The 72,089-nt window shown below is 48.9% G+C and overlaps 1 protein-coding gene across 1 annotated transcript; it reads left to right on the plus strand.

Moving 5' to 3' along the window:
* Window positions 1-34,790: 34,790 nt before the first annotated feature.
* On the plus strand, window positions 34,791-60,327 carry LOC142258971 (uncharacterized). Its single transcript, XM_075331514.1, has 4 exons — window positions 34,791-34,824; window positions 43,427-43,524; window positions 43,722-43,812; window positions 57,532-60,327. The coding sequence occupies exons 1-4, from the start codon at window positions 34,791-34,793 to the stop codon at window positions 58,641-58,643; spliced, it is 1,335 nt and encodes a 444-aa protein (XP_075187629.1). The 3' UTR covers window positions 58,644-60,327.
* The last annotated feature ends 11,762 nt before the right edge of the window (window positions 60,328-72,089 follow it).

Raw genomic sequence — 72,089 nt, forward strand, 5'->3', positions numbered from 1 at the left:
GCTGTCAACGGGTTACCTGTGACTCAAATTGGGTTCAAGGAGGTGACTGTAAAAGTGGGCCGAGTAGAATTAGTCAGACAAGGTCTGATAGTATTACAAAATGACCCTAGTGATCGGAACCCGAAGATCATTTTAGGAACAAATGTCATTGAGAATTGCATGGGTGAAGTGTTGTTTTTGCTTCAACAGCTGTCTGAGACTGCAGGAGCAGGGCGACAGAGGGTCCTGCAACGTGAGATCCGAGCTCTCCTGCAGCGGCAACAGGTAAATCTCTCTGGAGGTGAGATAGGTGGTGTATGGGTAATGGATGCAACCCCCCTAGTAGTGCCCCCACAAAGTGAAATGTTGATATGGTGCAGAGCAGCTATAAACTCCCGGGGACAGGGTTACCAAGCAGTGGTAGAACCCCTACACTCAGAACATTAGCCCACTGTGTTCACGGCCAGATGGGTAGTGGATGTCCAGAAGGGGAGGGTGCCCGTGCGCGTGCTAAACAGTGGGGAAGAAGAGGTCACATTGCCCCTCTATGTCACCATAGCCAAGCTGTTTACAGTAAATGCAGACGACATGCATGCAACAGGGTCTTCAGGCGAGCAAAGTCAACATCCTGGCGCTGATCCCCAGGGTCCAGTAGAGAAGGGGTGCCAGGAGCTACATTTGGGCACCGACTCTACACCCGCACATCACAAACAAGGGGTCTACAGGGTGGTCAAGGAATATGAGCAGGTCTTTAGCAAGCACCCATTGGATTTTGGGTGAATTAAAGGGGTACAACACCACATACCCACTGGCACGCACCCACCTATCAAAGAAAGGTACAGGCCTATACCACCTGCCCATTATCAATGTGCCAAGGACATGCTCAGAAGTATGAAAGAAGCAGGAGTGATCCGTGATAGCTGCAGTCCGTGGGCCGCCCCACTGGTGCTGGTAAAGAAGAAGGATGGGACCATGAGGATGTGCGTAGATTACCACCAGATTAACAAGATTACCCATAAAGATGCCTACCCTCTGCCCCGCATTGAGGAGTCATTAGCCGCTCTAAAGTCCCAACGTACTTTTCCACCCTTGACCTTACCAGCGGGTACTGGCAGGTTGCAGTTGCCGAGGAAGACCGGGAGAAGACCGCCTTTGCTACCCCGATGGATCTATGTGAGTTTAATAGTATGCCATTCGAGCTGTGCAATACACCCGGGACATTCCAGAGGTTAATGGAGTGCTGTTTGGGCCATTGTAACTTTGAAACCGTCTTGCTGTATCTGGACGACGTTATTGTTTACTCCAAGACCTACAAAGCACACTTGGAGCATCTGTCCGAGGTGTTTGACGCTCTGTTCCTTGTACGGAATGAAGCTCAAACCGTCCAAGTGTCACTTGTTGAAACCGAAGGTGCAGTACTTGGGGCATGTGGTGAGTGCTGAAGGTGTGGCCCCGGACCCCGAAAAGATCACAGCCATCCAGAATTGGCCACGGCCCACTACAGTCAGAGAAGTGCAACAGTTCCTAGGCCTAATGGTGTACTACCGGAGGTTCGTGAAGGGGTATACCCAAATGCCGGCCCCCTTGCAGAATCTCCTGGTGGGCCAGGCTGCACACGGTAAATCCTTGGGGCCTCCGTTCAAATGGGGCGCGGAACAAGAAGATTCTTTCAAGAGGATGAAGTCCGCCCTAACCGGGGAAGAAATCTTGGCTCATCCCGATTATGGCCTCCCCTTCGTGTTGTACACTGATGCCAGCAATGTAGGGCTGGGAGCCGTTTTGTCCCAAGTACAGAAGGGCAAAGAAAAGGTGATTGCTTATGCCAGCCGGAAGCTAAGACCTACGGAAAGAAATCCAGAGAATTATAGCTGCTTCTAATTGGAATTTCTGGCGCTTGTCTTGGCGGTAACTGTACAGTTCAAACATTACCTCGCTGCTGCTAAGTTCACGTTGTACACTGATAATAATCCATTGACTCATTTGGATACAGCAAAGTTGAGGGCTTTGGAGCAACGATGGGTCGCACGACTGGCCAACTACGATTTCGTTATTAAGTACAGGGCTAGCCATAAGAACACTAATGCAGACGCCCTATCCCGGATGCCTCACTTGTCCAATGATGGTGTAAATGAAGAGGACCTGGAAGAGGTCGAGCTACCTGCGTTCCACCATCCTCCATGGGAGGAACAATCCAGATCCAGTGCCCGACAACAAGAGATGACCTGTAATCCGTTGCCCCACAATGGCTGGCTGGAGGCTCAGGATCGAGACCCAGCGATTAAGTTAGTCAAAGTACTGCTGACCAGACCTGATGCCCGTCTTGGACCAGTCGCTCCAGAAGAGGCCAAGAAATTGTGGCAAGATCGGAGTCGGCATTACCTGCATCAAGGTAAATTGTGCAGAAGTCGGACCAACCCCAAGACTCATGAGAGAATCTGCCAGATCGTGGTCCCTAAAGGCTGCTTTACACGAGACGATCTATCGTGCGATAGATCGTCGGGGTCACGGTTTTTGTGACGCACATCCGGTGTCGCTTGCGACGTCGGCCTGTGTGACACCTCCTAGCGACGCAGTATCGCTCAAAAATCTTGAGTCGTGTACTCGTCGCTAGGTTTCATAAAATTGTTTATGAAACATGGCGCCGGTTGTTCATCGTTTCCGTGGTATCACACGTTGCTCCGTGCATCGCTTACCTTCTTCCCGCGGCTCCCGCCGGCTATGTGGAAGGAAGGAGGTGGGCGGGATGTGTACATCCTGCTCATCTCTGCCCCTCCGCTTCTATTGGCCGGCGGCTGTGTGACGTCGCTGTGACGCCGAATGTCCCTCCCCATTCAGGAAGTGGACGTTCGCCGCCCACAGCGAGGTCGCTCAGCAGGTAAGTACGTGTGACGCGGGTTTCACAACTTTGTGTGACACAGGCAGCGATTTGCCCGTGACGCACAAATGACGGGGGCGGGTACGATCGATCGTGAAATCGCACGATCAGTTGTCCCGTGTAAAGCAGGCTTAAGTCAAATGTCCCAGTGGTGCTGGAGGCATATCATGATGGAGCCGGGCACTTCGGGTGGAAGAAGCTGGAGATGTTGCTGAGAAGCCGTTTCTACTGGATAGGAATGAGAGACTCCATAGAAGCCTGGTGTAGAAATTGCAGTCCCTGCGCCTTGAGAAGACGAGATGGCACTAGCCAGTGTGCACCCCTCCACCCGATTGACACTAAACAACCTCTAGAGATTGTGGCTCTGGACCATGTTAAATTGACCTCCAGCAGATGTGTGTACACGTATGCGCTCACGATAGTTGATCACTACTCCTGCTTCCTGGTGGTGGTGCCCGTGAAGGATTTGACTGCCAACACAGCAGCAAAGGTGTTCCAGGCCCATTTCTGTAGGACACATGGGTATCCCGACCGAGTTTTGATGGACCAGGGTCCTGCGTTTGAAGCCGAGATTTTTCAAGAGTTCTGCAGCCTATATGGGTGCAAGAAGATCCGCACCACACCTTTCCACGCACAGACAAATGGGATGTGCGAGAAGATGAATCATCTGGTAATTAATTTGCTGAAAACCCTCCCTCTTGAAGAACGGAATCGGTGGCCCGAAAAGCTGCCAGATTTGGTTGACATTTATAATAACATTCCAGTAGGATTGACCAAGTGTACTCCAGCCTACCTGATGAGAGCCCGCCTGGAAGACTCCCGGTAGATCTAGAGATGGAGGTAGAGTTGCCTGAAACTTACGCATCCGGAGAAGATTGGGACTCACGTCGCCAAGCTCAGTACAAACAGATCCAGATGTACGTTGAAGAAAGTTTGGATCAGACCCGGGAGCGGCAAGAGAGGAATTTTAATAAGCAAGCTAATTCTAGTAAGGAGATGGGTGTTTAAACACCGCGCCAAAGACCACTGATGCAGGAGATGAATTTAACGTGACTTTATTCCGTGTTCAGGTCTACGCGTTTCAGGAGCATCTGCTCCCTTCCTCAGGACTAGTGATCATTATTGTAAATGGCTGTCGAATGTGCCCAGAAATCAATATCAGAGGATACGTAGGAATTGCACCCTTAATAAAGATTTCATTGAACAGGCAGGGGTCCTAAAGGACAGATTTTTAAATAAAAAATATCCACAGTCGGTGATTAAGAGAGCCTATAAAGAGAATTTAAAGTCCCAACAGGTGGAATTAATTAAAGGGAAAAAGAATGATTCCATGACAAAAAATAGTATTAAGAATGAGCCCAATTTTTCTTTAAATTTTCTGACCACTTACAGTAGGGATAATGTGGCCATAAAAAATGTCATTCAAAGACATTGGAGCATTCTTCTTAATGATCCTTTTCTGAGGGATGTCCTCCCTAAAAAACCTGGCATTACGTTCAGGAGGGCATCCAGTCTAAAAAACCAGTTAGCCCCCAGCAGACTGAGGACTGTTTCACCCGCACCGTTAATTAACAAACCTGTTGGAGTATTTAAATGTGGCACAAAAAATTGTCTTTGTTGTAGATCTATACAGCATAGAAGGGAGTCTTTTGGCTTGTCTCCAGGAGGCACTGAGTTTACTATTAAGAGTCACCTTACCTGTCAATCTGAATTTGTTGTCTACCTTATCGAGTGTGACTGTGATATGCGTTATGTGGGCAGGACCACGCAGGCCCTTCATAATCGAATCAACTCGCATAGGCACAATGTAAAAATCGGGTTTATGCTCCATGGCCTATCTAGGCACATGACCATGGTTCATGATAAAAAATTTTGTCTTAAAGTTACTCCTATCGAGCAAATACCCCCACATACCCCTAATCGGAATGAATTATTAAACAAAAAAGAAACATATTGGATTTACAAGTTAAATACCCTTAAACCGGTGGGGCTGAACGAGGTAACCGATCTTTTTCATTAGGGGTTCACTGTTGTCTTTGTTTTACAAATTTTTAGCTTTTTTATTAATATTTTTTACACATATATATTATTATTATATATATATATGTTTTTATCTCTTCCCTCCCTGTTTTATACATTCATATATACATATACATCCATATACGCATAAATATTTTACATATAAATAATAATTTTTATTCCTATACGTCAGGGTATTAAGTTAATTTTTTGATATACTGTGTAATTGTTAATTGTCGTTTTTAAGCTGGTTCCTCTTACTAGTGTTTTTATAGCTCATGATCAGGTCTTACCTCATATTTTAATATGGTACCATTTTTATAATTATATATAAATAATTTTTTGACAGTTATCTATTTTTGATTTTTATTTTTATGTCCTGCTAGTATCCATGTTGTTCGTGTAATTTTAATTGACTACAAAAATTGTATACTATATCTTAACACCCATGTAATGTTCCCTATAATTATTGTCCTTTTTTCACTCTTTGTAATTAGATGTGCAATTCTGGCTTTTGGCACATGTTTATAGTTTTCCCTCACTATCTCACACTTGTTCCGGTGTGTAGTAACAATTCCCGTGCATATTCAGCACGGCAATCCTTTTTCACCCTTCCCCGCATGCGCATTAGTTTTTTCCCACGCTTTGAACTTTCTCGACCCCGCACATCTATCCGGCTTCTTATCTTTCCTCCCGCATGCGCATTAGTTCCGTTCCCACGGTCTTGAACTTTCACGACCTCACTCTTGCTGAGAATTGCAGTTTCTGCCCCCCGCACTCCATATAGTGTGTTTATAGCACCCATATCTGATTTTTTTGTTGAAGCAGGAGCTGGTTTCCTATATGCACTGCTGTCTGCTCTATGTGGCCTAATGGTCCGATCCTCTGTTCCATTCCTTGCACATATTGACCCGATGTCTTGCGGGTTCTATTCTGATTCACTGTTTGGCTTACTCCTTTACAACCACTATTCCCTTATATATTTTTTTGTCAATGGTCACAAATACACGGGACTCACTTTTTTTCTTTTTTCTTTTATTAAACTGGAAGTTTGATGATAATTTTATTTAGACATGTTTATGATAAAGAAAAGCGGTTTTTGCATTGAAATCATGTCACTACGTCATTCAATGAATGTATGGAATTCCCGCCGATTTTTTTCTTTTCTTGTTAAAGTGGGCGTATCTATGACGTCACACCTGAAGGTATATGTTTTTCGGCCCATTTTTTGACTGCTGATTTTGATGTTGCTTGTGCCTGTATTGTCCTGAGGAAGGGAGCAGATGCTCCTGAAACGCGTAGACCTGAACATGGAATAAAGTCACGTTAAATTCATCTCCTGCATCAGTGGTCTTTGGCGCGGTGTTTAAACACCCATCTCCTTACTAGAATATACTTCATCCCAGGGGTGACTGCTGCCGCTGACCCAGTATATATGCCTGCATAGTGGTTGTGACTTTTCACAACTACACTTGGTGAGTAACCTCTGTGAATCATACCCTATTTGTTTGTAGGGTAAGACCCTATTGCGCTCTCTTTCCACAGTGTTTTCACAATAAGCAAGCTAAGGCAGCCCCCTTCGCCCCTGGTGAAATTGAATTAAAAAGAAAGAGGAAACAACACAAGTTGGAAGACCAGTGGGAGAAAGAGCCGTATGTGATACAGCCGTCCAATTTCGATAATCAGAAGACTTGTTTGATTAGCAAAGACGATGGACGAACTACAGCTACGGTGTCCAGAGACCACCTGAAGAAGTGCCTAGAACCTTTGAAGAGAGCAGAACAGCCTCAGTCCCAGTCTCCAGTGGTGGAAAGAAGGAAGAAGGTGATCCACACGATCCTAGGTGATTTTCCAGAAAATTGGCCGATGCAGAATGGAGCACTAATAGTCCCTGTGTTAACATTCCCACAACCTGTGGAAGAACGAGAGCAGGAAAGGCTTACTGACACTGCATCCACTCCAGCATCTAGAGTATCACAAGTCCCCTTGACACGTACACATAGGATCATGCCAGTTACACCTAGCATGGAGGGAGAGGGACGTGTAGAGGGTGTGGAAACTTCATTAGAGAGGAGCGAGAGCCCAGAGTTAAGGAGGTCAACCTGTGCAAACTTTGGGCAACCTCTACGGAGGTACAGAGAAGAGTGTTAAAAAAAATGTTACAGAACCAATAGTTACGATGCCATAGAATTGTTATTTATCGGTGCTTTCGTTTGCTATTTTCCATAGTTTGTTATTTTCCATATAGAAAATGTTAGTAAATGAGTGCCTAATCAACCAGTTTTAAAGGGGTGGTTCACCCATATTTTTTATTGTCTAGATCGATATTATATTGAGAAACAATGTTTCTCTCAAATACCTTGTGTTGTCAATAGTGCCTGTGAGAGGCGCTATTGCAGACCGCTGCTCCCCGTCCAGTGACATACCCGTCCAATGCTGCCTCGTCACATCCGTGCAGCCGGCTACATTCTGAGCCCATCTGCTCCCTGCTCCTCCTCCCTCACAGCACGTCTCTTGCTTGCAGCGTTCTGCGAGGAGAGAGGGGGGAGGAGGAGACACGCCGTGCTAGGAGGGAGGAGGGAGGGAGGAGGAGGGGGGAGCAAATGGGCTGTGACAGCAGTGAAACACCGCTCACAGCTCAGAGTCTGGAAGAATGTAGCCGGCTGCACGGATGTGACGTGGCAGCATTGGACGGGTACGTCACTGGATGGGGAGCAGCGGTCTGCAATAGCGCCTCTCACAGGCACTATTGCCAACACAAGGTATTTGAGAGAAACATTGTTTCTCAATATAATATCGATCTAGACAATAAAAAATATGGGTGAACCACCCTTTTAATGAAAAGTGTGAAAGTTACCTGATTTGCAAGAAAAATTGTTGAAAAAGTGTACAACCGGTTCATGGACTTCGTTAAAAGTTTTATATAGGTAAAAATGGACCATGGTCACAGGACTGGCGTAACCAACACAAACTTGTGTCTTGTATAATAGTTGCACCTCCTGTGCCAACCAGAGTTATCTGAAAGACAACACCCGGGACCTTAACCTGGTCATGGACCCACCATAGGATTCCAGGGGGAACAGGTTGTTTGGGTGGCGGGTTATTGGGATCTGGGACATTGGGACTGGAATGTCGCAGGAAGGGGCTGCAATGGAGTAGGTTGAGCCTCCGTTACCATAGAAACCGGTAGCGTCCCACCGTTGGGCGACGAACTCTTAACAATTTTTAGTAACGTTTAAGTAAAGTGCCTCCCCTATGTGGGATGGAACCCGTTAATAAAAGTGTGTTGTTTAAAATGTTCTTTTTCCCCTTTTGCAGTTTAAAAACAAAAATAAACCTCTGGTGTCCTGTAGCTCGGGGACGAGCTACATTTAACCAAGGAGGAATGTGACGCCCTGGCCTATCAGGTCGTCACAGGGTATTGTACAATCTTCCCTTCTGTACAGTATCCACTCCTCCTTGGTTACGGATTCTTGTCCTTTCGTGTTGCTAACAGCTTAGCCAATCAAAATCCTAGAAACACTTTACACCGTAACCACCAGACACACCATTGGGGGCCTGAAGGGAATAGGGCCGCCCAGATGGGGTGTTGGTGAGGGGAAAGTGAGAAAGTGACACTTGGAAGAAAGTGTGAAACGGGAGTGGAAGGAGAAGGAGGTGGAGATGACTCTCTGAGAGAGAGAGGTCACCGGCCTGGAGCAGGGCTCCTGTAGTTACTAAGTGGCAGACGTTGGTCTGGTAGGAGCTGGAACCCCGGTCGCAGGGGATCGTGTCAAGGGGGAAGTCGGCAGCCTTGAGCCATCACCGTGCAGGGGCCAGGACACGACGGGGTACGTGGACCCTAGGCCGGGAAGTAGCTTCACGCTTCCCGGTAATTTACCCGACGGGGGTGAAGACTTCAAGATTCATTTACAACCCGCTCTAAAATTGGGGTACTAGCGCACCGATGGAATAGGACTTTCCCAATACAGTCCAAAGAAATCCTACGCGTGAACCCTGAGAGCAAGCTCACTCTGTTAGCCACACGGGTGAGCGGGACCCGAAAAGTTTTATGCTTAAGGGTCCAACTAGAGGAAAACAGGTGCCAAGGAAAGGGCCAAAGGCTAACAGCAACACCAAGGGCACGGACCCAAGCGTGGTCCCTCCAACCTGCAGTGGTGCTCAGAATTCTGGTTTACAAGCTGTCGGTGTTATTATTCCTGGATTGAGTGAGTACACTGAAAGCCCCTTTTCCTCTACCCAACGGACCCCAATCACCAACAATCCAGCAGGCTCAGGGGCACAAACCCCCTAACCACGGAGGGGTTAAACATCCTGCTGCTCCACCATCGCCACCGGGCTCCCCAACAGCAGCGGTGGTCTCCCCCAGTAACATGCACCGTGGGTGGCGTCACGAACGTACACATCCTCCCTGTACATATCTCCCCCTCTCTTCTTTAATTCGAGTGTCCATGCAAACTCCTGGGTCCGAAGACCCCTCGAGCCATCCCGGCTCCGGATCTGAGCGGCTCGGCCGCTGGCACGGGGGCGGTACACATACCTGGGGCATCACAGGCCTGCTAGCAGAGCCGGCTCCAGGTTTTTGTGGGCCCTGGGTGAAAGAGTCTCAGTGGGCCCCATCCACACGTAGACATGCTCAGATACATACACATAGAGACATACGTACACATATATATTTAAAGAGAAATTCACAAAAACACATAAACAGACATAAATCTAGACACAGTCCTATACACTAACATACATAGATACACATCATACATGCACACACAGACACATGAGAGATATTTCTAATATTGGGAAGCCGGCAACTGACTCATTCACCTCCCCGCAGGTCTCCATCCAGCTCCTTCTGGGCATGTGTCTGTGCCACGCTGATTGGTGGCCGTCACTAACAGACATGGTCGTACATAGAGCACACTAACACTGCTGCATATATATCACAAGAGAGGCTGGGGACATACACATTACTGGGGGGCATACATATTACTGAGGAAAGAGGTATACAGCAATGGGTGGCATACAGCTCTAGAGGGGGCAGTGGCTCTAGGGTGGGGGGAAAAACAGCTATGAGGTGGGGGTTACATACAGCTCTGGGGGTATACAGCTTTGGGGTGCACGGGACATACCGCTCTGGGGGGTATACAGCGCTGGGGTGGAGGGGACATACAACTCCTGGGTTATAGTAGTATGCAGCCCCCATACTCCTCCATATAGTGTTATGAAGCCCCCATAGTCCTCAATATAGTATTATGTAGACCCATGTAGCATTATGCAGCCCCCAGATTGCACTATGCAGCCCCCATATGGTATTATGCAGCCCCCATATGGCAATATGCAACCCCCATATCACATTAAGCAGTGCCCATATAGCACAATGCAGAACCATATAGCATTAGGCACCCTCATGTAGTATACAGCCCCTATATAGCACAGTGCAGAGCCAGATAGCATTAGGCACCTTCATGTAGTATACAGCCCAATATAGCACAGTGCAGAGCCATATAGCATTAGGCACCTTCATGTAGTATACAGCCTCTTATAGCACAGTGCAGAGCCAGATAGCATTAGGCATCCTATGTAGTATACAGCCTGTGTATAGCACAATGCAGACCCAGATAGCATTAGGCATCCTCATGTAGTATACAGCCCCATATAGCACAGTACAGACCTAGATAGAATTAGGCACCCTCATGTAGTATACAGCCCGTATATAGCACAGTGTAGAGCCATATAGCATTAGGCACTTTCATGTAACATACAGCCCCATATAGCGCAGTACAGACCCAGATAGCATTAGGCAACTTCATGTAGTATACAGCCCCATATAGCACAGTACAGACCCAGATAGCATTAAGCACCTTCATGTAGTATACAGCCTGTATATAGCACAGTGTGCTATATACACACAGTATCGCTCGACATCAGCAATAAAAACTCGATGTTGAAGTTGGTTTTTTATTTGGATTTTTTTTTCTGTTTTTTTACATGTTAACCCCGTAAGGACGAAGCCAGTTTTGTACTTAATGCCCAGGCTATTTTTTGCAATTCTGACCAGTGTCCCTTTATGAGGTTATAACTCTGGAACGCTTCAACGGATCCCAGTGAGTCTGAAATAGTTTTTTCGTGACATATTGTACTTCACGATAGTTATAAATTTAGAACGATATTTTTTGCTTTTAATTGTGCAAAAATCAGAAATTTGATGAACATTTTGCAGTTTTCAAACTTTTAATTTTTATGCCCTTAAACCAGAGAGTTATGTCACACAAAATAGTTAATGAATAACATTTCCCACATGTCTACTTTACATTAGCGCAATTTCTGAAACAAAATTTTTGGAAGTTAGGAAGTTAGAAGGGTTCAAAGTTCATCAGCAATTTCCCATTTTTTCAACAAAATTCACAAAACCATTTTTTTAGGGACCACATCACATTTGAAGTGACTTTGCGAGGCCGAAGTGACAGAAAATACCCAAAAGTGACACCATTCTAAAAACTGCACCCCTCAAAGAACTCAAAACCACATTCATGAAGTGTATTAACGCTTCATTTGCCTCACCAGAACAAAAGCAATGTGGAATGAAAAAAAAAAATATATACCGTATTTTTCGGACTATAAGACGCACCGGACTATAAGACGCACCCTGGTTTTAGAGGAGGAAAATAGGAAAATAAAATTTTAAGCAAAAAATGTAGTCATGACACACTGTTATGGGGCGAGCACATGCTGCTGACACTGTTATGGGGGTAATGTCCCCAAATTCTCTACTAAGGTGCCGCATCCTTGTAATGATCCTCCTGCCTTGTATATACAGTATATGTCCCTCATCCTGCTATATACCGTCATCCTGCCATATGGCCACATCCTGCTGTATACTGGCATATGGCCGCATCCTGCTATATAACCCATCATGGCATATGGCCCCATCCTGCTCATAATATACCCCCATCCTGCTCATATAACCCCATCCTGCTCATAATATACCCCGATCCTGCTCATATACCCCCATCCTGCTTATAATATACCCCCATCCTGCTCATATGACCCCATCCTGCTCGTATGACCCCATCCTGCTCATGTACCCCCATCCTGCTCATAATATACCCCCATCCTGCTCATAATATACCCCCATCCTGCTCATAATATACCCCCATCCTGCTCATATGACCCCATCCTGCTGTTATGCCCCCCATCCTGCTCATATGACCCCATCCTGCTCATATGACCCCATCCTGCTCATATGACCCCATCCTGCTCATATGACCCCATCCTGCTCATATGACCCCATCCTGCTCATAATATACTCCCATCATCCTGGTGTATGGCCGCATCCTGTGGCACATAAAAAAAATAAACATTCATACTCACCTCACCTTACCTCGCTCCCTGCAGCATCGCTCGTCCTCCAGTCTGTGTCAGCGGCAACGCCGCTGAGTGGAGCCATCCCCGTTACCCTGCTGCATCGCAATCATCTCCTGTGTCTGTGCTGGCGGCTGCGTGTGGACACGTGCGCACAGCGATGACGTCATCGCTGTGCGCCCCGCTAGTCTCCACCCAGCAGCCGGCACAGACACAGGAGATGATCGCAATGCAGCAGGGTAACAGGGACGGCTCCACTCAGCGGCGCTGCCGCTGACACAGACGGGAGGACAAGCGATGCTGCAGGGGAACGGTGAGTACTGTACACTGATTCACTGCTCCCCGCGCTGATGATGATGCGCGGGGAGCAGTGAATACAGCCGCACATGATCACTCCAGGCCGTAGTTGCCAGGAGTGATCATGCGGGCCGGCTGTTAAACCCCCGCCCATCATCCCGCCCACCTGACAGTGCCTGCTTCAGCGCTGAGGGATGATGGGCGGGGAATGGGCGTGCATATTAAATGAGCGGGTCCACGTGGTCACGGCAGGCTGCTACAGCCTGCTCGTGCCCCCGATGACCCGCTCCACCGCAGCACACACATTCCCCGCAGCCACATTCAGACCATAAGATGCACTCCCCACTTTCCCCCAACATTTAGGGGGAAAAAGTGCGTCTTATGGTCCGAAAAATACGGTATATATTTTACCTAAAAATGTTGCTCTTGCGCCAATTTATACACTTTTTGCAGAAGTAACACAACAAAATGGAACTCAAAATTTGTTACCCAATTTCTTGTGAGCGCGCTGATACCCCACATGTGGTCAGAAACCTCTGATTGGACAAATGGGAGGGCAATATTTGAATTTTGAAAAGCAAATTTGGCTGAAAAAGATTGTGGGCACCATGTTGAATTTGTAGGGCCCCTGAGGTACCTAAACAGTAAAAACCTCCCACAAGTGAACCTATTTTGGAAACTAGACCCATCAAGGAATTTAGATATTTGGTGAGAACTTTGAATTCCCAGGGGCTTCACAGAATTTTATAACGTTGAGCTGTGAAAATAAATAAAATACATTTTTACCACAAAATTGTTACTTCAACCAAGTAGCTTTTTTTTTGCAAGGGTATCAGGAAAAATGCAGCAAATATGTATTGTGCAATTTCTCCTGAGTATGCTAGTACCTCATATGTGCTGGAAATCAAATGTTTGGGTGCACGGCAGGGCTCGGATGGGAAGGAGAGCCATTAGACTGCAAAATTGGCTGGAATCATTAGTGGGCGCCATGTCGCGTTTGGAGAGCTCCTGAGGGCCCGAAACAGTGGAGCTCCCCCACAAGTGACCCCATTCTGGAAACTAGACCCCTCAAGGATTTTATCCAGTGGTATAGTGAGCATTTTAAATCCACAGGTACTTCACAGATTTTGATAACTTTAGGTTGTCATATCGAAAATTTTCATTTTTTTCACAAAAATCTTGCTTTAGCATCAAATGTATCACTTTTTCAAGTGGACCCCACAGTTATCCAATTTCTTATGAGTGCAGGGATACCCCACAAATCTGGAAAAAAAAACTCTGTTTGGACAAACAGGAGAGCTTGGAATGGACGGAGCACCATTTAAATTTTGGTAAAGCTGAAATAGATTGCGGGCACCATGTTGCATTTTCAGGGCCCCTAGGGTACCTATACAGCAGAAACCCTCCACAAGTGACCCCAATTTGGAAACTAGACCCCTCAAGGGTTTTACTCAGGGATATAGTGAGCATTTTGAACCCCCATGGGGAACACATATGTTGCTCTAGCAGCAAATTTCTCACTTTTTGGCTATGTGCCCACGATCCGGCGATACTGAGTCTGTGGAGATGTGAGTGATGTCCATGACCACGGTCCAGGTTCAGGCTGCTGCTGACTTTAGCTCTATTCTCTTCGCAGAGAACTCTCATCTCCGCAGCATAAATTGACATGTTGCAGTACCAAATGTCAGTTTATGCTGTGGAGAAAATAAGCACCGTGGGTAGGAGATTTCTAAAACTCCTCCCACTGCACTTCTACTGTACAACGTAGCATTATGGACGTAGCGAAAATACAGCGTCTAAAACGATTGAAACCCTAATTGCGGGCACGCAGCCTAAAAAGCTAGGATGGATGGATGGACAGACAGATATCAAACACATATATAATGTCCCAACCCCCTACATATTCTAAGCTGGCACCCTTTAGTGACTTTCATGTGGCACTAAAGGGTGACTAGACTTGTATTTAGCCAAAAAATAAATAATTAAAAAAAAAATAAATACGTGAGGTCCCCTCATTTTTGATAGCCAGCTCGGGTAAAGCAGATGGCTGCAGCCTGCAAACCACAGCTGGCAGCTTCACTTTGGTTGCTGATGCAATTTGGAGAGTGCCCAAGCTCTTTGTTTATAATTATTTATAAATAAATAAGAAAAAAAAACATGGGGTCCACCCTGATATACAGTTAGGTCCAGAAATATTTGGACAGTGACACAAGTTTTGTTATTTTAGCTGTTTACAAAAACATGTTCAGAAATACAATTATATATATAATATGGGCTGAAAGTGCACACTCCCAGCTGCAATATGAGAGTTTTCACATCCAAATCGGAGAAAGGGTTTAGGAATCATAGCTCTGTAATGCATAGCCTCCTCTTTTGCAAGGGACCAAAAGTAATTGGACAAGGGACTCTAAGGGCTGCAATTAACTCTGAAGGCATCTCCCTCGTTAACCTGTAATCAATGAAGTAGTTAAAAGGTCTGGGGTTGATTACAGGTGTGTGGTTTTGCATTTGGAAGCTGTTGCTGTGACCAGACAACATGCGGTCTAAGGAACTCTCAATTGAGGTGAAGCAGAACATCCTGAGGCTGAAAAAAAAGAAAAAATCCATCAGAGAGATAGCAGACATGCTTGGAGTAGCAAAATCCACAGTCGGGTACATTCTGAGAAAAAAGGAATTGACTGGTGAGCTTGGGAACTCAAAAAGGCCTGGGCGTCCACGGATGACAACAGTGGTGGATGATCGCCGCATACTTTCTTTGGTGAAGAAGAACCCGTTCACAACATCAACTGAAGTCCAGAACACTCTCAGTGAAGTAGGTGTATCTGTCTCTAAGTCAACAGTAAAGAGAAGACTCCATGAAAGTAAATACAAAGGGTTCACATCTAGATGCAAACCATTCATCAATTCCAAAAATAGACAGGCTAGAGTTAAATTTGCTGAAAAACACCTCATGAAGCCAGCTCAGTTCTGGAAAAGTATTCTATGGACAGATGAGACAAAGATCAACCTGTACCAGAATGATGGGAAGAAAAAAGTTTGGAGAAGAAAGGGAACGGCACATGATCCAAGGCACACCACATCCTCTGTAAAACATGGTGGAGGCAACGTGATGGCATGGGCATGCATGGCTTTCAATGGCACTGGGTCACTTGTGTTTATTGATGACATAACAGCAGACAAGAGTAGCCGGATGAATTCTGAAGTGTACAGGGATATACTTTCAGCCCAGATTCAGCCAAATGCCGCAAAGTTGATCGGACGGCGCTTCATAGTACAGATGAACAATGACCCCAAGCATACAGCCAAAGCTACCCAGGAGTTCATGAGTGCAAAAAAGTGGAACATTCTGCAATGGCTAAGTCAATCACCAGATCTTAACCCAATTGAGCATGCATTTCACTAGCTCAAATCCAGACTTAAGACGGAAAGACCCACAAACAAGCAAGACCTGAAGGCTGCGGCTGTAAAGGCCTGGCAAAGCATTAAGAAGGAGGAAACCCAGCGTTTGGTGATGTCCATGGGTTCCAGACTTAAGGCAGTGATTGCCTCCAAAGGATTCGCAACAAAATATTGAAAATAAAAATATTTTGTTTGGGTTTGGTTTATTTGTCCAATTACTTTTGACCTCCTAAAATGTGGAGTGTTTGTAAAGAAATGTGTACAATTCCTACAATTTCTATCAGATATTTTTGTTCAAACCTTCAAATTAAACGTTACAATCTGCACTTGAATTCTGTTGTAGAGGTTTCATTTCAAATCCAATGTGGTGGCATGCAGAGCCCAACTCGCGAAAATTGTGTCACTGTCCAAATATTTCTGGACCTAACTGTAAATGACCCTCTGAATAAACTTTTCTCAATTAAAAAAAAAAAATAAAAAAGAAATAACATTCTTTTTTGCTGCAGTGCATTTCACACTTCCAGGCTGATCTACAGTCCAAATGTCACAATGCCAAGTTAATTCCGAATGTGTAAACCTGCTAAATCTGCAGGGGGTTGAATACTACTTGTAGGCACTGTATGTCTTTTCATCTATTCCAGATCCCAATGCAAGTGCAGATGTGCATCAGCTGAATCCAGGTGATTGGGTGGTCGTGCGCAGACACGTGAGAAGGAGCCTAGATCCACGCTTTGATGGCCCATTCCAAGTCCAGCTGACCACATCCACCTCAGTGAAACTTGAGGGAAAGCCCACCTGGATCTGTGTCGCCCTGGGCAAGCCAGGGGACACGGGTAACAACACCACCACACCCCACACTCCAGGTAGGCACACCTGCTAACCAGAAATCCTTGTTGCCTCCCTCCAAGAGTCTGTTGATGCACACCAGGGGGTGGGCCAGGCGGTTGGCTCCGCCCACCAAGGAGCTCACAGATCTGGAGGCAGGAAGTTCCAGGGAGATGAGCTCAGGGGGAGCTTGAGTGAGGAGTAGCCCAGGCAGGGGCTAGAGTAAACAACCAGTAGTGGAAAGTAAACAGCTAAGTGGAAGTAGTGAAAGTGGAGAAGTGGAAAGGAGAAAAGCAAGAAGTGGAGACAGCGCGGAGAGTGTGCAGAGCCTGAGAGCCCAGCTGTGTGTAGGGCTAGAACAGCAAGGTCAGCGACGGCGGTGACTGTCCGGAGGGGGACCGTTTGGAAGTTCCTGGAAGGACCCTGTTGGCTGTGTGCCCGGTGGTCTGGAGCAGTGTTCCGAAGGACAGTCAGCACCAGGGCAGGGGCCTCTCGGACCCCGGCAAGGCTAGGAGTCGCCCAATTTGCCGAATCTGTCAGTGAAGGGGACGTAGATTCCCCCAACAAACAAGTCCCGATTGACGGCAACAGCCCGACCATTACCGGGGAGACACCGCCACCGCCAAGGCACCAGTTTCCCCAGGGCCAGCGCCTGCGGGCAAAGTGTAGAGCTCCTCCGGCCCAGATTGCAGTCGGGGAGCGGGTAACCGGAGGGAATCCACCGATACCATCAGACAACACAGGTGCAAGGAAGAGAGACGTCACCGTCACCTACCGGGAGTGCAGGTGCAGCCGTCTGTGGGACCGTCCTACCAGCCGTTGGTTTACCGTACAAACTGTGTCCGTGTCTCAGGCTGAGTGAGTACCACAGTGCCGCAAGGCACAGCGCTGCCCCCGCGTCCCTGCGCCCTCCAGGCCCTACACTTTACATCTCTTCACCGGGCCCCGGGATCACCAACCCCTACCCACGGAGGGGCAACACAACACCTGGCTGCTCCCATCACCATCCCCGGGACCCCCACACTGAGCAGCGGTGGTGCCATCACCACAACCGTGGGTGGCGTCACGAACTATAACCCCAACAAACACCCCCCTTTCACTCACGGGCGAGGAGTGTCGCTCGAGACACCCCGGGATCCGGCCCGCAGCTCGAGCCACCAGGAGCAACAGCCGGACCCGAGCAGAAGGGGTGAGCGCGGTGTGCTGACACCCTCCTCCCCGCCCGCGACAACTTGGCGTCACGAACAGGATCTTACCGCTCTGCCGTCTGGTAGAGGTGCGCCTTGTTACCGCCGGAGGTATCCGGCAGAAAAATTTCAGAAGCCGCCATCTTTGGCGCGAAAAGTTCCCGCTCGAGCGTCTTCTCGAGCAGTAGAGGCGCGAAGGCCAAAACCCCGCCCCGGGGCAAGGAGGGGCCGGAAAGAGCTAAGGGGGACGCGATGGCGGCTGGCTGCATGTGAGAGCAGCTATAGAAGCAGGGACGCCAGGACCCTGCGGCCATTAACTGGTTCCTGGAAGAGGCCGCTGCTAAAGATGCTGAGTCCGACCAACAACACCGTGGTCCCCGCGCCTGGCATCGCGGCGCGGGTGGAAGTCCGGACCGCCCAGCTAAGCAGCCGTCTGCAGGTCAACATGCAGCTCCTCCTGGAGGAGTGGGAGGCCGACATGGTGGAAGCGGTGGCTGCTATGCGGAGATGCGAGGTGGAGGAAGATTTGGAGGAACGGGTAAGAGACCCACGTCCCTGTATTCCCGAGGGATCGGCCGCTGCGGCTGAGGGGCCCGGCCTACACCCGTTCACCCTGCTGCCTCTCCCGCTACCCGCGTTAGCTGCTGCTGCCCCGCCACTAGGCCCGCTACCACCACCACCGGTAGCGGTACCCTGCCAATCCGCCCCGGCGGACCGACCTGCAGCAGAAGCTCATGACCACCCTGAACCGCTTCTATGGAAGGAGCCAAAGGCTGAGCCCGTCAGCAAAAATGCACCGGAAGCACGGCGGGGATGCAGCTGCCAGGAGGCAGAGGAGGCCATGTCACAGCGGGGTCCCTCATTACTGAAGGTGCCGGTCGTGGCCGACACGGAGGGACTCTGGCTGGGTCCGTCCCCCGCACACGCTGAACCGGAGCAAACAGAAAGTACTCCCGGCTGGGAGCGGCGGCAACAGCAGCTGCGCAGGGGGATCGATGCCCGAGAGGGGTGTAGAGCGGATGTGCATGCCCGCATGTATATGGAAGAAGATCGCCTGCAGCGAGCTACCATTGGGGTCCAGAGCGGTGCACCATGTGAAGGTGGCACTAGAGCCCCACGAGTGAGAATGGACTGCTGAGCCGCAAAAAGGCAGCGGAGTGCCGTTGCACCGTCCCCGTTGGGACCACCACTGGGTTTGCTGTTTGTTTGAGAAAAGTTGAAAGTTTTGAAAAATGGAAAAACACTGATTGAACCAAGTTTTCACCTGATTGTCTGCTGTTGTGATTGCAACCGGCTGGAGCCGGCACCGTTGTCCCCGTGGGGACCGTTTAAAATGCATGGGAACTAGCCATGGACAAGCCCGTGAACTCTGCAGGGCACCACAAACGTTAAGTGGCTTGTAAATATGTTGGGTACCGTTACCGTTTCCGCAATGCCGCCTCCGGAGAGGCAGGTTGGAGGGAGGGCCCTGAGCAGAGCAGGCTAGGGCCCAGCCACCAAAGGAACCGGTGGCTACCCTCTGGAGGGAAGGACAGATCCCGCTCGGGTGACTTGTGCTGGACTGTGGGTCAAGGGGTGCTGCCTGGGTTTTAGGGGCAGCATCAGGGCCAGGTTGCTTGGGTGGGAGAGAGCGGAAACCGTGACCGTACACCGTTGTAACGTTAAAAGTAAAATGTGCCTCCCGCCTTGGGAAGAAGTTTATTAAAAATGTTATTGATGTTTGTTTAACCCTGTTATCCCCTTTTTGCAGAAAAATAAAACCGGTGTAGGACGGCAGCCCGCGGACGGTCTGCATTTTGCTAAGGGGGAATGTGTCGCCCTGGGCAAGCCAGGGGACACGGGTAACAACACCACCACACCCCACACTCCAGGTAGGCACACCTGCTAACCAGAAATCCTTGTTGCCTCCCTCCAAGAGTCTGTTGATGCACACCAGGGGGTGGGCCAGGCGGTTGGCTCCGCCCACCAAGGAGCTCACAGATCTGGAGGCAGGAAGTTCCAGGGAGATGAGCTCAGGGGGAGCTTGAGTGAGGAGTAGCCCAGGCAGGGGCTAGAGTAAACAACCAGTAGTGGAAAGTAAACAGCTAAGTGGAAGTAGTGAAAGTGGAGAAGTGGAAAGGAGAAAAGCAAGAAGTGGAGACAGCGCGGAGAGTGTGCAGAGCCTGAGAGCCCAGCTGTGTGTAGGGCTAGAACAGCAAGGTCAGCGACGGCGGTGACTGTCCGGAGGGGGACCGTTTGGAAGTTCCTGGAAGGACCCCGTTGGCTGTGTGCCCGGTGGTCTGGAGCAGTGTTCCGAAGGACAGTCAGCACCAGGGCAGGGGCCTCTCGGACCCCGGCAAGGCTAGGAGTCGCCCAATTTGCCGAATCTGTCAGTGAAGGGGACGTAGATTCCCCCAACAAACAAGTCCCGATTGACGGCAACAGCCCGACCATTACCGGGGAGACACCGCCACCGCCAAGGCACCAGTTTCCCCAGGGCCAGCGCCTGCGGGCAAAGTGTAGAGCTCCTCCGGCCCAGATTGCAGTCGGGGAGCGGGTAACCGGAGGGAATCCACCGATACCATCAGACAACACAGGTGCAAGGAAGAGAGACGTCACCGTCACCTACCGGGAGTGCAGGTGCAGCCGTCTGTGGGACCGTCCTACCAGCCGTTGGTTTACCGTACAAACTGTGTCCGTGTCTCAGGCTGAGTGAGTACCACAGTGCCGCAAGGTACAGCGCTGCCCCCGCGTCCCTGCGCCCTCCAGGCCCTACACTTTACATCTCTTCACCGGGCCCCGGGATCACCAACCCCTACCCACGGAGGGGCAACACAACACCTGGCTGCTCCCATCACCATCCCCGGGACCCCCACACTGAGCAGCGGTGGTGCCATCACCACAACCGTGGGTGGCGTCACGAACTATAACCCCAACAAACACCCCCCTTTCACTCACGGGCGAGGAGTGTCGCTCGAGACACCCCGGGATCCGGCCCGCAGCTCGAGCCACCAGGAGCAACAGCCGGACCCGAGCAGAAGGGGTGAGCGCGGTGTGCTGACACCCTCCTCCCCGCCCGCGACAACTTGGCGTCACGAACAGGATCTTACCGCTCTGCCGTCTGGTAGAGGTGCGCCTTGTTACCGCCGGAGGTATCCGGCAGAAAAATTTCAGAAGCCGCCATCTTTGGCGCGAAAAGTTCCCGCTCGAGCGTCTTCTCGAGCAGTAGAGGCGCGAAGGCCAAAACCCCGCCCCGGGGCAAGGAGGGGCCGGAAAGAGCTAAGGGGGACGCGATGGCGGCTGGCTGCATGTGAGAGCAGCTATAGAAGCAGGGACGCCAGGACCCTGCGGCCATTAACTGGTTCCTGGAAGAGGCCGCTGCTAAAGATGCTGAGTCCGACCAACAACACCGTGGTCCCCGCGCCTGGCATCGCGGCGCGGGTGGAAGTCCGGACCGCCCAGCTAAGCAGCCGTCTGCAGGTCAACATGCAGCTCCTCCTGGAGGAGTGGGAGGCCGACATGGTGGAAGCGGTGGCTGCTATGCGGAGATGCGAGGTGGAGGAAGATTTGGAGGAACGGGTAAGAGACCCACGTCCCTGTATTCCCGAGGGATCGGCCGCTGCGGCTGAGGGGCCCGGCCTACACCCGTTCACCCTGCTGCCTCTCCCGCTACCCGCGTTAGCTGCTGCTGCCCCGCCACTAGGCCCGCTACCACCACCACCGGTAGCGGTACCCTGCCAATCCGCCCCGGCGGACCGACCTGCAGCAGAAGCTCATGACCACCCTGAACCGCTTCTATGGAAGGAGCCAAAGGCTGAGCCCGTCAGCAAAAATGCACCGGAAGCACGGCGGGGATGCAGCTGCCAGGAGGCAGAGGAGGCCATGTCACAGCGGGGTCCCTCATTACTGAAGGTGCCGGTCGTGGCCGACACGGAGGGACTCTGGCTGGGTCCGTCCCCCGCACACGCTGAACCGGAGCAAACAGAAAGTACTCCCGGCTGGGAGCGGCGGCAACAGCAGCTGCGCAGGGGGATCGATGCCCGAGAGGGGTGTAGAGCGGATGTGCATGCCCGCATGTATATGGAAGAAGATCGCCTGCAGCGAGCTACCATTGGGGTCCAGAGCGGTGCACCATGTGAAGGTGGCACTAGAGCCCCACGAGTGAGAATGGACTGCTGAGCCGCAAAAAGGCAGCGGAGTGCCGTTGCACCGTCCCCGTTGGGACCACCACTGGGTTTGCTGTTTGTTTGAGAAAAGTTGAAAGTTTTGAAAAATGGAAAAATACTGATTGAACCGAGTTTTCACCTGATTGTCTGCTGTTGTGATTGCAACCGGCTGGAGCCGGCACCGTTGTCCCCGTGGGGACCGTTTAAAATGCATGGGAACTAGCCATGGACAAGCCCGTGAACTCTGCAGGGCACCACAAACGTTAAGTGGCTTGTAAATATGTTGGGTACCGTTACCGTTTCCGCAATGCCGCCTCCGGAGAGGCAGGTTGGAGGGAGGGCCCTGAGCAGAGCAGGCTAGGGCCCAGCCACCAAAGGAACCGGTGGCTACCCTCTGGAGGGAAGGACAGATCCCGCTCGGGTGACTTGTGCTGGACTGTGGGTCAAGGGGTGCTGCCTGGGTTTTAGGGGCAGCATCAGGGCCAGGTTGCTTGGGTGGGAGAGAGCGGAAACCGTGACCGTACACCGTTGTAACGTTAAAAGTAAAATGTGCCTCCCGCCTTGGGAAGAAGTTTATTAAAAATGTTATTGATGTTTGTTTAACCCTGTTATCCCCTTTTTGCAGAAAAATAAAACCGGTGTAGGACGGCAGCCCGCGGACGGTCTGCATTTTGCTAAGGGGGAATGTGTCGCCCTGGGCAAGCCAGGGGACACGGGTAACAACACCACCACACCCCACACTCCAGGTAGGCACACCTGCTAACCAGAAATCCTTGTTGCCTCCCTCCAAGAGTCTGTTGATGCACACCAGGGGGTGGGCCAGGCGGTTGGCTCCGCCCACCAAGGAGCTCACAGATCTGGAGGCAGGAAGTTCCAGGGAGATGAGCTCAGGGGGAGCTTGAGTGAGGAGTAGCCCAGGCAGGGGCTAGAGTAAACAACCAGTAGTGGAAAGTAAACAGCTAAGTGGAAGTAGTGAAAGTGGAGAAGTGGAAAGGAGAAAAGCAAGAAGTGGAGACAGCGCGGAGAGTGTGCAGAGCCTGAGAGCCCAGCTGTGTGTAGGGCTAGAACAGCAAGGTCAGCGACGGCGGTGACTGTCCGGAGGGGGACCGTTTGGAAGTTCCTGGAAGGACCCCGTTGGCTGTGTGCCCGGTGGTCTGGAGCAGTGTTCCGAAGGACAGTCAGCACCAGGGCAGGGGCCTCTCGGACCCCGGCAAGGCTAGGAGTCGCCCAATTTGCCGAATCTGTCAGTGAAGGGGACGTAGATTCCCCCAACAAACAAGTCCCGATTGACGGCAACAGCCCGACCATTACCGGGGAGACACCGCCACCGCCAAGGCACCAGTTTCCCCAGGGCCAGCGCCTGCGGGCAAAGTGTAGAGCTCCTCCGGCCCAGATTGCAGTCGGGGAGCGGGTAACCGGAGGGAATCCACCGATACCATCAGACAACACAGGTGCAAGGAAGAGAGACGTCACCGTCACCTACCGGGAGTGCAGGTGCAGCCGTCTGTGGGACCGTCCTACCAGCCGTTGGTTTACCGTACAAACTGTGTCCGTGTCTCAGGCTGAGTGAGTACCACAGTGCCGCAAGGCACAGCGCTGCCCCCGCGTCCCTGCGCCCTCCAGGCCCTACACTTTACATCTCTTCACCGGGCCCCGGGATCACCAACCCCTACCCACGGAGGGGCAACACAACACCTGGCTGCTCCCATCACCATCCCCGGGACCCCCACACTGAGCAGCGGTGGTGCCATCACCACAACCGTGGGTGGCGTCACGAACTATAACCCCAACAAACACCCCCCTTTCACTCACGGGCGAGGAGTGTCGCTCGAGACACCCCGGGATCCGGCCCGCAGCTCGAGCCACCAGGAGCAACAGCCGGACCCGAGCAGAAGGGGTGAGCGCGGTGTGCTGACACCCTCCTCCCCGCCCGCGACAACTTGGCGTCACGAACAGGATCTTACCGCTCTGCCGTCTGGTAGAGGTGCGCCTTGTTACCGCCGGAGGTATCCGGCAGAAAAATTTCAGAAGCCGCCATCTTTGGCGCGAAAAGTTCCCGCTCGAGCGTCTTCTCGAGCAGTAGAGGCGCGAAGGCCAAAACCCCGCCCCGGGGCAAGGAGGGGCCGGAAAGAGCTAAGGGGGACGCGATGGCGGCTGGCTGCATGTGAGAGCAGCTATAGAAGCAGGGACGCCAGGACCCTGCGGCCATTAACTGGTTCCTGGAAGAGGCCGCTGCTAAAGATGCTGAGTCCGACCAACAACACCGTGGTCCCCGCGCCTGGCATCGCGGCGCGGGTGGAAGTCCGGACCGCCCAGCTAAGCAGCCGTCTGCAGGTCAACATGCAGCTCCTCCTGGAGGAGTGGGAGGCCGACATGGTGGAAGCGGTGGCTGCTATGCGGAGATGCGAGGTGGAGGAAGATTTGGAGGAACGGGTAAGAGACCCACGTCCCTGTATTCCCGAGGGATCGGCCGCTGCGGCTGAGGGGCCCGGCCTACACCCGTTCACCCTGCTGCCTCTCCCGCTACCCGCGTTAGCTGCTGCTGCCCCGCCACTAGGCCCGCTACCACCACCACCGGTAGCGGTACCCTGCCAATCCGCCCTGGCGGACCGACCTGCAGCAGAAGCTCATGACCACCCTGAACCGCTTCTATGGAAGGAGCCAAAGGCTGAGCCCGTCAGCAAAAATGCACCGGAAGCACGGCGGGGATGCAGCTGCCAGGAGGCAGAGGAGGCCATGTCACAGCGGGGTCCCTCATTACTGAAGGTGCCGGTCGTGGCCGACACGGAGGGACTCTGGCTGGGTCCGTCCCCCGCACACGCTGAACCGGAGCAAACAGAAAGTACTCCCGGCTGGGAGCGGCGGCAACAGCAGCTGCGCAGGGGGATCGATGCCCGAGAGGGGTGTAGAGCGGATGTGCATGCCCGCATGTATATGGAAGAAGATCGCCTGCAGCGAGCTACCATTGGGGTCCAGAGCGGTGCACCATGTGAAGGTGGCACTAGAGCCCCACGAGTGAGAATGGACTGCTGAGCCGCAAAAAGGCAGCGGAGTGCCGTTGCACCGTCCCCGTTGGGACCACCACTGGGTTTGCTGTTTGTTTGAGAAAAGTTGAAAGTTTTGAAAAATGGAAAAACACTGATTGAACCGAGTTTTCACCTGATTGTCTGCTGTTGTGATTGCAACCGGCTGGAGCCGGCACCGTTGTCCCCGTGGGGACCGTTTAAAATGCATGGGAACTAGCCATGGACAAGCCCGTGAACTCTGCAGGGCACCACAAACGTTAAGTGGCTTGTAAATATGTTGGGTACCGTTACCGTTTCCGCAATGCCGCCTCCGGAGAGGCAGGTTGGAGGGAGGGCCCTGAGCAGAGCAGGCTAGGGCCCAGCCACCAAAGGAACCGGTGGCTACCCTCTGGAGGGAAGGACAGATCCCGCTCGGGTGACTTGTGCTGGACTGTGGGTCAAGGGGTGCTGCCTGGGTTTTAGGGGCAGCATCAGGGCCAGGTTGCTTGGGTGGGAGAGAGCGGAAACCGTGACCGTACACCGTTGTAACGTTAAAAGTAAAATGTGCCTCCCGCCTTGGGAAGAAGTTTATTAAAAATGTTATTGATGTTTGTTTAACCCTGTTATCCCCTTTTTGCAGAAAAATAAAACCGGTGTAGGACGGCAGCCCGCGGACGGTCTGCATTTTGCTAAGGGGGAATGTGTCGCCCTGGGCAAGCCAGGGGACACGGGTAACAACACCACCACACCCCACACTCCAGGTAGGCACACCTGCTAACCAGAAATCCTTGTTGCCTCCCTCCAAGAGTCTGTTGATGCACACCAGGGGGTGGGCCAGGCGGTTGGCTCCGCCCACCAAGGAGCTCACAGATCTGGAGGCAGGAAGTTCCAGGGAGATGAGCTCAGGGGGAGCTTGAGTGAGGAGTAGCCCAGGCAGGGGCTAGAGTAAACAACCAGTAGTGGAAAGTAAACAGCTAAGTGGAAGTAGTGAAAGTGGAGAAGTGGAAAGGAGAAAAGCAAGAAGTGGAGACAGCGCGGAGAGTGTGCAGAGCCTGAGAGCCCAGCTGTGTGTAGGGCTAGAACAGCAAGGTCAGCGACGGCGGTGACTGTCCGGAGGGGGACCGTTTGGAAGTTCCTGGAAGGACCCCGTTGGCTGTGTGCCCGGTGGTCTGGAGCAGTGTTCCGAAGGACAGTCAGCACCAGGGCAGGGGCCTCTCGGACCCCGGCAAGGCTAGGAGTCGCCCAATTTGCCGAATCTGTCAGTGAAGGGGACGTAGATTCCCCCAACAAACAAGTCCCGATTGACGGCAACAGCCCGACCATTACCGGGGAGACACCGCCACCGCCAAGGCACCAGTTTCCCCAGGGCCAGCGCCTGCGGGCAAAGTGTAGAGCTCCTCCGGCCCAGATTGCAGTCGGGGAGCGGGTAACCGGAGGGAATCCACCGATACCATCAGACAACACAGGTGCAAGGAAGAGAGACGTCACCGTCACCTACCGGGAGTGCAGGTGCAGCCGTCTGTGGGACCGTCCTACCAGCCGTTGGTTTACCGTACAAACTGTGTCCGTGTCTCAGGCTGAGTGAGTACCACAGTGCCGCAAGGCACAGCGCTGCCCCCGCGTCCCTGCGCCCTCCAGGCCCTACACTTTACATCTCTTCACCGGGCCCCGGGATCACCAACCCCTACCCACGGAGGGGCAACACAACACCTGGCTGCTCCCATCACCATCCCCGGGACCCCCACACTGAGCAGCGGTGGTGCCATCACCACAACCGTGGGTGGCGTCACGAACTATAACCCCAACAAACACCCCCCTTTCACTCACGGGCGAGGAGTGTCGCTCGAGACACCCCGGGATCCGGCCCGCAGCTCGAGCCACCAGGAGCAACAGCCGGACCCGAGCAGAAGGGGTGAGCGCGGTGTGCTGACACCCTCCTCCCCGCCCGCGACAGATCCACGCCAGTCACTGTAAAAAGGTCACTCCACCGGCAGAATGACAGTTTTGCTAATTATCCTGCTGGGAGTACCAGGATTGCTGCACCCAACAAAGACACTGAACAACCTTTTAAATATGGGCTGGGACAATAAACCCTGGTTCCAGCTAAATATCACACGACCCGATGGATACTCGTGGTGGATGGAATACGATCCAGACAAGGGCATGATTGCCAAAATAAAGACTAAGATTCCTCATTCGGGCCCCATTCCCTATGATGGATTGGTTCAGTCTTCAATACAATGGTGTTGGAAATTGTGGAAAAGACAATAACTGTTTCTATATACATACACATGACTTAACCAAGGACAATGAGACAGTATATCAGAAGGGTATTGAGGGCTGTACATCAACATTTACTAGAAGGACATTGAGGGGGGAGCGGGGTAAATGTATCTCTGGTATGACCGGAAAACAAATGAACAATACGTGGTGTGCTCATAAAGTCATGAAGGGGCTTCTGAATCTGCTTTATTGTGTACAAACTCAAACTCACTTTTGTATTTTCCCAGAGGGAGTGTTTTTGGTTTGTGGAAATCGTGCTCACAAGTGGGTGAGCCCTGACATGAGAGGGGTTTGCACACTTGCCAGACTAACACCAGCCACTTTCAGCGACGGGGGACGGGGACTGGAGGGGTGAGGAGATTTTTGCCACTCCGGTGACCAGGGGAGGACTTTCATCTCCCATCTGACATGTTTGATCATGCCAGATGGGAGAAGAATCATTTTTTTACCGGCGCGACATTAACTTTCACGTCGTCGCTGTTACACTGTTTGTAACGGCGATCACGTGAATGGGGACCGGAAAAACCGACCCTGATCGTGATTTCCAGGGTCTCAGCTACCCTCGGTAGCTTAAATCCCGGAGATTTTCTGACTCTGGGGGGTGCCGTTAAAAAGCGGCGGATTGGAAGAAGTACCCTTAATTACCGCCGTTAAAAGGCGTATCGGCGGTCGTTAAGGGGTTAAACAGCAAACACAAAAATATAACAATAATAAAGTGCAATGCAGTGCGGAGTCCTTTAACCCTTTCCATAACGCCCTTCGGTGCCACTTTGATGCTGTTTTTTCTGCCGGTTTCATCATTTTTGTTGTTGTATTCACATCCGGGCTCCGCACTGCAGTGTATTATATTATTTTTATTTTTGTAGATAAAAACCTGTAAAAAGAGGAAAAAAACAGAAAACATAATTCCTGAATAAGAAACCGACTTCAGCGTCGTCATAGCAACAAAGAAAAGACGACAGAAACATGAAAATAAAGGAGAGAAAATAATAGAGACCCTGCACCTACCTCCACCTGCAGAGCCGCACACTAGATATATAATACCCTGCACCTACCTCCACCTGCAGAGCCGCACACTAGATATATAATACCCTGCACCTACCTCCACCTGCAGAGCCGCACACTAGATATATAATACCCTGCACCTACCTCCACCTGCAGAGCCGCACACTAGATATATAATACCCTGCACCTACCTCCACCTGCAGAGCCGCACACTAGATATATAATACCCTGCACCTACCTCCTCCTGCAGAGCCGCACACTAGATATATAATACCCTGCACCTACCTCCACCTGCAGAGCCACACACTAGATATATAATACCCTGCACCTACCTCCACCTGCAGAGCCGCACACTAGATATATAATACCCTGCACCTACCTCCACCTGCAGAGCCGCACACTAGATATATAATACCCTGCACCTACCTCCACCTGCAGAGCCGCACACTAGATATATAATACCCTGCACCTACCTCCACCTGCAGAGCCGCACACTAGATATATAATACCCTGCACCTACCTCCTCCTGCAGAGCCGCACACTAGATATATAATACCCTGCACCTACCTCCACCTGCAGAGCCGCACACTAGATATATAATACCCTGCACCTACCTCCTCCTGCAGAGCCGCACACTAGATATATAATACCCTGCACCTACCTCCTCCTGCAGAGCCGCACACTAGATATATAATACCCTGCACCTACCTCCTCCTGCAGAGCCGCACACAGATATATAATACCCTGCACCTACCTCCACCTGCAGAGCCGCACACTAGATATATAATACCCTGCACCTACCTCCACCTGCAGAGCCGCACACTAGATATATAATACCCTGCACCTACCTCCACCTGCAGAGCCGCACACTAGATATATAATACCCTGCACCTACCTCCACCTGCAGAGCCGCACACTAGATATATAATACCCTGCACCTACCTCCACCTGCAGAGCCGCACACTAGATATATAATACCCTGCACCTACCTCCTCCTGCAGAGCCACACACTAGATATATAATACCCTGCACCTACCTCCTCCTGCAGAGCCGCACACTAGATATATAATACCCTGCACCTACCTCCTCCTGCAGAGCCGCACACTAGATATATAATACCCTGCACCTACCTCCACCTGCAGAGCCGCACACTAGATATATAATACCCTGCACCTGCCTCCTCCTGCAGAGCCGCACACTAGATATATAATACCCTGCACCTGCCTCCACCTGCAGAGCCGCACACTAGATATATAATACCCTGCACCTACCTCCACCTGCAGAGCCGCACACTAGATATATAATACCCTGCACCTACCTCCACCTGCAGAGCCGCACACTAGATATATAATACCCTGCACCTACCTCCACCTGCAGAGCCGCACACTAGATATATAATACCCTGCAGCTACCTCCACCTGCAGAGCCGCACACTAGATATATAATACCCTGCACCTACCTCCACCTGCAGAGCCGCACACTAGATATATAATACCCTGCACCTACCTCCTCCTGCAGAGCCGCACACTAGATATATAATACCCTGCACCTACCTCCTCCTGCAGAGCCGCACACAGATATATAATACCCTGCACCTACCTCCACCTGCAGAGCCGCACACTAGATATATAATACCCTGCACCTACCTCCACCTGCAGAGCCGCACACTAGATATATAATACCCTGCACCTACCTCCACCTGCAGAGCCGCACACTAGATATATAATACCCTGCACCTACCTCCACCTGCAGAGCCGCACACTAGATATATAATACCCTGCACCTACCTCCTCCTGCAGAGCCGCACACTAGATATATAATACCCTGCACCTACCTCCTCCTGCAGAGCCGCACACTAGATATATAATACCCTGCACCTACCTCCTCCTGCAGAGCCGCACACTAGATATATAATACCCTGCACCTACCTCCACCTGCAGAGCCGCACACTAGATATATAATACCCTGCACCTGCCTCCTCCTGCAGAGCCGCACACTAGATATATAATACCCTGCACCTGCCTCCACCTGCAGAGCCGCACACTAGATATATAATACCCCGCACCTACCTCCACCTGCAGAGCCGCACACTAGATATATAATACCCCGCACCTACCTCCACCTGCAGAGCCGCACACTAGATATATAATACCCCGCACCTACCTCCACCTGCAGAGCCGCACACTAGATATATAATACCCTGCACCTACCTCCACCTGCAGAGCCGCACACTAGATATATAATACCCTGCACCTACCTCCACCTGCAGAGCCGCACACTAGATATATAATACCCTGCACCTACCTCCACCTGCAGAGCCGCACACTAGATATATAATACCCTGCACCTACCTCCTCCTGCAGAGCCGCACACTAGATATATAATACCCTGCACCTACCTCCTCCTGCAGAGCCGCACACTAGATATATAATACCCTGCACCTACCTCCTCCTGCAGAGCCGCACACTAGATATATAATACCCTGCACCTACCTCCACCTGCAGAGCCGCACACTAGATATATAATACCCTGCACCTGCCTCCTCCTGCAGAGCCGCACACTAGATATATAATACCCTGCACCTGCCTCCACCTGCAGAGCCGCACACTAGATATATAATACCCTGCACCTACCTCCACCTGCAGAGCCGCACACTAGATATATAATACCCTGCACCTACCTCCACCTGCAGAGCCGCACACTAGATATATAATACCCTGCACCTACCTCCACCTGCAGAGCCGCACACTAGATATATAATACCCTGCAGCTACCTCCACCTGCAGAGCCGCACACTAGATATATAATACCCTGCACCTACCTCCACCTGCAGAGCCGCACACTAGATATATAATACCCTGCACCTACCTCCTCCTGCAGAGCCGCACACTAGATATATAATACCCTGCACCTACCTCCTCCTGCAGAGCTGCACACAGATATATAATACCCTGCACCTACCTCCACCTGCAGAGCCGCACACTAGATATATAATACCCTGCACCTACCTCCACCTGCAGAGCCGCACACTAGATATATAATACCCTGCACCTACCTCCACCTGCAGAGCCGCACACTAGATATATAATACCCTGCACCTACCTCCACCTGCAGAGCCGCACACTAGATATATAATACCCTGCACCTACCTCCTCCTGCAGAGCCGCACACTAGATATATAATACCCTGCACCTACCTCCACCTGCAGAGCCGCACACTAGATATATAATACCCTGCACCTACCTCCACCTGCAGAGCCGCACACTAGATATATAATACCCTGCACCTACCTCCACCTGCAGAGCCGCACACTAGATATATAATACCCTGCACCTACCTCCACCTGCAGAGCCGCACACTAGATATATAATACCCTGCACCTACCTCCTCCTGCAGAGCCGCACACTAGATATATAATACCCTGCACCTACCTCCTCCTGCAGAGCCGCACACTAGATATATAATACCCTGCACCTACCTCCACCTGCAGAGCCGCACACTAGATATATAATACCCTGCACCTGCCTCCTCCTGCAGAGCCGCACACTAGATATATAATACCCTGCACCTGCCTCCACCTGCAGAGCCGCACACTAGATATATAATAACCTGCACCTACCTCCACCTGCAGAGCCGCACACTAGATATATAATACCCTGCACCTACCTCCACCTGCAGAGCCGCACACTAGATATATAATACCCCGCACCTACCTCCACCTGCAGAGCCGCACACTAGATATATAATACCCTGCACCTACCTCCTCCTGCAGAGCCGCACACTAGATATATAATACCCTGCACCTACCTCCACCTGCAGAGCCGCACACCAGATATATAATACCCTGCACCTACCTCCACCTGCAGAGCCGCACACTAGATATATAATACCCTGCACCTACCTCCTCCTGCAGAGCCGCACACTAGATATATAATACCCTGCACCTACCTCCACCTGCAGAGCCGCACACTAGATATATAATACCCTGCACCTACCTCCACCTGCAGAGCCGCACACTAGATATATAATACCCTGCACCTACCTCCACCTGCAGAGCCGCACACTAGATATATAATACCCTGCAGCTACCTCCACCTGCAGAGCCGCACACTAGATATATAATACCCTGCACCTACCTCCTCCTGCAGAGCCGCGCACCGGATATATGGCTGCTCTGTGCTTACAGGACCTGTGATGATGTCACATGGAGGGGAGGAGTCAGGGGTCACATGGTCAGCTCCTCAGTGTATGCAGGGCTCTGCTGTGCTGGGTGTCATGGTGCTGGGTGAGGGGAGGTTATGTCAGGGGGTCACAGTGAGGTAATGGAGGCTGTATGTAGACAGGACACATCCTGGAAGCCGTGGACGGACATGGAGCAGATATCCTGGAAATCCAGGGATGAGCAGTGAGGTCTGAGGGGGCAGTGGCCACAGCTGCTTCTAGATTGTTCCAGAACTATTTACCCCGGCCACAGTAAGCGAGGGTCCCTGAGCTTGTGAGGGGCAGTAAAGTCTGAGGGGGCCGGTAAGGGCATAGTATAAACACAATATAATAGTGTGACACAAGAGCAGAGTTTAGATTTTTCCTTACAAGTTTCCCATTGTTTTTCTTCTTTTTTCTGCACTGTTCATCCCCATGTAATAGTTGCTCCATGGACAATGCTACCAGGTGTGTGTCTTGTCAGGTGTATGCCTGCCTTGAGCAGCCGTTGGAGGGTGAATATGTCTGCACTCGATGTCAGCGTGTTACATATTTGGAAGCCCAGGTAACTGATCTAAATATGAGCTCACAACACTCAGGAGCATTGCAAACCTGGAGAGGAGTTTAGAGCTCACTGAGCGGCTCTGGCTGGGGCCAGTGCTATGGAGGAGGGGAAGGTCAGGACCCAGAGGTAGGTAGCTGGGTAACAGAAGAAGAGGTAGGGGGAAAAGTGTCAGGGAGCCCAGTCCTGATCTGGCACAATCTAGTAAATACGCCTGTGTGGCTGATATTAGAATTGAAGGACCAGGACTAGGATCACTACAGCAGGACGTTGCTACTAGCAACCAGGAAAATTGCTGCTGTAGGAAGGAGGGAAATAGGAGTGCAGTAAAGGCCAGACAGATGTTGGTTGTAGGGCACTCTATAATTAGGCGGAAAGACTGGGTCATCTGTTGCCGAGACCGTGAATACCGAACAGTGTGTTGTCTGCCGGGAGCTCGGGTTCCGCACATTGCGGATTGGATAGACAGATTGCTGGGTGGGACTGGGGAAAACCCAGCTGTCATGGTGCACATTCGTAATAATGACAAAGTTAGAGGCAGGTGGAAGGTCCTTAAAAATGATTACAGAGAACCAGGAGAGAAGCTGAAGTCCAGGACTTCCAAGATGGTGTTTTCAGAAATACTACTGGTGCCACGAGCATCACCAGAAAGACAGTGGGAGCTTAGAGAAATAAATACGTGGCTTAGAAATTGGTGCAGGAAGGAAGGGTTTGGGTTCATAGAGAACTGGGCCGACTTCTCAGTCAGCTACAGGCTCTACAGTAGGGACGGGCTGCACCTCAATGTGGAGGGTGCAGAAGTGCTGGGGGAGAAAATGGTCAGATGGTTGGAGGGGCTTTTAAACTAGGATCTGGGGGGAGGGAGAGAAGTGGAGCAAATAAGGGGATAGATAGAGCAGGTAGAGACAGCTAGACAGTAAGGGTCAATGAAGGATTAGGGGGGCTGGGACATGCAAGGAATATAGGGAGGCTAGGAGTAATAAAGGTGTTAATAGGATTAAATGTCTACTGGCAAATGCAAGAAGTCTTGCAAAAGAAAATGAATGAATTGGAGACTCATGTCATCCATGGATTATGATGTGGTGGGCATTGTTAAAGATTTAATCTGGTTTACAAAATCAGATTATGATTATTATTATTGTTTGAATTTTGGATTTATAAATATATAAATAGTGGCCAGCGCTCAATAACACTAATTGGCAGCTAGATTTGTTGCAAACACCCTTAAAGGGAACCTGTCATCAGATTTTTATCTATTAAACTAAAAGAATCACCTTCTGCAGCTCCTGGGCTGCATTGCATGAAGCTGCACCTTGGCCCTGACTGCTCTTCCAGACCCCAAAAATAACTTTTTAAAACTTGGCCCTTAGGTATGCTAATTAAATGTGTTGGCCAGATGGGCGGGCTCATTTTCCTCTCCTTTATCCCCCTCCTGCTGCTGATCGCCGTCCTCCTTCCTTGATTGACGGAATGACGCCCTCCGTAATCCTCCCCGTCGCATTTTCAAATCTCGCGCCTGTGCAGTTAGGTCTGCTGGCGCAGGCACAGTTCGCTCTGCCATATCGCGGCCAGAGTAGAAAACACAGCTGTCCTAGCTTGTGCCGGTGAGCTAAATGCGCAGGTGCAAGATTATGGGCGGGTACGAGCATGGCGCTGGTGAGATCACGCAGAGCTGCACAAGGTGATTCCTTTAGTTTAATAGGGAAAAATCTGGTGACAGGTTCCCTTTAATTTGCCAAGGGAAAAATATAAATATCTAATGAAAATTTTATATTTAATAAAATGTTATAAAAGGTGGCGCAGATTTTTATAAAATTTTATTAAATATAATATATTCATTATACATTTATATTGTTTGAATTTGCTACACCTAACATAGAATAACATCTAGACGTGTGTGAAGGCCATAGTCAGTGTAATGTACCTTTAAAATATACCGTAAAATTATATTAGGTACTGGTACATCGCACAATGTACCAGTCCTTATCTCTAAGGCTGTGTGCGCACGTCTGCGTTGTGCATGCTTTTACGCTGCGTACTGCACTGCAGCGTAAAAGCATGCATCCTGCGTCCCCAGCACAATCTATGACTTTTACGCTGCGTACTGCACTACAGCGTAAAAGCATGCGTCCTGCGTCCCCAGCACAATCTATGACTTTTACGCTGCGTACTGCACTGCAGCGTAAAAGCATGCGTCCTGCGTCCCCAGCACAATCTATGAAGATTGTGAAATTTCCGTCCGCATGTTGCATTTTAGAACGCAGCGATTTCCATGCTGAATTTTTTTGCCAAAACGCTGCGTTCTAAAAATCAACATGTCACTTCTTTTGTGCGTTTTGGATGCTTTTCCCACTCTGTCTATGGCAGAGCAAGCATCCAGAGCGCATGAATTCTGCATGCAAAATGCTTTCAAAATGCAACTTTTCGGCTGCGTTTTGAAACGCACATGCAGTGACTTAAACGCTGCGGAAGATTTGACACCCAGAACGCCGACGTGCGCACATACCCTAAGAGTGTCCCCTGATGCACATGGCTCTGCATGTTCCACATTACATAAGTTGATATTAAGAAGGTCTCTAGATTGTGTAAGATAAAGACCATCTTGGAGTACGCGGCATGCCAGGAATATCATCTTGCCATCCATTTGAATCAGGTGGTCTCTGATTTATGTAATATTTCACATGAACCAATCAGTATTAATGTTAAACAAAGGTGTAACCAATCATTATGTAATAGTGTTGGGATTGACCAATGAATGTTTGGTTACATTGACTTACGTGTTAGAGCTTTTCAATAAATGACCCCCTGGGCACTTGCTCAGATGGGGAACCACACGACTGTCATCTGTCATTGCTGACTTACTCCCGCCGATGAAGCATTCATTGTGCACATGGCTCATGGCTTGGCTGATTGCCATAACAGTTTTTGGTGGAGATTTGTGGTCTCATAACATCTCCCCCTCCCCACAGGAACAGGACTGGAAGCAGGACAAAAAGCGGTAAGTAACCCCTTGTGTTACTGACTGCCTCCTGTGTTGTCCTTGTGGTTTGGGGTGTGCCGTGCAGGCATCCTGCTGCCTACTACCCAATGAGTGTTGCTTTATATGTGCTGTTGTCTGTAGGCGTATGAGTCTGTGAGTGTGTGTAAGGCTATGTGCGCACATGTGCGTATCGCATGCTGTTACGCTGCGATCTGCACCGCAGCGTAACTGCATGCGTCCTGCCTCCCCAGCACAATCTATGAAGATTATGCAGGAGACGTGCGCACGTGGCATATTATAACGCAGCGATTCAACTGCTGCCCGAAGCGCTGCGTTCTAAGAAGTGACATGTCACTTCTTCCGTGCGGTTTGCATGCTGTCTATAGGGAGAGGCAGCATGCAAAGCGCACGAATTCTGCAGGCACCAGGCGCTTCAGAACGCAGCTTTTCAGCTGCGCTCTGAAGCGGATCTTTTGTGTGCGGTGCAGAGCGCAAACGTGCGCACATAGCCTAACAAGCCTCTTACGGGGGAGGCTGAGAGAAGGGGTCCTGTGTACAGGGGTCTAACCGTCAGGAAGATAGAGCTTCTGCAATTCCACGAGCTGACGCATGTCAGGCGCCTCCAGCCAGGGACTGTTACCTGTTTGTTTTTGTCTATATCTAGGGACTCCCGCTGAGACAGATGTTTATAGCAGTTGAAACTGAGGGTCTGAAACTCTAACATTCATGTGTAAAGACCTACCCAAACCCTGGCACATGTTTGAAGGATTTGATAGACCAGGTCTGTCGCTCTTTGAGCTTGATAGACATACTCGGAGGAGACTGAGGTGAGTATAAGATCTAGATACGCATCACTATAGGCAGGGAACGGTCGTACACCATTTGAGGCTTCCGTTCAGAAGGGACGGAGCTGCTGGGTACGAGCCAGGGACTTTGTGGTTTCTGTGTGTGGTAACCTTATAACTTTGTGTGATTGTAAAAACATTGCAATGAGTGTACTTGAAGACTGATTGCAATGTCTGGAACTGACTTTTTGACTGACTGGCAGTTTTGCTGACAGGTTGTGATTTCTTGTATGTGTGTATGTGGATGACCTGCCATTTGTGATGAGCACTGTCGGTTTGGTGTGAACACCGGTATGTTGTGTGACTTTGTAAGGAACGCTCTCACATCCTGGCTACTGACACTGACTGTCCCAGCCTCATGTCTGACAGCTGCCAAATTTGTGACTTTGAAAGCAGTGAACGCTGCCGACTTTTACAGCAAGACACTGTCTCATCTCTGTGCAAGCAGACGCTGGATGTCCTCCCGTTACACGCTACGATTTATCTGACAATCTCAGTAGCGATATGTCACGCCCAGATCGTAGTTAAGATTTGCCGAGATCGCACATAGGTCGTTTAGTAGCGGTCACACGTACACATCTCACAAATGACGCTAAATCGTTCAGCGATATATTGTTTGACCAAGGCGGTCGTGTGGATGTTGTTCGTCGTTAGCAGGGTGTCAAACGTAGCAATATGTCTGCTGCGTTCCAAACGATGAACAATATTTTGAAACTGAACAACGTGTCAATGATCAACGATTTTCAACCTATTTGCGATTGTTCGGAGTCGCACGTAGGTGTCACATGCAACGACGTCGCTAACAATGACAGAGATGCGACACGAAAACCGTGACCCCAACGACATATCGTCAGATAAATCGTAACGTGTAACCGGGGCCTTTACTTTTCTTATCTTGCAATGTCCTGCTCTTGCTCACATTCTCAGAGAATCTGACATATTATGCATTTATAGCACATTGCGTGGACTTCATTGTGCCTGTACTACACGACCTTGATCAGCCTCTCACTAACACGGCAATTAATCCGCAGAAACTATATCACGCACCCTGATAATACACTGCTTGTTATAGTTTTCTCTTTAGTTCTTTTTGCTGCTCTTTTGGTGTTACGCATGCAATATCTTACATACCTCTTGTGTGAGCGCTGTTTATAATCACTATGTTTCCTCTGCTGTAAGTGGGAGATCTCTTTTCTGCAATTTTTGAAAAAAGTGTACCGTCCCTTTAAGACATTGAACTTTGAATTTATGAGCTACAAATTGTGATACAGGTCTATTGGGACACCCTGATAACATTCCCAGGGTATGATTAGCAGCTCATAGGGTTTTGGTTGTTCTGGTCCTCTCATTAGCTCCCTTTTGCTACCATCTTTGATTAATTCAGTACCTAACATCCCTCCTGATTGGGCACTGGTTATAGTCATTATCTGCCCTACAATATTTACCTGCTTTCTGTGCCATAGAAAAAAGCGTTGAGTGATTTAAGGGTTTTCCAGTGTAGCGTGCTGTACAGACCCTCATGTGGAAAAGCAAGGGGGGAGAAGTGTTAAAAATATACTCTTAAATATATTATTCTTCAAATACGTGATAAGACGCATGAAAAATGGACTACAAAATGTGTAAAAAATAAATGTATTTTATATCTATTTAAAAATGGTTGCCAGAAATTAGTTACAGAAAGGAAAAAAATAATATACTTCATTAGCTTACGTAAGAGAGTTCAATTAGTCTTTCTTGAGTTTCTGAGAGAGCAGCCATATCTTGCTTCGTCTTGGGTGAATGCAGGATCAAAGGAACAGGCATGACATGCTTCCTAGAGGCTGGCTGGATGGATGGATCAGCTTCGACATGTGTGGATTGACTCTCGGAGCAGGAGTTCGACCAGCCACCCCCTCCCACCATGTGTTATATGACAACTGTCCAAACCATATAGGGTATTTCAGCTGAACGCAGTTACATATGATGCAACCCTTTTGCTGGAAGGATCCAGATGGATAAATATACCATACTATGTCAGCACTTATGTATACAGATACCTTATTATTTATTCCTTATAAAAACTTTATCAATAAGCTATGCCCTTCAACATAAACAGAACTGTGAACATATATAATATGTCTTGTTATAAAATGTTTGATAACTAGATGTATTAATTTTAATGTTTTTACAAAAAGGCCCCATATTATTATATTACCTACTCTGTTATACTGGGATCCCAATTACACTCCCTGACAGAAGTTCTGTCGCTTATCCATGTTATGTAAATAAAATCTTCTCCTCACCTGAACTTATCAATAAAGAATTCAATGTAGCAAAGATTGAAATGAGTTTGAAGGGTCACATACATACGCAACAGGGGTCACATACATACGCAACAGGGGTCACATACATACGCAACAGGGGTCACATACATACGCAACAGGGGTCACATACAACAGAGGTTTACTATAACCGTCCATCGACACCGCGCCTCATCCCATCCAGTGTTTGCACGCTGATCTGGCATATATATACTAAGTTATATTGAAAGGATTGTTAAAAATCCACATTTAACTTTTAGGATCGCTACTTCCAATAGGTGGCGCTGCGCTAGAGTTTGTCTCCTGTCCTGGAGAGAAAATATGAATATTTTGCAGAGGGGCATGGCAGCTATAAGTCCCCTTACTAGCATCCAGTCAGACTGGCTTGCAACGTCTCCATAAGGAGAATAGTGTTCCCCCAGGGCACGCTAATATAGGACTACACCGAGGAGCTGATCATGTGACCCTGACTCCTCCCCTCCATGTGACATCATCACAGGTCCTGTAAGCACAGAGCAGCCATATATCTAGTGTGCGGCTCTGCAGGTGGAGGCAGGTGCAGGGTATTATATATCTAGTGTGCGGCTCTGCAGGTGGAGGTAGGTGCAGGTTATTATATATCTAGTGTGCGGCTCTGCAGGTGGAGGTAGGTGCAGGGTATTATATATCTAGTGTGCGGCTCTGCAGGTGGAGGTAGGTGCAGGGTATTATATATCTAGTGTGCGGCTCTGCAGGTGGAGGTAGGTGCAGGGTATTATATATCTAGTGTGCGGCTCTGCAGGAGGAGGTAGGTGCAGGGTATTATATATCTAGTGCGCGGCTCTGCAGGAGGAGGTAGGTGCAGGGTATTATATATCTAGTGTGCGGCTCTGCAGGAGGAGGTAGGTGCAGGGTATTATATATCTAGTGTGCGGCTCTGCAGGTGGAGGTAGGTGCAGGGTATTATATATCTAGTGTGCGGCTCTGCAGGTGGAGGTAGGTGCAGGGTATTATATATCTAGTGTGCGGCTCTGCAGGTGGAGGTAGGTGCAGGGTATTATATATCTAGTGTGCGGCTCTGCAGGTGGAGGTAGGTGCAGGGTATTATATATCTAGTGTGCGGCTCTGCAGGTGGAGGTAGGTGCAGGGTATTATATATCTAGTGTGCGGCTCTGCAGGTGGAGGCAGGTGCAGGGTATTATATATCTAGTGTGCGGCTCTGCAGGTGGAGGCAGGTGCAGGGTATTATATATCTAGTGTGCGGCTCTGCAGGTGGAGGCAGGTGCAGGGTATTATATATCTAGTGTGCGGCTCTGCAGGTGGAGGCAGGTGCAGGGTATTATATATCTAGTGTGCGGCTCTGCAGGTGGAGGTAGGTGCAGGGTATTATATATCTAGTGTGCGGCTCTGCAGGTGGAGGTAGGTGCAGGGTATTATATATCTAGTGTGCGGCTCTGCAGGTGGAGGTAGGTGCAGGGTATTATATATCTAGTGTGCGGCTCTGCAGGTGGAGGTAGGTGCAGGGTATTATATATCTAGTGTGCGGCTCTGCAGGTGGAGGTAGGTGCAGGGTATTATATATCTAGTGTGCGGCTCTGCAGGTGGAGGTAGGTACAGGGTATTATATATCTAGTGTGCGGCTCTGCAGGTGGAGGTAGGTGCAGATTATTATATATCTAGTGTGCGGCTCTGCAGGTGGAGGTAGGTGCAGGGTATTATATATCTAGTGTGCGGCTCTGCAGGTGGAGGTAGGTGCAGGGTATTATATATCTAGTGTGCGGCTCTGCAGGTGGAGGTAGGTGCAGGGTATTATATATCTAGTGTGCGGCTCTGCAGGTGGAGGTAGGTGCAGGGTATTATATATCTAGTGTGCGGCTCTGCAGGTGGAGGTAGGTGCAGGGTATTATATATCTAGTGTGCGGCTCTGCAGGTGGAGGTGGGTGCAGGGTATTATATATCTAGTGTGCGGCTCTGCAGGTGGAGGTGGGTGCAGGGTATTATATATCTAGTGTGCGGCTCTGCAGGTGGAGGTGGGTGCAGGGTATTATATATCTAGTGTGCGGCTCTGCAGGTGGAGGTGGGTGCAGGGTATTATATATCTAGTGTGCGGCTCTGCAGGTGGAGGTGGGTGCAGGGTATTATATATCTAGTGTGCGGCTCTGCAGGTGGAGGTAGGTGCAGGGTATTATATATCTAGTGTGCGGCTCTGCAGGTGGAGGTAGGTGCAGGGTATTATATATCTAGTGTGCGGCTCTGCAGGTGGAGGTAGGTGCAGGGTATTATATATCTAGTGTGCGGCTCTGCAGGTGGAGGTGGGTGCAGGGTATTATATATCTAGTGTGCGGCTCTGCAGGTGGAGGTGGGTGCAGGGTATTATATATCTAGTGTGCGGCTCTGCAGGTGGAGGTGGGTGCAGGGTATTATATATCTAGTGTGCGGCTCTGCAGGTGGAGGTAGGTGCAGGGTATTATATATCTAGTGTGCGGCTCTGCAGGTGGAGGTAGGTGCAGGGTATTATATATCTAGTGTGCGGCTCTGCAGGTGGAGGTAGGTGCAGGGTATTATATATCTAGTGTGCGGCTCTGCAGGTGGAGGTAGGTGCAGGGTATTATATATCTAGTGTGCGGCTCTGCAGGTGGAGGTAGGTGCAGGGTATTATATATCTAGTGTGCGGCTCTGCAGGTGGAGGTAGGTGCAGGGTATTATATATCTAGTGTGCGGCTCTGCAGGTGGAGGTAGGTGCAGGGTATTATATATCTAGTGTGCGGCTCTGCAGGTGGAGGTAGGTGCAGGGTATTATATATCTAGTGTGCGGCTCTGCAGGTGGAGGTAGGTGCAGGGTATTATATATCTAGTGTGCGGCTCTGCAGGAGGAGGTGTGTGGAGATTCCCCATTACTGGGGCAGGCGGCATTAACCCCTTCAACTCTGAGACTTTCTTGGTGTTTTTCTTTCACTGATTTCTATGGATCGTGAGGTTTTTGTTCCTTTTCCTCTGATAGATACAAACACCCCAACTATGAGAGGCCGGAAGTGAGGAAACCCGTCTGCCCTCAGTCCTCGGCCCCTTTCTGCCCTCCGTCCTCGACCCTTTCTGCCCTCAGTCCTCGGCCCCTTTCTGCCCTCAGTCCTCGCCCCTTTCTGCCCTCCGTCCTCGACCCTTTCTGCCCTCCGTCCTCGACCCTTTCTGCCCTCAGTCCTCGGCCCCTTTCTGCCCTCGGTCCTCGCCCCTTTCTGCCCTCGGTCCTCGGCCCCTTTCTGCCCTCAGTCCTCAGCCCCTTTCTGCCCTCGGTCCTCGGCCCCTTTCTGCCCTCCACACAGTATAATGTTCCCCCAGAATGTTCTCATTATATGTTTCCCTTATTATCTCCAGTAATTGTATTATTACAGCGGATTCTTTATGATGTCACATCGTCATCTTCTCCCCATTCAGGTCCCTACAATATCGGATCCTCTCAGTGGAGATCTTCTATAGAAGAGAATTCTCCTGATTGCCCCGTGAAGGATGGATATGGACAGGGACAAGATGGCGGAGAGGATATTACACCTCACCCTAGAGATCCTCTTCCGGCTTACTGGAGAGGTGAGAGATTCTGATGACGTCACATTACATCATTCTTATCTATGGGAATAACAGATGGACAGAACTGGAGAGGTGAGGACTCTGGAAATGTCTGGAGTGAGATTTATTACTGTGTCTCTCCATAACCAGGATTACACAGTAGTGAAGAAGACCTCTAGTGAGCGCTGTCAGGCCCCCATGTCTGAGGGATGGGGAAGACCCCTGAGCCCAATCACGGGGCCTCCACCTCACCCCCCGATACATGAGGACATCAATGACCAGAAGATCCTAGAACTCACCTACAAGATGATTGAGCTGCTGACTGGAGAGGTGACACTGCTGGGAATGCTGGGACATTATACAGTAACGCTATGGAGGGATTGGGGGTGACGGTATCATTGTATGTGTCAGGTTCCTATAAGGTGTCAGGACGTCACCGTCTATTTCTCCATGGAGGAGTGGGAGTATTTAGAAGGACACAAAGATCTGTACAAGGACGTCATGATGGAGGTTCCCCAGCCCCTCACATCACCAGGTAATAGACAGGACTAAATACACACAGCCTATAATTATCTGTATCTAAGGAATGAATTCAGTCCCTGTATGTGTCTCCTCCAGTCCTATCCAGTAAGAGGACAACACCAGAGAGATGTCCCCGTCCTCTTCTCCCACAGGACTGTAAACAAGAAGATCCCGATGTTCCTCAGGATCATCAGGTAGATGGAGAGAAGGTGCCATGAAATCTCCCTATGATGTGTAGACGGCTGTGAAGGTCTTGTGCTCAGTCTTGTTTTCTCCTCCAGTATTATATGTGTTATACTTGTGTAATGAGAGCGGTGGAGATGGCAGGATTAGAGCTGATTATAGATGGGACTTCTCCATCTGTCTGTGACTTTTACAATATTTGTTTCAGGGGGAAGATCTGCCCCATATTAATACTACAGAGACAAATGTGAGGGGTGATGAGCGGAGTAAAGAGGAGATTCCTACAGATAACCGCCCAGGTGAGTAGTGACCACTAAATGCAGAGAAGTCACAGATTCTTCTCAATCACCGGCTGTGGCTGCTTTATCAGGGTTGTAGTCCGGCCATAGAAAATGTTCATCTTTCTGCTGCTAAACCACCACATGCTCCTCCACCCAATACTGTCCCCATTATTTTGGGCATTGGACGCCCTTATGTTGGAGTGAGATCTGTATCAGGCAGATCTTACAGGTAGGATCCATCCTATGCTCTGAAATTAGAAGACGCTGCCCAGATCTCTAATCTGTAAAGCCAAATGACAGCGTACGTAGAATGTGCAGACAACTCAGAAAATCATGGGAAGCAAAATCTAATCTGTATGATGGACCCCTAAGAGAAAGCGGAGGGTAATGATGCTGGTGACGTCCTAGATTCTTAGTTTGGTGCCGTGTTCACCAGGTGAATAAAGATTGATTGCTCTCAGTGGGAGAAACAGAATAATAATCTTGTAGTTGATGAAGAGACCTCAGTAGTCTGGAAAGCTTGCTTTGTAACATCATTTATTTTATTTTTGTTCTCCATTAATAAGTATAATTACTACAAGATTCTTATTGTTTCTCCCACTGAGAGCAATGACTCCATCTTCCTAAAATCTCGGCATCTTAATGATGGATCTTCCTTCTCTCCCTTCTGCTGAATGTGCTGATAGGGGCGTTTATATCCAAAGTTGGGCACAGGGTAACTGTAACATATGAGGGAGTTTAGAATTACCCCACAGTGGGTATATGGAGGCCGGGCAGCCCACCCACATGATTTCCAAAATGTAATTAGAGAAAAAAGGAAAGTAATTAACACACAAAGTTCTGATATTTTTACCTTCAAGATCCTTAAATATATTTTTTCAGTCTAGAATTCTACAAATGCCCATTATATAAGAACTTGTACTGGAACCGTCCATTGTGGAGTCCGAGAGGCAGAAAGTAAATGTCTAATATTTCTTCAAGAAACTTATCTGACAGAAAATATTGGCCCCTACAATAGTTTGGATTGCCGAGAGCCCCCGAGCCACATACTGTAATTACTCCAGATGTGTCACCTCTAGTTACTAAATCACTGACGGTGAAGGCTGTCGGGGTGGAGGGTGGTCATTTTAGTAGATGTGTTATTGTCTATAGTCACAGTTTTCTCTATAGTAGTTAGTACCAAAGCCGCTCTTATTTCGTGGCTTTCCACTGCAGCCAGTTTTCTGCTCCTATCCAGGCCCCATTTCTCCAATCTGACATCTGTCACTTTACATGATAACACCTTTGTAATGCTGAATCTGATCCCAGTGTTTCTGAGATTTGTTTCTGTGGCATATTCTACTTTATCTTAGCTGTAATGTTGGGTTGATTTGTTTTGTATTTATTTAAAAAAAAACCCTGAAATTCTCCAAAAATGTAAAAGAATTAGAAGTGATCAAACATTGCATTTGGAGTCTCTTAAAACAAATAGTGAAACCACAACATATAGTCAGTAAATAGCATTTACTGTATTCACTAGAGCCTCTGATGGTGAGGATAGATTTGTGCTAGACAGAAGGCTTGCAAGCGGGTGTCCACTGACTGCAAGTAGATCAGGATCCGGTCTTGTTCCCATTGATGAGTATCTCTTGTTCCATACCTGCGAGCTGAGGACTTCTGGAGCCAGTGGGATCCATGGCTTGGGAAAACTGTTATGTTTTGGGGTGCTAACAGGAGTGGGTCCACTGAGCCACAGCACTGTTTACACCAGGAGAGGGCATAGCTCAGCGGCTAGCTCGGCTTCACTAGAGCCTTTGATGGTGTGGATAAGCTTGTGCTAGAAGGTAGATGTCAGGTTCTACTCCAGGGAGTCCCGGTACTGCCACAGCTGGCCCCAGGGGTCTGGGATAGGATACTGACAGTCACTGCAGGTCCGGCAGGCACAGCTGGTATAGATAGATGAAGCAGGTTCACCAGGCACACAGCATAAGACTCAACAAACGGAACGGACCTGACAACTAGAAATATGTCTCTAATGATAGACTATGTTGCACAGGCACCTCCATTAAAGAGAGGATGACTTAAATACCTAGTACCTAGCCATAGGCTGAGAGGCACTTTTAGGTTAGGGCATGCTGGCCCTTTAAGAATAGCCATGCCCTAAGCGCGCTCCCAGGAGACCTGCATGGCATGTGCAGGCCCTGAGAGATAGTGGCATTGACCGAGGAAACTGAAGCCACCGGTGGGCGGCCAGGAGGTTATATGTACCGGTGTCTCCACCGGGGAAAGAGGACAGGACCGTGCAGAAACGCCAGTTACAGCCTTACAGTACCCCCTCTTGTGGTCCCCCCCCCCTCTTCCAGGCCTGAAAGAAATCTTTTCAGGAGTTGGGACCTTGACTCTGGGATGGGACGGAAGGAAGGAGGATCCAGGCATCTCTTATCTGCATGTCTTTTCATCTTGATGGAGGACTGCTCCAGGGAGGCCTTGTTCTCCACCTAGACTTCGGAGAACCCCTTGACAAGAACATCGGAGGTGATAACCACAGGGAGAGTGTTTTTTGGGCTGCTGTCTGTTACGGGGGACTGTCTGATAATAAAACCCAAAGGAATGTCAGACAGTCAGGGTACAACGGGCAAAGACTCTGCTGCAGACTATGGCAGAGGATAAGGGGTATATAAGTGTGCCACTGTAAATAGTAATAGCACAAGTGCAGAGTGCAATACCTCTGTTAAGCTCACAGAGGAATATAATTAGAAAATAAAGCAATTCCTCCCTTACTTGGAGGGTGTGTGGTATGGTCTCTGTTAATGGTCACAGAGACAAAAGCAGTGAGTGTGAAATGGCACCTACCTAGGTCCGTTCCTCTAGCGGTGCCAGGAGACGGACAGCAGCGTAGGCCGCACAAAGCTCCTACCTGCGTTCGCTCTACTAGTGTGCGAGGACACGAACCACTAGATATGGCACCTGCCTAGGTCCGCTCCACTAGTGGTGCAAAAGAGACGGACAGCAGCATAAGCCGCACAAAGCTCCTACCCCTGTTTGCTCCCCTAGTGTGCGAGGATACGAACAACTGCCAGACGCAGTATAAGGAACGTTACCGTAGTGGCAACGTCCACCTACGAGTAGAATCACAAGGCCCAGCCGGACCATGTGCCTCAGGCACCTGCCTATGTCCACTCCACTAAGAGGTAAGGATACGGACCGCAGCCGAAGCTGTAAGGTATAAGAACGCTACCCTGCCGGTAGCGCTCACCTAGCATAGACAGAGAGATGCCTAGAGGGACGTGCACAGAGCGTCTACTCTCATGCATGAACCAAGAGGACTGAGCGCCGGGCGGCGTGCGTCAGGGTCTTATATAGACTCTGTGCCTCATCCAAGATGGAGTACACCAGAGCCAATCCGCTGCCAGAATGACAGAAATGACGTCACGCTGGCCTATCACCGAGCAAAGCGTCACAAGCACATGACCAGCGACCAATCGGCATAGAAGGTGTCAGAGTCTGTCAAAGAGCTCCGAAATTAAAGGTTACGGGTATTTGTTCTTTATTGTGATTGCGTTGAGACCCCTGTAATCTATGCAGGGACGCAAATCACCCTCTTTCTTCCGAACAAAGAAAAACCCAGCTCCCGCGGGAGAGACAGAATTACGAATGAACCCCTTCTCTAAACTCTCTCTTATATAGGTCGACATGGCCTCCGACTCAGGTATTGACAGGGGGTAAACCCTGCCCTTAGGTGGAACCGAACCTGGGATAAGGTCTATGGCGCAGTCATACGGCCTATGGGGTGGAAGAACCTCAGCACCCTGTTTGGAGAACACGTCAGCGAAATCCAAATAGGGTGTAGGTATGGGAGAGAGATCAGTTGATGCATTCGCAACGACCTTAGGTGGTAAGGGAAGACATCGGGACTGACATTTCGAACCCCAACTAATAATGCTGTCGGACTCCCAGTCAATTAGAGGAGCATGGGTCCGAAGCCATGGGAGACCCAGAAGAACGTCGTCTATACCCTCAGGCAAAACAAAAAAAGAAATCTCCTCTATGTGACCCTGAGACAGGGAAAGGCGCAAGGGAACTGTCCTCAATGTAATGGAGGCAGACAACATAGTCCCATTAACAACACGGACAGGAATTAGCGCCTCTAACATAATACAGGGAATATTGTGTCTCTTTACAAATCCTGAGGACACAAAAGTCCCGTCAGCTCCGGAATCCACAAAAGCCATAATAGGCCATATATTCTCAGAGAATGAGAGCTGACCTGGGATACTACACTTAGAGGTGCAGAAGACGTCTCTAGTAACCCCCCTCTAATGGTTACTAGGCCTGGGAGTTTCCCTGACGGCTAGGACACTTGTTGGCATAGTGCCCAGCCTGATGACATACGTAACATATAGGAGGACCAGACCTGCGTAGTCTGGAGGACGTATGACCTAACTCCATAGGAGTGGGAGATGTCTCAGATGCTGAGGAAGATGGTAGTGGTCCCTCAACAACTGGAATAGCCCGATGCTTAGGGCGTGAGGAAGAGACCTCGAGTCTACGTTCCTTATGGCGTACCTCGATCCTTGTTGCTACAGTGATTAAGTCCTCCAGAAAAGCAGGGACCTCACGAGTAGCAAGGGCATCCTTGACATAGCCTGCCAACCCTCTCCAGAAGATAGGAATCAACACCTTTTCTGGCCAATCTAGTTCTGCCACCAGAGTTCTAAAAGCAATGGTATAAGAACTAGTGGATAACGAACCCTGAGATAGATCTAACAGTCTCAGGGCTGCATCATGGGTAACCTGCGGACCCATGAATACCGCTTTAAGAGCTTCAAGAAAGTCTTGATGTCTCAGAGTAACCACATCAGAGCGCTCCCATAGGGGAGTCGCCCATTCTAAGGCTTTGTCCTGAAGTAAGGATATGATAAAGCCTACTCTGGACCTCTCCGTAGAGAAGCGAGAAGAGTTGACCTCTAGGTGTATCTGACACTGACTAATGAAACCACGACATGATCTGGCATCGCCAGAATACCTGTTTGGCAGAGCAAGTCGAGGATCATGTGCAGATATCACCATGGTCTGAGGTTTATCCTCAAAAGTCTTGAGCCGCGACTCAAGTACTTGTATGTAACGGTGTAACTGCTGATATTCTGCCATAACTTCCAGACCCTTGGCTCAGTCCTAATGTTACGGGGGGCTGTCTGATAATAAAACCCAAAGGAATGTCAGACAGTCAGGGTCCACCGTGCAAAGACTCTGCTGCAGACTATGGCAGAGGATAAGGGGTATATAAGTGTGCCACTGTAAATAGTAATAGCACAAGTGCAGAGTGCAATACCTCTGTTAAGCTCACAGAGGAATATAATTAGAAAATAAAGCAATTCCTCCCTTACTTGGAGGGTGTGTTGTATGGTCTCTGTTAATGGTCACAGAGACAAAAGCAGTGAGTGTGAAATGGCACCTACCTAGGTCCGTTCCTCTAGCGGTGCCAGGAGACAGACAGATGCGTAAGCCGCACAAAGCTCCTACCTGCGTTCGCTCCACTAGTGTGCGAGGACACGAACCACTAGATATGGCACCCACCTGCCTAGGTCCTCTCCACTAGTGGGGCAAAAGAGACGGACAGCAGCATAAGCCGCACAAAGCTCCTACCTCTGTTCGCTCCCTTAGTGTGCGAGGATACGAACAACTGCCAGACGCAGTATAAGGAACGTTACCCTAGCGGCAACGTCCACCTACGAGTAGAATCACAAGGCCCAGCCGGACCATGTGCCTCAGGCACCTGCCTATGTCCGCTCCACTAAGAGGTAAGGATACGGACCACAGCCGAAGCTGTAAGGTATAAGAACGCTACCCTGCCGGTAGCGCTCACCTAGCATAGACAGAGAGATGCCTAGAGGGACGTGCACAGAGCGTCTACTCTCATGCATGAACCAAGAGGACTGAGCGCCGGGCAGCGTGCGTCAGGGTCTTTTATAGACTCTGTGCCTCATCCAAGATGGAGGACACCAGAGCCAATCCGCTGCCAGAATGACAGCAATGACGTCACGCTGGCCTATCACCGAGCAAAGCGTCACAAGCACATGACCAGCGACCAATCGGCATAGAAGGTGTCAGAGACATGTGACCTCGTGTCAGCGATGATGTCACCCGCACATGTGCAATGACTCCAAGATAGGACTTAGTCTCCAGCGCTTGCACATGTGCAGTAGCAAGAAATCCGAACATAGTCTCCAGTGCCACAGCAACCGTAACACTGTCCATATACAATGAGGAATGGAGAGTTCGCGGAAGACTCACATGATTATTATAGGAGAACTCAGCCCTTGGTAGAAGCTTGACCCAATCGCTGTGGTGATCATTGACAAAATGCTACAGGAAATTTGTTGGAACTGAGATGTGACTTGGACGCCTCTATTGGACACAATGTGGAAAGTAAGGCTGTGTAGGCAGAAGATGTAAAGGTGTACTGGATGAAGTGCTCGGCGAGCACAGAAGCAGAAGGAGGACTGGACAACGGAGTGAAGTGGGCCATTTTAAAGAACCTGTCTACTGCTAACCAGATGACGGAGAAACCAGAGGACACCGGCGGGTTGTTGATGATGTTCCTAGATATGTGTTGCCAAGGAGTGGACGACACAGGTAGAGGTAGTAGTCGCTCAGCCAGAAGCTTCTTAGGGGTCTTATAGCGGGCACCTGAGGTACAGGCTGAGGCAAATTCTATGACATCTTTACCCAGGGTTGACCACCAGCAGTGCCGCGAGATAAGCAGAGTTATCTTCTTCTGACTAGAGTAACAGGCCAGCGTAGGAAAGTGACCCCACTGCAACACACGCTTCCTGTCCACCTCCGGCACAAATCTTTTTCTGCATGGTACCCAACACATGCTTACTGGAACTACTTTGATCATCTTCAAGGGCTCAATAATGTGTTAATGCTCTTCTTCCTGGTTGGCTGACAGAAAAGACCTGGAGAGTGAATCTGCCTTAACGTTCTTTTTGGCCGGCTGAAAATGTAGAACAAAGGTTAAAACAGGTGAAGAACAGCAAGCATCAGGCTTGGCGCGGATTCAATGAAGAAAAAACAAGATAGCCAGCACTAAATGTGCACTACTGCACTAAGAATTCCAACCTGTACTTATTATTAAAATGTAAGATTTTTGGCAAAAAATTGCAATTTCTTGAGCTACCCCGCAATGTCACGGCAAATCTCTTTGTGGCAGTCCTACTCTTAATTATTTTTATTTAAAATGTGCCATATGGCCTCACATATGAAAAGGTAGAACTGTTCTTAGCAGCACTTACCTGGTGCTTTTCAATCCCGTACCCATGACTGAATAAGTGCTGCTATAAACAGTTCTACTTTTTCATATATGAGGCCGTATGGCACATTTTAAATACAAAATATTTTAGAGTAGGACTCCCCCAAAGAGATTTGCCGTGACGTGGCGGGATAGCTCAAGAAATTGCAATTTTTTTGCCAAAAATCTCAAATTTATAGTGGTACAGTTTGGAACTTTTAGTGCAGTGCACATCTTATATTACATGCCAGTTTGAGTTTAGCTGGCTTTCTTTTTTTTGGTGCGGATTCAGCCTCTGAGTCGACTTTAGGTAGGCCAAGTTTTTGTGGTTAGAGTAGATGACAACGGGGAGCACTGCTCCTGCCAGTAGGTATCTGTCACCCTAGGTATGGGGAAATACCAGGCAAATGATGAAAAGGGAGTGGTGGAAGGAGGGGAACCCTGTCTCTAGGGAAGGGAAAGATGGTGACTCCTGATAAAACCTTCTGCTAACCCCTGGCTCACCTAAAGTTCCTAGATAGGTTCAACACACAAGGATATCTAGACCCTGAAATGAACCCTAGAAAGTGACTGGATGGAATGAGCACTAGTCAACCCCACTAAGTGCTAAAGAACATAGAGCAAAAACAAACAGGGGAATACAAACAGACAACTTATCTCCAGGGTGACTTTGGGAGAAGTACAGCAACAGGCTGGACAGCATAGGAGTAACTCTATCGCCGGCAACAAACCAAGCTGTAATGCAGGTATATAAGGAAACAGGGAGTGGGGATAAGGATTAGAAGCTGAATTGCCAAGGTGTCCGCAGGATCCCAAAGGGGAAACAATTAACCCTGACAGAGAAGATACATGGAACTCAGTTCACACCAGAGAGGAAAGAATGAGATATCAAGGAGCAACTTGCGCAGCAAAACATAGCGACCTTCTGCAGATGGGCACCAAACGGTTGTCTGTCAACCGTGACCGTATCGCAACACCTGCAGAGCTTTCTTAATCGAAAACAATTCTTGGTTGTCAATTGACTAGGTGCGCACAGGAGCAGAGAAAGCCTTGGAGAAGAAGCATCAGGTTACCCTCTTACCAGAAGCCAACTTATGCATGAGGATCACACCTGCTCCAGAGGACAAAGCATCCTTTTCCTAAAAGAACAGTCTGTTAATCTCCAGCTTATGCAGCATCGGAGCTGATGAGAATGCCTACTTGAGGGTGATAAATCCTTCAGAAATCCACATCTTAGGATGCGCCCCCTTGCAAGTCAGGGCCGTGATAGGGAGAATCCAGGAGAAGAATTGCAGAGTGAATTGGCAGTAATAATTGGTGAAATCCAGGAACCACTGTATAGCGTAAACTCCATCAGGATGAAGCCACACTTCAGAACCGTTGACACCTTCTCCAGATCATCTTAAAACTGGTGTCCGAGATTATGTAGCCCAGGAAGAGAATGATATGCATTCAAAAAGTTACTTCTCAAATTTGGCATATAAAGAATTCTCCATCGAGCTATGTAGAACCTGGCCAACATTCCTCCTGTGTGTTGGTGTTGTCACATTGGGAGAGAATACAAGAATGTCATTCAGATACACCACTGTGCATGAGTAAAGCAAATCTCAGAAGATATGGTTTACAAATTCCTGGAAAACCACCGGAGCATTGCTGTACTTGAATGGCATCACCCAATACTCATAGTGACTGTCATGGGTATTAAAGGCAGTCTTACTTTGTCTCACGACCATATACGACAAGGTTGTATGCACTACAGAGGTCAATCTTGGAGAAGATCCTGGAACCTTGGAGACAGTCGAACAATTTCGGTATAAACAAGAGCGATGCTTATTCATTACCTTGATTTGGTTTAGACCTCTATAATCTATAAAGGGGTGCAGGGAACCATTCTTTTTCTTAACAAAGAAGAACCCGGCTCTGGACGATAAGGAGGACTTCTGGATAAATTCTTTTGCCAGATTCTCCTTGATTTACTGTTTGAATTTCCGCCTGGGACAAGGTAGACACAGTCGTGGGGAGGTGAGAAACCAGAAAGTATGTTGATAGGGCAATCAAATGACCTGTGTGGATGTAGAGTCTCAGCCTCCTTCTTGTTAAAGACGTCAGGTAAGCCCAGCAGGTGGATGACGGACCCAGAAGATTTGAGGGCATCACTGGTCGTCAGGCAGGATTGACTGAAATGAGACATTTTCCCTGACAGGGCTAACCCTATCTGAGCACCTCTCCGGCTCTCCGTTTCAAGACACTCGTTAATCTGAAGTCACAGCTGACCAAGTAGCATTGAGTGCGACAGCCCTGCAAATTTATAGACGGCGATCTTACTTAAATGCAACATTCCCACCCAGAGCTCAGCTTGCTTGGTGACGAAGAGAATAGCCTCCGACAGATGTTTTCCATCCACTGATGAAACTGCTATGGGAGCTTGAAGTCATTGGATTGGAATCTGTTACTGATCCACAATGGCCTGTTTTATGAAGTTTCTGGCAGAACCAGAGTCCAGAGAGGCCAACTTAGTAAATTGGGTGCTGCCACAGGTTGCAAACACAGATATGGATAAGGACAAAGAGGACTTGCTCTCACCTAGGGTAGCCTCTACTATGGACCCTAGGCTTGGAAGTTTCCCAGCTTCAAAGGACAAAAATATTTGTGACTGTGTTGCAACGGTTCACCGGACAAGGCTTTGCCAGGTTAACACTATCTACCTCCGTGCACTTAGAGGAAGTAGCACGAACCACGGATGACAACATGATGGATCTCTGGTTAGGAGCCAGGGGCACTGATCTCTCACAGTTTGCCTCTCTGGAGCGTTCTTGGAACCTGAGATCGATGTGGATAGCAAGAGATACCAAGTCGTCCAGGGAAGATGGTACAAAACAGTTGACCAGTTCAACCTTGATTCTTCCAAACAGACCCTCCCAGAATAAAGCCACCAGTGGCTCATTAAGCCTAGTTTGGAGGACAAGGTGCAGAAACGAATTGCATAGTGGCCTATGGTGAAAATTCCATGGCAAAGTCTAAGGAGTAAATATGCTCTTGAGGAAACTCGATCCGGTTCTTCGATTATCTTGCAGAACGCCCCCTGGAAGGTTTGGAGGTCCAAGACAACAATCACTATTCTCTACTATAATGGATTGATCTACGCAAGGGACTCACCAGTCATGTCTGACATCATAAAGGCCACTTTGGATTGGTCTAAAATAAATAAAAGTTCAAAGTGCATGGAGCACTGATTTATGAATCTCCTTTCATTGCTTGGGGTCACCGTCACACTGCTGAGGAGCAGACAGATGAGGACCGAAGCTTGGAGCTGTATCTGCTGCCGGTTGTGGCAACTACAGTCTGGACAGGATCGAGTGGAAACTTTTCTATGAAGGCTTGCAAGCAGATGTAGATCAGGATCCAGTCTTGTTGTTCCCTTTGACGAAAAATCTCTTGCTGCAAGATGAGGAGTTCTGGAACCATCAGGATCTATAGCCTGGGCAAGCTTTTATTCTTGCAGGTGCGAGCGGGAGTGGGCCCACTGAGACGCTGCACCGTCTCAGCCTGGAGGGGCATGCCTAAGCAGCTACCTCAGCTTCATTACAGCCTTTGATGGTGAGGATAGGCTTGTGCTGAAAGGTAGATGCCAGGTTCTACTCCAGAGTCCAGATACTGCAATAGCTGGCCCCAGGGGTCAAGGATTGGATACTGACAGTGACTGATGTAGTCGGGTGCGGATTTGATGGCTGGCGTAAGCAGGTGCAGTGGATACAGCTGATACAACAGGTGCAACAGATGTGGCAGGTACAGCTGGTATAGATGGATGCAGCAGGTACAGTAGGCATAGCTGGTATGGATAGATGCAACAGGTTTCTCGGACACAGCAGATACTAGGATACAGACACATTTTCACACTGTGATGGGATCCTTCTCCCATATCACATAATCAACAGAGCGAGAGATGGATGAACAATCCAAAATTCCTTTATTCCATGCAATCCAGAAGGTTCATAAAAATAATCCACCATGCAGAGGGTAAAAATAGTAAAGAAACACGAACATAGTCTGGTAAGCGATAAATGTCCAGGTCTCTCTGGGGAGCCATTGCTACTGCTCCAGAGGATGACTCGTCCTGCTTCTCTTAAAGTTCTCAAATAGACTGCCCAGTTCTTCAGGTATGCAGAGAGTTTAGGTCAGACCTGGGCAAGGGGCGGCCCGCGGGCCACATCCGGCCCGCCTACTGTCTGTGACCGGCCCGCCCATTAGATCAGAGATGGAGACGTGGTTGCTGCTTTTCCTGCCAGGCAGGAACTTTTCAAATGACACACGTGCGCTGTACTGACGACATCAGGGCGCGCGTGTGTCACAGAAAACGCTGCCGGACAGGGAACAGAGGACAGATTCCTGCGTTCCGCTGCTACACTGTGCGGAGCTTCAGGATCGGTCCTCTGTTCCCTGCGGCAGCTTTCTCTGTGACACACGCGCGCCCTGAGGTCGACAGTACAGCGCGTGTGTGTCATTTGAAAAGTTCCCGCCCCGCAGGAGAAGCGGCACCAGCCGGTGCCTGGACAGAGACGCAGCGGCGGGGGCCCGTACAAAAACAACAGCGGCGCAGCCAGGGCCCATACCAGGAAAGAAGCAGCTCAGCGGGGGACCCGTATGGAGATGCCTGAGGAGGGCGAGGTGAGTGGTCACTAATAACCGGAGGGGGAGGGGAATGGGAAGGGGGGGGGTAACTGGTGTAATATTTGGGTGTAGTGATGTAGTATATGGGAATGTAATGATGTAGTTTTACAGGCGCAGTATATTGTGCTGTAATGCATTACAGGGGCAGTATATAGTGCTGTGATGCATTACAGGGGCAGTATATAGTGCTGTGATGCATTACAGGGGCAGTATATAGTGCTGTAATGCATTACAGGGACAGTATACAGTGCTGTAATGTATTACAGGGGCAGTATATAGTGCTGTAATGTATTACAGGGGCAGTATATAGTGCTGTAATGCATTACAGGGGAAGTATATAGTGCTGTAATGTATTACAGGTGCAGTATATAGTGCTGTAATGTATTACAGGTGCAGTATATAGTGCTGTAATGTATTACAGGGGCAGTATATAGTGCTGTAATGTATTACAGGGGCAGTATATAGTGCTGTAATGTATTACAGGTGCAGTATATAGTGCTGTAGTGTATTACAGGGGCAGTATATAGTGCTGTAGTGTATTACAGGGGCAGTATATAGTGCTGTAGTGTATTACAGGGGCAGTATATAGTGCTGTAGTGTATTACAGGGGCAGTATATAGTGCTGTAGTGTATTACAGGGGCAGTATATAGTGCTGTAATGTATAACAGGTGCAGTATATAGTGCTGTAGTGTATTACAGGTGCAGTATATAGTGCTGTAGTGTATTACAGGGGCAGTATATAGTGCTGTAGTGTATTACAGGTGCAGTATAGTATATAGTGCTGTAATGCATTACAGGTGCAGTATATAGTGCTGTAGTGTATTAAAGGGGCAGTATATAGTGCTGTAGTGTATTACAGGTGCAGTATATAGTGATGTAATGTATTACAGGGGCAGTATATAGTGCTGTAATGTATTACAGGTGTAGTATATAGTGCTGTAATGTATTACAGGGGCAGTATATAGTGCTGTAATGTATTACAGGGGCAGTATATAGTGCTGTAATGTATTACAGGTGTAGTATATAGTGCTGTAATGTATTACAGGTGCATTATATAGTGATGCAGTGTGTGTGTGTGTGTGTGTGTGTGTGTGTGTGTGTGTGTATATGTATATATATATATATATATATATATGTGTACATAGAGTATTGGGTAGAATTTAGTCAAGTATATCAGTCCGGCCCTCTAAAAGGATCCCAAGTTCTCATGCGGCCCCATGAGAAATTTAATTGCCCACCCCTGGTTTAGGTGGATACCAGGCCCCTCTCCCCCAGACCTAGGGACAGGAACACTACAGGGGGTGATTGCCTACAGACAATACAATGTACACACAAGCAATACAGAGAATGGACAGTGAACCACGCCTAAAATACAAACCTACACAACATGATATACAACCCCCCATATTCTACCATCACACAGACACACACAGCATAAGACTCAGCAAATGGAACAGGAACTGATAACTAGCAACACTTCTCTATGGCTAGACCATGTTGCCCAGATGCCTTAAATACCTAGTGCCTCTTAGCCACAAGTTGAGAGGCACTTCCGTATTTGGGTACGCCGACGTTTAAGTATAGGTGCACAGATGCCTTAAGCACACTCTCAAGAGACCAACATGGCTTGCGTAAGTCGTGAAAGACGGCGGCAGGGACCGGGGCAATGGAAGCCACCATTGGGTGGCCAGGACAGTAAGTATGTGGGGACACCGGTAACAACATTACAAGCTATTTTATGAATTATATCCTTAAATTTGTATATATTATTAAAAATAATTTTTATTCTTGGCAGATGACTGTACCAGGAGATTTGAGGCACAACTGTCCTCTTCAATCTTTAAATCAGATGATCTTGATATCACAGAGGATATAACTGAATTGAATGCTTCTATTCCAGATATATCATCATCCCTTCACAGCAAAGATCTATCATCTGATTATTTTAAAGAAGTCCAATCTTCTGATTTATCACAGACTGTTAAGAAAAATAAAAGTCACGAAAGAGGCATTAAAAATCAAAGTGCTCTTACAGCAAAGAAGCCGTTCTCAACTTCAGAATATGAAAAAATTCACATAGGGGAGAAAAGATTTTCTTCAGAGTCTGATATGTTTCAAAAAACTCACACAGGTGAGAAGCCATATTCATGTTCAGAATGTCGGAAATGTTTTAACAAAAAATCAGCTCTTGTTAGACACCAAAGAACTCACACAGGGGAGAAGCCTTTTTCATGTTCAGAATGTGAGAAATCTTTTTCAAATAAATCATGTCTTGCTAAACATCAGAGAACTCACACAGGAGAGAAGCCATATTCATGTTCAGCATGTGGGAAATGTTTTACAGATAAATCAAATCTTGCTAAACACAAAAGAATTCACACAGGGGAGAAGCCTTTTTCATGTTCAGAATGCAGGAAATCTTTTTCAAATAAATCAAGTCTTGCTAATCATCACAGAACTCACATAGGGGAGAAGCTTTTTTCATGTTCAGAATGTGGGAGATATTTTGTATCTAAATCAAGTCTTGTTATACATCAGAGAATTCACACAGGGGAGAAGCCATTCTCATGTTCAGAATGTGGGAAATCTTTTTCAAATCAATCATGTCTCGCTAAACATCAGAGAACTCACACAGGGGTGAAGCCATATTCATGTTCCAAATGTGTGAAATGTTTTAACCAAAAATCACAGCTTGTTAGACACCAGAGAACTCACACAAAGGAGAAGCCTTTTTCATGTTCAGATTGTGGGAGATATTTTGTATGTAAATCACATCTTGTTAGACATCAGAGACCTCACACAGGGGAGAAGCCTTTTTCATGTTCAGAGTGTGGGAAATGTTTTACAGATAAATCAAATCTTGCTAAACACCAAAGAATTCACACAAGGGAGAAACTGATGTGTTAAGAATGAGGGAAATATTTTACACACAAATGCATCATTTTAAACATCACAAAACTCACAAGGGTAGGAGCCGTTATCATACCTAAAAGGTGAGAAATATTTTACTTGAAAATTATAATTTGTTGAACAAAAAGAAAAATTCACATCATGAGAAACTATATACAGTCCTGCTCATCATTATTGGCACCCATGAACTATATAATGTGGAATATCTCCTAAAAAAAAAATGAATCAAGTGAAACAGCTTTTTTTGTATAGAGCACTTGTGTTAAATACAAAAGAGCAAATGATAAACAACAATTTAAAAGAAAGAATGGGAAGGAAATAATCATAAAACCTAAAGCTTGCTGTGGCACTGGTATTGGCACTCTTTACATTAAATTAGTATGGAAACTCATTTTGACTCCCCTGTGGTAAATCACAAATGAGAATCACCTGTCATAAATTGTCGGTGCCCGTGTGACATGAATCAGCCAATGAATGATTATTTCAGTGTTTTAAAAAGCCATGTTAGGCCCTGTTCCTTTGTCACAATGGTGAGGAAAAAGAAGCTGTCTGAGAACATCAGAACTGCTATTATTAGCAAACACAAGATTTCCAAAGTGTATAAGGCCATCTCCAAAGACCATGGTATCCCAGTTTCAACAGTGTGCAGTGTTATTATGACGTTTATGAAGCATGGGCCCACCAAGAGCCTCCCTGGAGGTGAAGAAAAGAGGAAAAATTACAAGAGCTATCTTCGACGGTTGGTGGAAAAAACATCAAACATCCAGAGACCTGAAGGCTAACTTAGAACAGTCTGGGATGATGGTTTTATCAAGTACCATATGAATCACACTAAACCAAGCAGAGCTTTATGGGCAAAGTCCAAGGAAGAAACCATTGCTGAAGGAAAAACATAAAAAGGAATGACTGATCCATGCCAAAAAGTAAATTGACAAACTACACTCCTTATGGGAAAATCTTCTGTGGACAGATGATATAAAAATACACCTTTTTGGTATTGCAAATCAAAAGTTTGTTTGCAGATGGCACAATAAAGCTATTAAGGAAAATAATACCCTACCAACCGCTAAGCATGGTGGAGGATCAATAATGATGTGGGGTTTCTTAGCTGCATCTGGTACTGGAGGCCTTGACCTTATTGCAAAAATCATGAAATGAGAAAATTATCAAGAGATTTTTGAGCAAAATGTCCTACCCAGTGTAAGAAAACTTGTACACAGCAGTGGTTTAAAAAGAAAATATGAACTATTTTAAAATGGCCAGCAATGACTCCTGACCTCAATCCCATTGAAAATCTTTGGGGTGAGCTGAAATCTGCCATTGGGAAAAAGAACCCTGCAAACATTCAAGAGCTTGACCAAAATACAGAGGAAGAGTGGGAGAAAATACCAGAGGAGAACTGCAAGAAGCTTATAGATGGCTACAAGAAACGTTTGGAGGCTCATCAATACCAAGGGGTGCGCAACCAAGTATTAATTACAAAAAAGGAGGGGAGCCAGCACTGCTTCTGAGTGGCATACATCAATGAGAAAGTAAAAAGTGTAATATTCACGAATTCATTCCTACTGTAACCATTCAATGAGATTTTTTGCAAATGATTGATCAATGAATTGAGCCCCCCTGCCCCGTCACGGCAAATCTCTATATAGGGGGGTCCCTACACTATATTTATAATTTATATACGTACCATAAGGTCTCGTGTAATGCGCAGGACCATATAAGATATATTTATGGTTCTGCGCATTACACGAGACCTTATGGTATGTATATAAATTATAAATATATATAAATATAAATAGCAGTCCCCCTCAATTTTGATACCCAGTCAAGATAAAGCCTCACAGCTGGGGGCTGGTATTCTTAGGCTGGGGAGACTCACATTATTGGGATTGTCCGATTCAAAAAATATCAGCCAGCAGTCTCCCGGAATTGCCGCATCCATTAGATGCAACAGTCCTGGGACTTTACCCGGCTAATCCTGATTGCCCTGGTGCAGTGGCAATCAGGGTAATAAGGGGTTAATGGCAGCCCATAGCAGCCACTAAGTCCTAGATTAGTCATGGCAGGTGTCTATGAGACACCCCCTCTTCACTAATATGTTAGTGAAAGTAAATAAACACGAACACTGAAAAATCCTTTATTTGAAATAAAAGACAAGCCCCCCTCTTTCACCACTTTATTAAACCACCAAACACTTGGTGACGTCACTCGGGTTAGCCGCTGCCACAGCTGAAGTTCCCCACCTGTTACAGCAAATCACCTGACTGACTGAAGTGAGCCACGCAATCAGCGGTGCCGTCACTCAGGTGATTTCCGGTCACAGCTGGAGTCCTTCACCTGAGACCGCAAATCAGACCGCAACACAGAGACAGCCGCGCGATGAGAATGAACTCGGGTCAAACTCTGACGTCACAACTGCGGGCCCCGCACTACTGCCTGTGTTGCAGCACTGTCGTCAGAGGCTCACCCAAGTTAATTCTTATCATGCGGCTCTGCCTGTTATCAGCGGCCAGTCATGCTCTGTGGTACTGCTGTGACAGGACAGGGATGTAGCAAAGCTGAATCGCCGTGGGACCTCGTGTGGAGCTATTTTGTTATTTCTTTATTTATTTCTCTATTTTACCTGTTCTTTCTTATTATGTATTCTATTTTATATGCTCTTTCTATCTATCTATCTATCCTATCCTATTTTATTACTCCATTAAAAACGCATCCAAAACGCATGCATTTTGGATGCGATTTGTTTTTTTTGTCAAACGCAGTCTTTGCATTTATCAAAGTCTGCCAGAGGGTGCATTTTTTTGTCAAATCAAGAACGCAGCATATAGACATATCCTAAAGTCTGAGTATCTAAAGTAATGTTCATTTCTTTTTCCTCCATTTACTTTAATAATAAATAAAATGCCTCCCACCTCTCCCAATCCGGAATGCTGGGGTAATATTAACTATACATAGATATCATGTACAGAAATATTAGGGCTACAGCCACATCACATATGTTATACAGAAGAATAGCGCTGTCTCCATAGCTCTTTATATAATGACTTATAGATCAAACAAGCTCCTCATATTTCGGCAGTTTCTATGTTACTCAGACGCTTTTTATATGAATAAGATCAGTGAGTCTCATTTTACCAAGTAGAGAAGCTCCAGGGACAAAGACCCCGTCTCGTACTAACACGCTGGAAGCCCGAAGTCTCCAGCCCCGGGGCCCAGATTCTCTCATTTTTGGCTCTAGCATTTCTTTTAGAATAAATCCCCTTCTCATACCGCCCTGTAGTAATGACTTTGTTAATCACATTTTGTCGGAGTCGTCTGAATCCATCTAAATGTTATCAATTTATGTGTAAGAAACAATAAACGTCCTACCGCAGTTTTCCCGCGTGTGTCCAGTGTCAGTTCTTCTATATTCCCTTATATAAAACCTTGTTGTCTCCGACCAAACCTGCTGATTAGGATTTTACAATTGTAATAACTTTACTCCAAAAAATTATTTATAATCCGCAGCCTGTGTATAAGATCCGCAGCTTCCGCTAAGCACTTCCCACCTTTATCCTCTGTACATATGCCGACCTTGTGGAGGAACATTGGGTCATATATCCACTATGGATGATTTATAGTTCTGACAGTCTACAATATCCACTAAGGATATAGATCTGACTCCTTCGAGGATCCTTGTCCATTGATCGTCAGTATCAGCCCAAAGTCCCTTTCCCATTTACACATAATAAGAAGAGGATCATTTTCCAAATATTTGGATAGCAGCACTGTATAAAGTTCAGAAATCTTACCTGATGTTTTCCATGAATTAGATATTGTGCTCAGCATCATGTCTGACCGAAGTCAGGGCCGTATTTACCATTTTTTTCCTGTAGCAGTTGGTAATCCCGGAAATAATTTGTATTAGTATCTTTGAGACACAACTACAAATCAACTTCCATACCTGCTCCTTGTCATGGGCAGTGAGATGAGTTTACTTCAACTCGCTGCCGGCGTATCTGCAGAGTGCCACTAAGGAGGAGAGGTTTCCGGAGCCAGGAGCAGGTAAGTTCTCATTGAGCCAAAGATACTGGGGTTAGGTGGCAGGGTGTGATCTGTATGGGACAGGGGGCAGCAGCATGGGGTTGGAATTGTATGGGGCAGGGCACCGCATGGGATGGGATCTGTATGGGGCAGGTGGCCGCATATGGTGGCATCTGTATGGGAAAGAGGACAGCCTGCAGAGTATGATGTGTATGGGAAAGTGGGCAGCTTGCATGGTGGAATCACTGTAGAAAAAGGGGCAGTGTGTGATGGGCTCAGTATGGGGAAAGGGCAACATGGCTCAGTAGAAGTCTACTGTAAGAGAGACAGTTTGAAGAGGGGACAGCATGAGGTGGAGATAGTGCGGAGCAGGGTTGTGGAGTCGGTAAGCCAAACCTGCGACTTTGACTCCTCAATTTCCCTTGCACCAACTCCGACTCCGACTTCCACATATATTACTTATATTTAAGTGAAACATTTATTGTAGTACAATGTGAACATCAGACATTTAGTCATTTTTATGATATCTTGATTATTGTATTTAGAGCACAAAATATATTTATTGGAATCCAACTTTAAAACACAAACTGTAATAAATTGTAAATATGTAATACACTATGTAATATACATTTTATATATATATATATATATATATATATATATACACTGTACATATATATTTTATATATATATATATATATTGTGAGACTGTGACCGGGGTTATCTATGACGGCCGGTATGTCTCGCCCCGGCTGTGCTCCCTCCATGATAGAAAGTAAATCCACTCCAGGGTTAATGCTGTTTTCCTACAGGCTGAAGGAAGGGTTAAATGGAAACAGGAACGAGAGCAGGTGTGCCGGGTGTGAGGGAGTGAACAGAACTCCCTGAGCTTTCTGCTGGAGAGGCACATGTATTTTTGTTGTGGACTTTTGTTTTGGACATTAAACCGTGTGCTGTGAACCTTAATGCCTGGATCCCATGTCTTCTGCTGCGCAGCCGACCGTGCTACCTCACATATGGTGGAGAATCGGCGGGCATGACAGCCGGTGAGGTGTAGCATCCATCCCTGGTGACCCAGCAGCACATGTCCTGGATTCGAGCGGCTATACTACAGCCCAAACCCGGCGACGCCATGGAGGACATACTAAGGCAGCAGCAACAGACTAATGCACAGCTACAAGAGGCTAATGCACGGCAACAAGAGGCTAATGCACAACAACAAGAGGCTAATGCACAGCAGCAACAGACCAATGCACACCTGCTCCGGGCGTTGGAACGTCAGCAGCAATCCTTACAAGCGCAGGAAAAAAGGCACCAAGAACAGATGGTTCTCCTGGCCAAGTCGATCCGTGCCGGACCGGCAGCAACAACCCCGGGACCGGGTGATGACGGCAGCGTCCGGAAAGCGGTGAGACAAGCATTGCAAAAGATGACCCCGGGGGATGATGTGGAAGCGTTCCTGGCGGTGTTTGAGCGGGTGGCCGAGCGGGAAAAGCTGCCGACCCCCCCAGTGGGCTGAGGTATTGTCACCCTATCTGACGGGGGAACCCCAAAAAGCGTACCTGGACCTCTGTACCGAGGACGCCATTGACTATGTGACCCTGAAAGCCGAAATACTGGCTCGGTTGGGGGTGAATACCTATGTACGGGCTCAGCGAGTAAATCAGTGGTTCTATGAGGAAGCCAAACCCGTACGCTCCCAGGCCTATGACTTGTTGCATCTTGTAAAAAAGTGGTTGCAGCCTGACACTCTGAGCCCGGCGCAAATGGTGGAAAGGGTAGTAGTGGATCGTTTTGTGCGCACTTTACCCGTCACCGTTCAACGGTGGGTAGGACAGGGTGACCCGAGTACCCTGGACCAATTAGTGTCCCTGGTAGAGCGGCATGTGGCTACGCAGGACTTGATACGGGACACTGAGACTTTGCGTACCGCTCGTCGGTCCGGCCCCTCCAAGCCTAGGGCCAAGGACCCACCGCTGACAACGGTGCAGGAGTCCCCTACCGTCCCGTCTGAGGCCGCGCCCACCATTCCTGAGGTCCGGAAGGTTCTGTACCCTAAACGACAACCCTTCAAGGGGGTTTCCGTCCCCATTAGATGTTGGCGGTGCCAGTGGGTGGGACATATGGAAGCCCAGTGTCCACTCACCACGGAGCCCATGGATTGTGGGGTTACCCGGCGGGGTTCAATGTATGCTCAGGTGGTGTGCACCGCTGACCTGGTCTCCCCAGAGACTGAGCCCCACTTGTGCCAAATACAGGTGAATGGATGTCCGGTTACAGGATTGTTGGATTCCGGAAGCTTAGTGACCCTGGTGCGATCCACCTTGAGGGCTAAAGTAAAGGCCACAGGACGTACCGTGGGGGTGGTTTGCATACATGGGGACCGCCGAGACTATCCCACGGGGATTGTCACCATCACAGCACCTTGCGGTCAGGTGCAACATGAGGTGGAACTTCTTAACACTCTTCCCTATGACGTGATCCTAGGAAGGGATCTGCCCTATTTTTGGACTTTATGGAAGGGACCCCCTAAGTCTCCTCAGATATTGGTCAGTCCGGGACCTGAGCCCTACAATCCTGAATCCGGGACACCTGCCGTAGGGGTCCCCATGATAGGGACAGAATGTGAACCCGATAGCTCGCCCCTAGAGGTATTGGCAGGAGAGGCTGAGACGGTCGAACCCATCCCGGAGTTGGAGGCGTCCCCGGATACGTTTGGGACAGCCCAACTCCAGGACCCTACATTAATACATGCCCGGAGTCGGGTGACAGTAATTGACGGGGTGGCACAGCTGCCCGGTGCCCAGGTAAGGTACCCCCATTTCGCTCTTAAGCAGGATTTACTCTACCAGGTAGATGAAATACGGGGCGTGGGGGTAGAGCAGTTGGTAGTGCCCCAGCCGCATCGCCGGCGGGTCCTCGACTTGGCTCATAAACACCTGATGAGTGGCCACCTAGGGGTCAAGAAAACGCAGGAGCGAATATTGCAAAGGTTCTATTGGCCCGGGGTCTTTGGGGAGGTAAAACGGTTCTGCAAAACCTGCCCGGAGTGTCAGCTTACCGCACCCCTGACCCATTTTCGCAGTCCGTTGGTACCGTTACCCATTATAGAAGTCCCTTTTGAACGGATAGGGATGGATCTGGTGGGGCCCCTCGTAAAGTCCGTTCGAGGGCACCAACACATCCTAGTAATCGTTGACTATGCTACCCGGTACCCCGAGGCGATACCTCTCAGACATACTGCAGCAAAGCTTATAGCTCGGGAGTTGTTTGCTGTGTTCTGCCGGGTGGGGTTGCCCAAGGAGATCCTTACGGATCAGGGGACCCCATTCATGTCTAAAGTGACCAAAGAGCTATGCCGGCTACTCCAGATCAAGCAGTTGCGTACGTCTGTGTATCATCCTCAAACGGACGGTTTAGTCGAGCGTTTCAATAAAACCCTGAAAACCATGCTCAAAAGGGTGATTTCAAAAGACGGGAAAGACTGGGATATGATGCTTCCCTATTTGATGTTTGCCATCCGTGAGGTGCCACAGGCATCCACGGGGTTTTCGCCTTTTGAATTGTTATACGGGCGACATCCCCGGGGATTGTTGGACCTGGCAAAGGAAACATGGGAGCAAGAGCCCACCCCCCATAAAAGTGTGATTGAACACATTTTGGGTATGCAGAACCGCATAAGCGCGGTCATGCCAATTGTGAAGGAGCATTTACAGGAGGCTCAGGCCGCGCAAAGCAGCCGCTACAATAGACAAGCCACCGTGCGGACCTTTAACCCCGGGGATCGGGTGTTGGTATTAATCCCCACGGCGGAGAGTAAATTCCTGGCTCAGTGGCAAGGCCCCTACGAGATAAAGGAAAGAGTCGGGGTGGTTAACTATAAAGTATTGCAGCCCGGTAGGCGGAAACCTGAACAAATATACCATGTCAACCTATTAAAACCTTGGCAGGAACGGGAAAGCCTGTTGGCTATTTTTTCCCCATCTCCCTCCTCTTCGGGTCGTTCACCTCCGGCTCCAGCGACCTTCGGAGAGGATGAACCGGAAGTAAGGATTGGAGAAGCCCTCACCAAGACTCAGAGGCGAGAGGCCAGACGGTTGGTTCAGCAGAACCCCGATGTCTTCTCCGAGCTGCCCGGTAGGACCAGTCTGATACGACATGATATTGTCACCGAGCCCCACCCGAAGGTACGCCTGAAGTCATACCGGGTACCGGAGGCTCGACGACAAGCCATATCGGAGGAAGTAAAGACAATGTTACGCCTGGGGGTCATCGAAAAATCCCGGAGTGAATGGGCTAGTCCGATTGTCCTAATACCAAAACCCGATGGCTCCTTAAGGTTCTGCAATGACTTTAGGAGATTGAACGAAATATCCAAGTTCGATCTCTACCCCATGCCCCGGGTGGATGAGCTGATTGATAGGCTGGGACAGGCGCGATATTTTACCACGCTCGACCTGACCAAGGGGTACTGGCAGGTGCCACTGACGGAGTCCGCCAAGGAGAAAACCGCTTTTGTTACGCCGGAGGGTCTCTTCCACTATGTTGTCTTGCCTTTTGGGTTACATGGCGCTCCGGCCACGTTCCAGAGGTTGATGGACTTAGTGCTGGAACCCCACCAGGCGTATGCGTCAGCGTACCTTGATGACATCATTATTTACAGCTCCGATTGGCAGACCCACTTGGAACAGGTACAAGCGGTGGTGGACGCGCTTCGAACAGCCGGATTGACAGCCAATCCCAAGAAATGTGCGTTGGGACTCACGGAAGCCCGCTACTTGGGCTACGTGATAGGCCAAGGAGTGATTAAGCCCCAAATTAACAAGGTTGAGGTGATCCAGAAGTGGCCTAGACCCCTGACCACGAAGCAGGTTAGGGCCTTCCTGGGTATCGTGGGGTACTACAGGAGGTTTGTAAAGGATTTTGCGGGACTATCAGCCCCCTTGACGGACCTTCTTAAAGGCAAGAAGTCCGTCATGGTGCGCTGGACTCCGCAGGCCGAGGACTCCTTCCGGGCCCTAAAGGGGGTCCTGTGCGGACAGCCCGTTCTTGTACACCCTGATTTCCGGAAGGAGTTCATAGTACAGACTGACGCCTCAGAGGTCGGCCTGGGGGCAGTGTTGTCTCAGGTGGTTCAGGGGGAGGAACACCCCGTCACCTTCTTAAGTAGGAAGCTCACCCCTCCCGAGCGGAATTATAGCGTAGTGGAGAAGGAGTGCCTGGCAATCAAGTGGGCCTTGGAGTCCCTACGCTATTACCTGCTGGGACGGCAGTTTCGCTTGGTGACGGATCACTCTCCACTGGTCTGGATGAGGTCCGCCAAGGAACGGAATGCCCGGGTTACCCGGTGGTTCCTTTCTCTGCAGAACTTCCGGTTTACGGTTGAACATAGGGCCGGTGGGTTGCAGGGCAACGCCGATGCTTGTCCCGCGGCCCGTGTTTGATGGCGAGAGTTCAACCCCGCACGATTGAACTGTGGGGGGGGGTATGTGAGACTGTGACCGGGGTTATCTATGACGGCCGGTATGTCTCGCCCCGGCTGTGCTCCCTCCATGATAGAAAGTAAATCCACTCCAGGGTTAATGCTGTTTTCCTACAGGCTGAAAGAAGGGTTAAATGGAAACAGGAACGAGAGCAGGTGTGCCGGGTGTGAGGGAGTGAACAGAACTCCCTGAGCTTTCTGCTGGAGAGGCACATGTATTTTTGTTGTGGACTTTTGTTTTGGACATTAAACCGTGTGCTGTGAACCTTAATGCCTGGATCCCATGTCTTCTGCTGCGCAGCCGACCGTGCTACCTCACAATATATATATATGTGTATATAAAACACTATGTAATAAACTATGTAAGTGGCAAAAAACAGTTTTCAACAAAAACATACTAAATAATATTTGTGCAGTCTATGAATTTTGTTCTAAGAAATAGAATTGCCTCCATCAGATCCTTCTTGATAGATGACCTCAAATCTGACCTAATAATTTTAAGGCTAGAGAACAACCTCTCTACACTAACTTGGGTTGGAGGCAAAGCCGTAACCACATGGGCAACATCTGTAACAATTTCCGGGTATAAAGGAATTATTGCCTCATGCACAGTCAGTTTTGATGAACGCTTGAATTTTTCTATTTCTTTGAGAGCAAGTGAAAAATTTTGCTGAAATATGGTCAATCTGCTGCTATAGGAGACGGAGTGAAATCTTTTTAATTGCGGCAACGCTTTGCCTGCTCCATGTTATCCAAATACTTGTCAAAGTTAAACTCTTCATCTGATGAGAATGAAGATATGGCAGCAGTAGCACTGTCAGGCCCCAAGTCCTCTTGTGCCTGGCAGTCCTGTAGGCCACTCATCCTAACTGCTACCTCAGTCAGAGCTTCTTTTCCTTTAGTAAGCTGTTGATCATCAAGCAGTATATGATGACTTGGGTCCACATAAACAGCTGCCAGAAAATAAATATTTTTCAATAGCTGTGTCTCTCTCCATTTCATTGAAGCAGAAATGCCATCTGCGATTAAACCTCCTCTCTGGGACAGGCAAAATAGCAAGTTCTTCCACTCCCTTATGAAAATGCCAGGAGTTAAATCCTCAGCTTGTAATTTTTTAGTCACGGTAAATTGGTGATTAAGCAATTCTTTCAATTCAGCCACCTGTGTCCATTGCCCTTCATTTAGGGTTACCTGAGTGTTCACCATATCTATAAGAAACGGTTTTTGAGCGATTTGCTTGAACTATCATTAAATAAGTGCTGCCCCACCGAGTGGCTTGATCGACAATTGCCCCTTTCCCAGCACGTCTCTTCAAGATGGAATCAATTTTAGGGGTTCTGGCGGCAATAACCAATTTCCTCACTTGTCCAATCAGATATCCAGCATGTCCCCCTTGCTGACTATCTCATATTGCCAGCTGCAGCGTGTGCACAACACAGCGCATGTGATGAATATGAAAGTGTTTTGAAGCAGCTTCAACAAGATCATCTAAAGCAGACCTGGGCAAGGGGCGGGCCACATCCGGTCCGCCTGCTCTCTGTGACCGGCCCGCCCGTGTTCAGCCGGTGCAGTGGAGCCGGGCTGCAGCGTGCCGAGCAGGGAGAGATCCTGTGCAGGTCCGCACAGTCAGTGCAGGCAGCGGAACGCAGGAGTCTTTCCTCTGTTCCCTGCCGGCACTAATTGTCAGTGACACACGCGCGCGCTCTGACGTTGTCAGTACTGCGCTGCGTGTGTCATTTCAAAAGTTCCCGCCCGCCCTGCAGGAGAAGAAGCACAGCAGAGGAATAATTCATCTTGCAGGACCTGCGATGATGTCACGCCCATGTGACTGTGTGGGAGGAGACACAGGATGCCGGGCAGAAAGCAAAGATAGTGAATCCTGAAGGAGATGTGGACACATGATGACTGGTAGTAAGAAAAGAGGGGACATGAGGGGGAGGGGGGCTGCAGGGTGAGTGCATATGAGGGAAGATGGAGCTGCAGGGTGAGTGGCATATGAGGGAAGATGGAGTTGCAGGGTGAGTGGCATATGAGGGAAGATGGAGTTGCAGGGTGAGTGGCATATGTGGGAAGATGGAGCTGCAGGGTGAGTGGCATATGTGGGAAGATGGAGTTGCAGGGTGAGTGGTATATGTGGGAAGATGGAGTTGCAGGGTGAGTGGCATATGAGGGAAGATGGAGCTGCAGGGTGAGTGCATATGAGGGAAGATGGAGTTGCAGGGTGAGTGGCATATGTGGGAAGATGGAGTTGCAGGGTGAGTGCATATGAGGGAAGATGGAGTTGCAGGGTGAGTGGCATATGAGGGAAGATGGAGTTGCAGGGTTAGTGGCATATGAGGGAAGATGGAGTTGCAGGGTGAGTGGCATATGTGGGAAGATGGAGCTGCAGGGTGAGTGGCATATGTGGGAAGATGGAGTTGCAGGGTGAGTGGTATATGAGGGAAGATGGAGTTGCAGGGTGAGTGGTATATGTGGGAAGATGGAGCTGCAGGGTGAGTGGCATATGTGGGAAGATGGAGCTGCAGGGTGAGTGGCATATGTGGGAAGATGGAGCTGCAGGGTGAGTGGCATATGTGGGAAGATGGAGTTGCAGGGTGAGTGGTATATGTGGGAAGATGGAGCTGCAGGGTGAGTGGCATATGTGGGAAGATGGAGCTGCAGGGTGAGTGGCATATGTGGGAAGATGGAGCTGCAGGGTGAGTGGCATATGTGGGAAGATGGAGTTGCAGGGTGAGTGGTATATGAGGGAAGATGGAGTTGCAGGGTGAGTGGCATATGAGGGAAGATGGAGTTGCAGGGTGAGTGGCATATGAGGGAAGATGGAGTTGCAGCGTGAGTGGCATATGAGGGAAGATGGAGCTGCAGGGTGAGTGGCGTATGTGGGAAGATGGAGCTGCAGGGTGAGTGGCATATGTGGGAAGATGGAGCTGCAGGGTGAGTGGCATATGTGGGAAGATGGAGTTGCAGGGTGAGTGGTATATGAGGGAAGATGGAGTTGCAGGGTGAGTGGCATATGAGGGAAGATGGAGTTGCAGGGTGAGTGGCATATGAGGGAAGATGGAGCTGCAGGGTGAGTGCATATGAGGGAAGATGGAGTTGCAGGGTGAGTGGCATATGTGGGAAGATGGAGTTGCAGGGTGAGTGCATATGTGGGAAGATGGAGCTGCAGGGTGAGTGCATATGAGGGAAGATGGAGTTGCAGGGTGAGTGGCATATGAGGGAAGATGGAGTTGCAGGGTGAGTGGCATATGAGGGAAGATGGAGCTGCAGGGTGAGTGCATATGAGGGAAGATGGAGTTGCAGGGTGAGTGGCATATGAGGGAAGATGGAGTCGCAGGGTGAGTGGCATATGTGGGAAGATGGAGTTGCAGGGTGAGTGGCATATGTGGGAAGATGGAGTTGCAGGGTGAGTGCATATGAGGGAAGATGGAGTTGCAGGGTGAGTGGCATATGTGGGAAGATGGAGTTGCAGGGTGAGTGGCATATGTGGGAAGATGGAGTTGCAGGGTGAGTGGCATATGAGGGCTGCAGACTGACAGAAGGATGTGAAGGGGTGCAGAGTGTTTGAGAGGGGTAAGTTGGGGTACAGGCAGGGTGAGATATGTGGGCATGGTGTGTGACATATGGGGGTGTAGTGTGTGTGATATGGGGGTGCAGGCTGTATGGGGTGTAGTGTGTGTGATATGGGGGTGCAGGCTGTATGGGGAGCAGGGTGTGTGACATGGGGGTGTAGTATATTAAAGGTGTGCTATATGGAGGTGTATATAGTGGTGTAGTATATGGGGTATAGTGATGTAGTATATTACAGGTGTGCTATATGGAGGTGTAGTATATTACAGGTGTGCTATATGGAGGTGTATATAGTGGTGTAGTATATGGGGGTATAGTGATGTAGTATATTACAGGTGTGCTATATGGAGGTGTACTATATTACAGGT

Source organism: Anomaloglossus baeobatrachus (genome assembly GCF_048569485.1).
Source record: "Anomaloglossus baeobatrachus isolate aAnoBae1 chromosome 5 unlocalized genomic scaffold, aAnoBae1.hap1 SUPER_5_unloc_2, whole genome shotgun sequence".
In the NCBI taxonomy this organism is placed as follows: domain Eukaryota; kingdom Metazoa; phylum Chordata; class Amphibia; order Anura; family Aromobatidae; genus Anomaloglossus; species Anomaloglossus baeobatrachus.

What these genes read in the sequence shown, in the direction of transcription:
- LOC142258971 (XM_075331514.1), top strand. Translation starts at nt 34,791, where the DNA reads ATGGCGCTGGTGAGATCACGCAGAGCTGCACAAG. An exon ending in ATCACGCAGAGCTGCACAAG is followed by an intron (nt 34,825 to 43,426) that starts GTGATTCCTTTA and finishes TGTCTCCTCCAG; the next exon opens with TCCTATCCAGTAAGAGGACA. An exon ending in TCCTACAGATAACCGCCCAG is followed by an intron (nt 43,813 to 57,531) that starts GTGAGTAGTGAC and finishes TATTCTTGGCAG; the next exon opens with ATGACTGTACCAGGAGATTT.